Source organism: Cherax quadricarinatus, unplaced genomic scaffold, assembly GCF_038502225.1.
Source record: "Cherax quadricarinatus isolate ZL_2023a unplaced genomic scaffold, ASM3850222v1 Contig2265, whole genome shotgun sequence".
NCBI classification, from domain to species: domain Eukaryota; kingdom Metazoa; phylum Arthropoda; class Malacostraca; order Decapoda; family Parastacidae; genus Cherax; species Cherax quadricarinatus.
Genome location: NW_027197291.1, coordinates 1 through 64,564, shown reverse-complemented (window position 1 = coordinate 64,564; position 64,564 = coordinate 1). Strand labels below are relative to the sequence as shown.

General features: G+C 39.3%; 1 protein-coding gene across 1 annotated transcript; it reads left to right on the top strand.

Moving 5' to 3' along the window:
- Positions 1-13,134: 13,134 nt before the first annotated feature.
- On the top strand, positions 13,135-62,814 carry LOC128702058 (glutamate receptor ionotropic, kainate 4-like; the record flags this gene model as incomplete). The annotated part of the gene is made up of 8 exons (XM_070081300.1): positions 13,135-13,176; positions 30,226-30,317; positions 30,615-30,705; positions 34,824-34,982; positions 54,343-54,568; positions 58,004-58,125; positions 58,416-58,511; positions 62,656-62,814. Coding segments are annotated over exons 1-8 (987 nt in total), but the record flags the coding sequence as incomplete, so codon positions are not given.
- Between the last annotated feature and the right edge of the window lie 1,750 nt (positions 62,815-64,564).

Here is a 64,564-nt window from a genome sequence, read left to right as displayed (position 1 = left end):
CAGCTTCTTCACCTCCTCCTCGGTTGTTCGTATGTCATCCAACACTTGGTGGTATATTCCCTCTTGATGTTCCCTTCTGTGCTGACTTCCCAGAGCCCTTCCTGTCTCTACTGTAAAAACTTCCATAAATCTCCTGTTTAGCTTTTCATTTCTTGTGAGTTCTCTCCCTTCTTTCCTTAGTCTGATCACCTGGTCTTTGACTGTTGTCTTCCTCCTGATGTGGCTATACAACAGTTTCGGGTCAGTCTTGATTTTCGATGCTATGTCATTTTCATACTGTCGCTGGGCCTCCCTCCTTACCTGTGCGCACTCGTTCCTGGCTCTGCGACTGATCTCCCTATTTTCGTGTGTTCTCTGCCTTCTGTACTTTTTCCATTCTCTACTGCATTTTGTTTTTGCCTCCTTACACCGTCCGGTAAACCAGGGGCTCGTTCTGGTCTTCCCGTTGTTTCTGTTGCCCTTGGGAATAAACCTTTCCACTGCCTCCTTGCATTTTGTTGTTACATATTCCATCATTTCATCTACTGGCTTTGCTGCCAGTTCTCTGTCCCACGGGACCTCCTGCAGGAAGTTCCTCAACCCTATGTAGTCCCCTCTTTTATAGTCAGGCTTTTCTCATTCAACTCCTGTTACTCTTTCCACTTGCAGCTCTACTATATATTCAAAGCACAGAACCACGTGGTCACTAGCTCCTAGGGGACTCTCATACGTGATGTCCTCAATGTCTGAACTGCCCAGGGTGAACACAAGGTCTAATCTTGCTGGTTCATCCTCCCCTCTCACTCTGGTAGTGTCCTTAACATGTTGGTGCATGAGGTTTTCCAGCACCACATCCATCATCTTGGCTCTCCATGTTTTGGGACGTAGATGAATGGTTCAGAGAACCGACATGTTGATAAATTAGACACATGTGCAACTCTTGGGTATCTTTATTGAGGAAACGTTTCGCCACACAGTGGCTTCATCAGTCCATACAAAGGAGAATCTTGAAGAACAGGAGGAGAATGAAGTAATCAGTCCCTCAACCTTGAGTCGATGTGGTTAGTCCATCAATCTTGAATAGAATACGGCATACGTGCTGAGAAGGAGCTTATAAACCATTGGCAGGAGAGGTGAAGGAGTCAGAGGCAGTGTAACACTTATTCAATGTTGAAGTAGGTCGTGCCCAAGAATTAGGCAAGCGAAGAATTCCCAAGTATTAAGATCCCAAGAAGATGCAGTGTCTGACAGGTTTGTAGATGAATGATTCAGAGAACAGACATGTTGATAAATTAGACACATGTGCAACTCTTGGGTATCTTTATTGAGGAAACGTTTCGCCACACAGTGGCTTCATCAGTCCATACAAAGGAGAATCTTGAAGAATAGGAGGAGAATGAGGTAATCAGTCCCTCAACCTTGAGTCGATGTGGTCAGTCCATCAATCTTGAATAGAATACGGCATACGTGCTGAGAAGGAGCTTATAAACCGTTGGCAGGAGAGGTGAAGCAGTCAGAGGCAGTGTAACACTTATTCAATGTTGAAGTAGGTCGTGCCCAAGAATTAGGCAAGCGAAGAATTCCCAAGTATTAAGATCCCAAGAAGATGCAGTGTCTGACAGGTTTGTAGATGAATGGTTCAGAGAACCGACATGTTGATAAATTAGACATATGTGCAACTCTAAGCTCCTTCTCAGCACGTATGCCGTATTCTATTCAAGATTGATGGACTGACCACATCGACTCAAGGTTGAGGGACTGATTACCTCATTCTCCTCCTATTCTTCAAGATTCTCCTTTGTATGGACTGATGAAGCCACTGTGTGGCGAAACGTTTCCTCAATAAAGATACCCAAGAGTTGCACATGTGTCTAATTTATCAACATGTCGGTTCTCTGAACCATTCATCTACAAACCTGTCAGACACTGCATCTTCTTGGGATCTTAATACTTGGGAATGCTTCGCTTGCCTAATTCTTGGGCACGACCTACTTCAACATTGAATAAGTGTTACACTGCCTCTGACTGCTTCACCTCTCCTGCCAACGGTTTATAAGCTCCTTCTCAGCACGTATGCCGTATTCTATTCAAGATTGATGGACTGACCACATCGACTCAAGGTTGAGGGACTGATTACCTCATTCTCCTCCTGTTCTTCAAGATTCTCCTTTGTATGGACTGATGAAGCCACTGTGTGGCGAAACGTTTCCTCAATAAAGATACCCAAGAGTTGCACATGTGTCTAATTTATCAACATGTCGGTTCTCTGAACCATTCGTTGCGTAACTTGATCCACATATAATGCCGTGAAACATCTATCAATCTTACACTGACAGCTGGTGTGACGCTAAGACTTACGTCCTGAAACCTGGTGACTAACGATTCATAAACCGTAGCTGATAGCAGTTTGACGAATATTCTTTGGCTTCCGTTTAATGCTACACCATACAAGTCACTATCTTGTACGCCATATGTCTCCCGGATGATCTTTGGCAATAAGACTTGCGCAGAACTAGGCGTTATCGTTCCTTGAAGTAGCTCAATGCCTACAGTATTTATTCTGCGTCTCACCGCCATCTTGACACTCACAGTGCACCTATGTTGTTAGCCGAGGTGTGACAGCACCACTTCACATCACTGCAGCCAGGTAACTGACAAGGGAGCTCGCCTACAAACAGCAGAGGGGTGCAGAGCACAACCGCACTCTACCGTGGTCAGGCAGCGAAATACCTTGCTACTAGGGTCTAAAACTTCTATGAGTGTCTGCCCTTGTGTGTGTGTGCGTGTGTGTGAGGGCAACTGGTGTCAATTGCTGGCTGGACAAATACTGTAAGGAAAATGCGGTAACATTCATTGACAACTGGGACCTCTTCTATGGCAGAAATGACATGTATGCCAGGGATGGGGTTCACTTATCTAGGTCTGGGGTGGTAGCACTGGCAACTGCAGTGGAGGGAGCAGTTTGGACTTTAAACTAGGAATAGTTAGTGGTATGGGTTTTGGCAGGAAAACAGTGAAGTCCCAGTGTAGTAATATTACGAGTTCTAGGGGAACTAGTAATAAGCAGAACGAGGTAGATATTGAAAAGCCAGGGACTTTGGGTGATAAGGACAGTAATAGGTTTAGTAGAAAAACAGAAATGAGCAGGAAGGGTAAAGAGAAAGAAGAGACTTTCAATGTTTATTATGCTAATTGCCGTAGTGCTAGGAATAAGATGGACGAGTTGAGATTAGTTGCTAGTGCAGGTAACATTGATGTATTTGCCTTAACTGAGACGTGGTTTAATTCAAAAAGTCGGGACATGCCTGCAGAATGTCATATTCAGGGCTTTAAATTGTTCCAAGTAGATAGAAGTATCGGGAAGGGGGGTGGGGTGGCATTGTATGTCCGAGATCGCTTGAACGGTTGCATAAAAACGGGTATTAAGTCTGAAGTAACACATACAGAGTCTGTTTGGATAGAATTTTCAGAGGGGCATGAAAAACTGATTTTAGGAGTGATATACCGTCCCCCAAACTTAGACAGGGACCAAGGGAGACTACTATGGGAGGAAATTGTTAAGGCCGCAAGGCACGATAATGTAGTAATTGTAGGAGACTTTAACTTTAGTCATATTGAATGAAATTTCTTGACTGGGAATTTAGAATCATACGACTTCTTAGAAGTAGTTCAGGATTGTTTTTTGAAGCAGTTTGTGACAGAACCTACAAGGGGAAATAACCTGCTTGACTTAGTTATGGCAAACAATGAATCCGTTGTTAATAATTTAGAAATTTCAGAGGAACTGGGTGCTAGCGACCACAAATCAATTACATTTAGCATTGAATGGAAGTACGATAGTAGCGATAACTCAGTAACAGTCCCAGATTTTCGCTTAGCAGATTACGATGGGCTTAGAGAACACTTAACATCTGTTGACTGGGGTAACGAAGAGAGCTATCAATATGACAGTTTTCTGAACACTATACATGCTGCTCAAAGAACGTTTATCCCATATAAAGAAATTAGATCAAACAGAAATGACCCAAAATGGATGAATAATAGGCTCAAATATCTACTAGGGCATAAGAAAGGAATTTATAGGCGTATCAAAAGAGGTGAGGGTCATCTTATGAATCAGTATATTGACATTAAGAGGGACATTAAAAAGGGGATAAGAAAAGCTAAAAGGGACTATGAAATTAAAGTTGCTAAGGATTCTAAAACTAACCCAAAAAGTTTTTTCCAGGTCTATAGAACAAAAGTTAGAGATAAGATAGGTCCCCTTAAAAATAACTATGGCCATCTTACTGACAAAGACAATGAAATGTGCTTGATTTTAAATAATTATTTTCTCTCAGTTTTTACACAGGAAGACACTAACAATATTCCATTAATTAATTTTTATAGTGGGCTAGAAGAAGATAAATTATGTAACATCACAGTCACTAGTGAAATGGTTGTGAAGCAGATAGACAGACTGAAGCAAAATAAGTCGCCGGGTCCTGATGAGGTTTTTTCAAGGGTTCTTAAGGAATGCAAAATGGAACTCTGTAAACCATTAACTAATATTTTTAATTTATCTCTTCAAACAGGTGTAGTGTCTGATATGTGGAAGATGGCTAATGTAATTCCTATTTTTAAAACAGGGGACAAGTCGTTACCGTCAAATTACCGCCCAATAAGCCTGACCTCAATTGTAGGCAAATTACTAGAGTCAATTATAGCTGAGATTATAAGAAGCCATCTCGATAAGCATAGCTTGATTAATGATACTCAGCATGGATTCACAAGAGGCCGGTCTTGTCTAACTAATTTATTAACTTTCTTCAGTAAAGCTTTTGAGGCTGTTGACCACGATAAAGAATTTGATATTATTTACTTAGATTTTAGTAAGGTTTTTGATAGAGTTCCGCACCATAGACTGTTAAAGAAAGTGGCAGCTCATGGCATTGGGGGAAAAGTGCTCTCGTGGATCGAGTCATGGCTCACTGACAGGAAGCAGAGAGTGTTCATAAATGGGGTTAAATCCGAGTGGGGATCTGTAACAAGTGGCGTTCCACAGGGATCAGTCTTGGGCCCGTTGTTTATAATATATATCAATGATCTTGATTAGGGAATTACTAGTGATATGAGCAAATTCGCCGATGACACAAAGATAGGTAGGATAATTGATTCAAACGTAGATGTTATGGAACTTCAGGAGGATTTAAACAAGCTCTATTCTTGGTCAGAAAAGTGGCAGATGCAGTTCAATGTAGATAAATGCAAGGTTCTGAAGCTTGGGAGTGCTCATAACCCTAGTACTTATAAGTTAAATGATGTAGAACTTAGCCATACAGATTGCGAAAAGGACTTGGGGGTTATGGTGAGCAGCAACCTTAAACCAAGACAGCAATGCCTAAGTGTACGTAATAAGGCAAATAGATTACTGGGATTTATATCAAGAAGTGTAAGCAACAGAAGTCCAGAGGTCATACTGCAGATTTGTACATCATTAGTAAGGCCTCACCTAGATTATGCAGCTCAGTTCTGGTCTCCATATTACAGGATGGACATAAATTCGTTAGAAAACATTCAGCGTAGGATGACTAAAATAATACATAGCATTAGAAATCTTCCTTATGAAGAAAGATTGAAGACTCTTAAGTTACATTCACTTGTTAGACGAAGAATGAGGGGAGACCTGATCGAAGTGTATAAGTGGAAGATAGGTATTAATAAAGGGGATATTAATAAGGTCTTGAGGATGTCTCTCCAAGAGAGAACCCGCAGTAATGGATTTAAATTAGATAAGTTTAAATTTAGAAAGGACATAGGAAAGTATTGGTTTGGAAATAGGGTAGTTGATGGGTGGAACAGTCTACCTAGTTGGGTTATTGAGGCTGGGACTTTGGGTAGTTTCAAATTTAGATTGGATAAGTACATGAGTGGGAGGGGTTGGATTTGAGTGGGACTTTCACATCAGAGCTTATTCTTGGGTGGCATTGAAAATTGGGTTGGGCAAATGTTTTGTTAGTGGGATGAATTGTATAGGACCTGCCTAGTGTGGGCCAACAGGCCTCCTGCAGTGTTCCTCCTTTCTTATGTTCGTATGTTCTTATCTAGTTGTGGGTGGAGGGGTCGAGTTACAGCTCCCGGCCCCGCCTCCTCACTGGTCATTACTAGGTCACTCTCCCTGCTCCATGAGCTTTATCATACCTCTTCTTAAAGCTAGGATCTGCATGAGAGTCATCCACTGAGTACTCGGCAAATCTCCAATAAGATAAAAACCAAGTTTTCCAATGGACAACAGCAAACAATATGAAGTCCAATAAAGACAAAGTCCACTTCTCGATTATGGAAAACTGGAGGAAATAATAGCTAGGACTGGAGTATACCACAAATTCTAATCACACAATAGAGCGGAAAAGTAATGTGAAAGATCTGGGAGTGGTAATCTCTAAGGATCTCACCTTCAAGGATTATAGCATTAACATTATCATATCTGCGAGGAATATGATTGGATGGAAAATGAGAACATTCAAGACAATAGATGCTAAGCCAATGATGATCCTTTATAAATTATTTGTTCTCTCTTGGCTGGAATACTGCTGTACATTATCAACTCCATTCATGGCAGGTGAAATCGCAAATCTAGAGAATGTACTGAGAATCTTTACTACACATATCAGTTCCATCAAAAACCTTAACTATTGGGAACGCTTGGAAGCACTGGACTTGTAGTCACTGGAGCGCAGGCGAGAGAGATACATCATAATCTACACCTGGAAAATCCTAGAGATACTGGTCCCTAATCAGCACCCAGAAATCACTCCCTACGAAAGCAAAAGACTTGGCAGGCGATGCAACATACTCCCAGTGAAAAGTAGGGGCACCAATAGTACACTAAAGAAAACACCATAAGTGTCCGGGGCTCAAGACTTCAACAGCCTCCCACCTGCCATAAGGGAAATTAGTAACAAACCTCCGGTTGTCTTCAGCAGGGAGCCGGACAGATACAAAAAGTCAGTACTAGATCAGCTGGGCTGTGGTTCGTACGTTGGACTACGTGTGGCCAGCAGTAACAGCCTAATTGATCAGTCCATGATCCACCGGAATACCCTTCAGGTAGATTCCAGGTATGTATGGATCCTGCCTTGGATGCACTGGAAGAAAATCAGAATGCAGATGTAATATACAAAGACTTTGCAAAAGCATTTGACAAATGCGATCATGGCGTAATAGCCCATAAAATACGTGCTAAAGGAATAACTGGGAAAGTGGGGAGATGGATCTTCAACTTCCTAACAAATCGAACACAAAGAGTAGTGGTCAACAGAGTTAAATCGGAGGCTGCCATAGTGAAGAGCTCTGTTCCACAAGGCACAGTACTCGCCCCCATCTTATTCCTTATCCTCATATCAGACATAAACAGAGATATACACCACAGCACCGTATCATCCTTTGCGGATGATACTAGGATCTGCATGAGGCTGTCATCTGCTGAGGACGCGGTTAACCTCCAAGAAGATATAAACAAAGTTTTCCATTGGGCAACGGTAAACAATATGATGTTCAATGAGGACAAATTCCAACTACTCCGTTATGGAAAACTGGAGGAGATAATAACTAGAACAGAGTATACTACTGACTCGGGCCATACAATAGAGCGGAAAAATAATGTAAGGGACCTGGGAGTAGTAATGTCTGAGGATCTCACTTTCAAGGATCACAACAGTGCCACGATCGCACGTGCAAAGAAAATGATAGGATGGATAATGAGAACTTTCAAAATGAGAGATGCCAAGCCCATGATGATCCTTTTCAAATCACTTGTTCTCTCTAGGCTGGAATACTGCTGTACATTAACATCTCCATTCAAAGCAGGTGAGATCGCAGATCTAGAGAGTGTACAGAGATCCTTTACTGCATGTATAAGTTCTGTCAAGCACCTTAACTACTGGGAACGCTTGGAAGCACTTGACTTGTACTCGTTGGAACGCAGGAGGGAGAGATATATCATAATCTACACTTGGAAAATCTTGGAAGGAATGGTCCCAAATCTGCACACAGAAATCACTCCCTACGAAAGTAAAAGACTGGGCAGGCAATGCAAAATGCCCCCAATAAAAAGTAGGGGCGCCATTGGTACACTAAGGGAAAACACCATAAGTGTCCGGGGCCCAAAACTGTTCAACAGCCTCCCATCAAGCATTAGGGGAATTGCCAATAAACCCCTGGCTGCCTTCAAGAGAGAGCTGGACAGATACCTAAAGTCAGTGCCGGATCAGCCGGGCTGTGGCTCGTACGTTGGACTGCGTGCGGCCAGCAGTAACAGCCTAGTTGATCAGGCCCTGATCCATCGGGAGGCCTGGTCATGGACCGGGCCGCGGGGGCGTTGATCCCCGGAATAACCTCCAGGTAACCTCCAGGTAACTACATCACTACTCAGACTATTTCATTCCTGACAGCTCTGTGATTGAAGAAATATTTGCTAACATCCATGTGATTCATCTGAGTCTTCAACTTCCACTTGTGACCCCTTGTTACTGTGTCCCATCTCTGGAACTTCCTGTCTCTGTCCACCTTGTCGAAAACTCTCAGTATTTAATATGTCGTTATCATATCCTCCCTATCCCTCCCGTCCACCGGTGTCGTCAGGTCGATTTCCCTTAACCTCTCCATGTCGATCATACCCCTTAGCTTCGAGACGACTCTTGTTGCAAATCTTTGCACTTTCCCTAGTTTCCTGATGTGCTTGACCGGTTATGGGTTGCAAATTGGAGCTACATTCTCCAATATGAGCCTGATGTACACGGTGTACAGGGTCTGGAACGGCTCCATACCGTGATGTCGGAATGCTAATCTTTTGGTTCACTAGCCGCTTATATGCTGCAGGAGTAATTTGGTTTATGTGTGCCTCAGGAGATATGCTCGGTATTATACACACTCCTGGATCCTTCTTCTTGAGTGAGTTTGGCAGTGTTTGGCCTCCTAGACTGTACTCTGTCTGCACATTTTTTTTTTCCTTCCTCGATTTTCATGATTTTGCACTTGGTCGGTTGAAATCCAGGAGCTAGTTTCTGGACCACGCCTGCAGCCCGTCCAGAACCCTCTGTTATCCTGTGATATAGGTCAACTGTGCTTGTGAGGTCAAAGGGGAGTTCTAACTAACCAGTATAAATTGTCACACTCTTTGCCGTGGCAGGGAAGTGTTAGAACACGCCTGGCGCCGTAAGTTATAGGTCTCTTGTTCTTGACGGCGACAGTAAAAAGTGGGTAAAGACGCTAGCGAAATCTACCATTGATGTGAAAACACGCTGTGACCCATGGAGGGTGGACCCCCAAATCCTGGGGAAGATGCAGGCAGGATGATATAAGCTCTAGGAAACAGCTAGAGAGGAGAGATTCTGGCAGAGCTCTACCCTGTGTGCAGAGCTATGAGAAAGATCTGCTGGGGAGTCTCTGGAGGAGACTCTGTTGGATACACTGGGCAGAGTACTGGCTTAGAGCAGTGCTCGTGCTGTGGAGGTCTTGGGATCTGTGGCTAGAGTCTAAGCTCTTGAGGTGAACTGTCCCTCTGAACTTATTGTAAGTAAATATTCTGTTTCGTCAGGTAAACTGTAACCCTTGTCTCACTGCATATGTATGCCATCCCCATTTATCTTACCCAATAGTGTTCTCTTGTTTCCAAATCTATTATTGTACAAGGACTTACTAATAAACTGTGTTTGAGTGGAATAGTAATATTTAGTGTCCCTGTTATTCTTTATTTTATTATCAAATACTGAGAGAGTGAATAGTGTAGCGTTAATGAGAGGTGATGATGAAGTCACCAGTGACCTCACATTACCTCCGCTCCTGCCACTCGACTCATCTCCCCTCCGTTTACTCCCTTATTCCCCAATTATAGATTCGTTCCTTACCCCCCTATATGACAATCCTGCCTTGTCTTACTCTGAATGAAGTCTCATTAACTTCTCGCCATTTGCAAACATGGGCACTTCTGAGTCTATTCCTTCTGTTATGTTGTTTACATATACCAGAAACAGTACTGGTCCTAGGACTGACCCCTGTGGAACCCCACTTCTCACAGGCTCCCACTCCGACACCTCATCACGTACCATGACTCGCTGATGCCTTCTCGTCCGGTATTCTCTGATCCATTGCAGAACCTTCCCCGTAATAGATGTCTGGTCATCGAACTTTTACACTAATCTCTTGTGTGGAACTGTGCCAAAACCCTTTTTATAGTCCAAGAAAACGCAGTCTACTCACCCCTTTCCGTCTTGTCTTGCTGCTGTCACCTTGTCATAGAACTCTTGCGGGTTTGTGACACAGGATTTCTTATCTCTGAATCCTTGTTTGTTGTCGTTTATAAGCTCATTCCATTCTAGGTGGTCCACCACTCTTCTGGTAATCTTCTCCATGACTGCATACAATACATGTCAGTGACACTGGTCTGTAATTTAATGCTGCACATCTGTCTCTATTTTTTTAAAAAATTGGGGCTACATTTCCAGTCTTCCATACCTCAGGTAGCCGTGTTGAAGATTGTTGTTATTGGTACACAGAGTGCCTCTGCTCTGTCTCTCTCTCTCAGGATCTGCAGAGAGATATTATTTGGTCCCATCGCCTTTGAAGTATCTAGTTTGCTTAGCAACCTCTTCACTTCCTCCTCGGTTGCATGTATCGTGTCCAGCACTTGTTGGTATGTCACACCTCTCTGTGTTTCCGGGTTCCTTTCTGTCTCCACTGTGAATATTTATTTGAATCTCACGTTGAGCTCCTTTCAAACATCAAGGTCGTTTGTTGTCAACTTCCTCCCTTCCTTCCTCTGCCTGATTACCTGGTCTTTGAGTATTATTTTCTTTCTGATGAGATTGTACAATAGCTTCAGGTCAGACTTGGCTTTCGCTGCTATATCATTTTCGTATTGTCATTGGGCCTTCCTCTTTACCTGTGCATATTCATTTATAACTTTTCGACTACTCTCTTTGTTCTCCCGGGTCCTTTACCTTCTATATTTCTTTCCATTCTCTAGCGCACTTGGTTTTAGCCTATGTACACCTTTGAGTGAACCAAGAGCTCGTCCTGGCCTTCTCATTATGTCTGTTGCCCTTTGGTACAAACCTCTCCTCCACTTCCTTGCATATTGTTATCACATATTCCATCATCTTGTTTACTGTTTTCCCCGTCAGTTCTGTCCCACTGGACCTCGTGCAGGAAGTTCCTGCACGAGGTCTGTGTAGTCCCTTCTCTTGTAGTTTGCCTTCATTCTTTCTGTCCTTTCTGTTTCCCTCTCCATTGCATCTCTACTATGCATTTTGAAGCTTAGAACCAGGTGATCACTTGCTTCGAGGGGCCTTTCATATGTGATGTCCTCAGCATTTGTACTGCTCTAGGTGAATATTAGGTCCAGTCCTCTCCCCTCTCTCTCTCTTAGTGTCCCTAACGTGTTTAAAAATTAGGTTTTCCAGTACTACCTTCAACATCTTACCCCTCCACGTTTATGAGCCCCCATGTGGCTTCACGTTTTCCCAGTCGATTTGTGATTGAAGTCACCCGCAACCAGTAGCTTTGCCCTGCCCACATAGGCCCTTCTGGCTACTTCAGAGAGTATGTCAACCATCTCTCTGTTAGTCTCATCACTTTCTTGTCTTGACCACCTTGGGACCTCTACCGTGAAGTGTTCCTATTATGTAGTCTCTTGTTTCTCTCCTGTCCCCTATCTCCAACTCCTCAAAATCCCATTGGTTTTTGATGATCAGTGCCACTCCTCCAGCCCCTTTCCCTGTTCCCTCTGTCTTTCCTCAGGATCTGATATCCAGTTGTAAATGCGACATTTGTTACGATACCTGAGAGCTTGGTTTCTGTGAGAGCTTTGATGTCTGGTGATGCCTCTGTGATTCTTTCGTTCCAGTACTCCCACTTATTCGTTATACAATACCTTCAGTTTCCTCTCCAACACTTTATTCTGGGGGGTTTATAGGGGAGGGGTGGTCCTGGCAGCGTGCAATGGGATTCTACTGTGTATTGTGTGATTGTGAGTGTGGTGTGTGTGTGTGTGTGTGTGTGTGTGTGTGTGTGTGTGTGTGTGTGTGTGTGTGTGTGTGTGTGTGTGTGTGTGCAGAGTGGCACACACAAAAACTGCTGTTGCGTGCTGTTTCCTAGTTTATTCGAGAGTAATTTTTACAAGCTCTAGCACTAACGACGCTGATTAACCCTGAGACAAACTTGGTTCACCACCTGTTTCCACGAGTGGAAGGTTTCCATGCATACGTTGAGGAGTTTGCCTCGTACCCTTATGAGCAAGAAATCGACGCAGGAAGTGCGGATTATCATTAGCTCCCGCAGCAGCTTAAGTGCCATGTTGGAACACCATACTGTGCGAATCGCAACTTAGTATGTTGCTTATACACTCACAAAGATGTGCAGCAATAACATTATGTTTATACTGAATTCCAACTGAACGAGCAGTGCTGTAGAGACACGTAAAGTTTTGCAATGTATACGCTGTCACCACACGACTAACAAGTGCAAGTGGCATAACCAGCCAACACTTATAAGCACTTCCCTGTAGTAATAAGTTCAACACTCAAACAACTGTAAGCAGTAGCACACAACGCAGCAAGCAGGCTCGTAGCACAACATAAACAAGCTCGTAGCGCAAATACAGTGCAACAGTCACAATGGTTTCAGGACAGGCACCCCATATTACGAAAAAAGTTGATAGTTTTTTCGCATGTTGCACATGATCGTAAATAAATCAGGAACTACCAACTGTGCAGAGCAAATTACAAGGCAAACAAGCAGCAACAAATTTCTTAACCTATTTATTCTTTCATCACAATATGTATAAATATGTACACTAGGTACAGAGAGTATATAACCATGGTATGAAACAGGTAGTAGCCACCGTAAGTACAGTGCTCAAGATCAGAGATGGTGGGAATCTGCCAATTCTGCCTCGTATACTGAAGACATCACATTGTAGAATTCGCGAGCTTTCACATGACTGATTGTTTTTGAACAGGTAATTTGCATATTATTAACGCCCAGAACTACACTCTGACCTGCTCGTTTACTGGTAGAGAGTGTATGCATACTCGAAACACTCCACATGCTATTGGGACACCAGGAGGTGCAGGAGGTTATAAGGGAAACGGAAAAGGAGATTATCAAATTGTATACATGGATATAGAGGAAAATGAAATGGGACGAGTAGAGGGAAAGGTCAGTAATTATTCAAGAGCTTCAGGATGCTGAAGAGAGATTTTTGATGGAAGCTGACAGAGGGAGGAAAAAAAGATTAAAAATATCATCACAATAACATACACTTATGGGGCATTTGAGGGGAAAAATTCGCCTAGTTAAATTGACATTCACGACAAAAAATGGTATGAAACAGTATAATGCAGCAGAACCCATAGGTACAGAACTAACGGAATTACCACCCAATGTATCTCGACCGTGACACAATAAAAAAAAGAATGAAATGGGAACAACTGAGATAGACGGGACAAAGGCATCACAAGAAGGAAGGAGAGACAAGACATGCATCAACATGTAGGGAAGCTCAGCCTCGGAAACCACCAAATACAGCCGCCCACAGAATCCTCACTTTAGCCTGGGGGATCCCAGAATGGTTATAACAAATAAGTACAACCTACCACTGAATAGCAAGAGACTGAAACAAAAGTACAATGCGAGCAACAGAGCGATGGTGCATACAGTAACTGAGGTGACCAGAAGGTCCCATATGGTCAGAATAAAATTACTCATCTTGAGAGACTTTAACCTAAAGGAGATAGACTGGGAAAAAAGATGGAGCCACATTGGGAACCAGAAATGTGGAGGGCCAAGATGCTGGAAGTGGTACTGGAAAACTTCATGCACCAGCATTTTAGAAACACAACCAAAGAGAGAGTTGAACCCGGCAAAACTGGACCTCATATTCACCTTGAATGGATTCAACTTAAGAGATGTTACACATGAAAGGCCACTCGGCGCTAGTGACCACATGGTCATGAGTTTCGAATACCTTGTTAAATTTACAGTGAAAAGCGAAAGAGCACAGGAAAGTAAAAAGAAAAACACAAACTTCAAAAGAGGAAACTAGGCAGCCATGGTGCAATTTCTGTATGAGAAACAGTGGGGAAGAGAACAAGAGGGAAAGACAGTAAATGGAATAATGGAAGATGTGACCACAAAGTGTAAGTAGGCAGAGTAAAAGATGATGCCAAGGGGTAGCAAAAACAATAGGAAGACCTGAGTGAGTCCGTGGTTTAACCGGAATTGTAGAAAGCATGAAAAAGTATAGAAGGAAAAGGGCTCAGATAAATAAGGAGTTGAGCCGAAAAGCCAGAAATGAATATTTAGTGATAAGGTGGGAGGCCCAGTGGTAATATGAAAATAAGACAGCATCGAAAGTCAACTCTGATATAAACATCTTAAACAGCCACATCAAGAGGTAATCAGGCTGAGAAAGGAAGGAGGGAAGCTCACAAAGAATCTCTAGGAAGCATATGAAGAGCTCAGCATGAGATTTAAGGCCGTATTCTCAGAGAAGACGGAAAGGCTTCCAGCAAACCAAGGAGACAGATTACGGCAGCAAGTGCAGGATTCACTGCACACAACCTACGAGTTAAAAAAAAACTGTTTTGTGAACTAAATACCTAGAAGGTTGTGGGCCCAGATAACGTCTCTCTTGTATGTAACTCTAACAACACTCTTCAACAAATCTATCAAAACCGCAGCTGCCAGAAGCATGGGAGACAACAAATGTATTCCCAGTTTTTAGGAACAGAGACAGACAGGCAGCAGTAAACTACAGACCGGTGTCACTGACATTTATAGTATGTACAGTCATGGAGAAAATTATTCGGAGAAGAACAGTGGAGCAAGTAGAAAGGAATGGGTTCTTTCATGACGACCAACACATCTTTCAGGGATCGGAAATCATGTGTAACTAACCAACTGGAGTTCTATGAGAAGGTACGAGAAGTAAGACAGGAGAGAAAGAAGGATGGTAGGCTGCATTTTTTTTGGATTGTAAGAAGGCTTTTGACACAATACCGCATATGAGACTGGTTGGAACAAAAAGCTATAGGAGGAGGTAGAAATAGCAGAGAAATCACTGCACTGGATCTGGGAATACCTGACAGGAAGGAAACGAGTGATGGTACGGGAGGGATGCGAGTAGGCGCAGGCATCGAGTGGGGTTCCACATGCGTCAGTCCCAAGGTTAGTGCTATTTTCTGTATATGTGAATAACATTACAGAAAGGATAGAGTTAGAAATACACCTGTTCGCAGATTACGTGAAATTAATGATAAGAATAGGAGCGGACGAGGATCAGGAGAGACTACAAGCCTGATCTGACAAATGGTTCCTGGAGTTTAATCCTACCATGTGCAAAATGATGAAGCTTTGGAAAGGACAAAAAGACTGCAGAGGAATTAGAGGCGTTGGGGTCAAAGGCTACAAATGCAAATTCTGCTCAAGGAAAAGGATCATGGGATGGGTATCATACCGAACACATTTCCTGAGGCTCACATCAGTTAAATAACTGCTGCAGCATATGGGCGCCTGGCAAACCTAAGAATAGGGTTTCGACATCTAAGTTAGAAATCATTCACGACACTGTACAACGTGTACGTGAGGTCTATATTGGAGTATGCAGCAGAAGTATGGATCCCACACCTGGTCATGCACATCAAGAAATTAGAAAAGTGAACAAAAAATGAAACAAGACTAGACCCGGATCGAAGGAGTATATCCTATGAGAAGTGGTTAATTAACTGAGCCTAACGACACTGTAGGAGAGGAAGAACAGTGGGAACATGATCAAGACATATAAAATGCTGAGAGGAATTGAAAAGGTGAGCAGGGCGAGAATGTATTAAAGATTGGATACAGAAGCAACAGGGACACAACTGGAAGTTGAAAACTCAGATGAGTCAAAGGGATATTAAAGAAATATTTCTTTAGTCTCAGAGTTGTTAGCAAGTGGAACGACATGGAAAGTGAAGTAGTGGAGAGAGGATTCATTCATAATTTTAATAAGAAGCACGATAAAACTCTTGGAACTGGGAGAGAGTGGGTCTAGTAGCGACCAGAAAAGAGGCGGAGTCAGGAGCTGTGACTCGATTCCTATAAACACAAGTATACCAGGAGGTTTCGGGGGTCAACGCACCCGAGATCCGGTCTGTGACCAGGCCTCGTGGTGGATCAAGGTATGATCAACCAGGCTGTTACTGCTGGATGCACGTAAACCGACTTACAAACCACAGCCCAGCTGGTCAAGTACTGACTTAAGGTGCCTGACAAGCTCCTTCTTGAAGTCAGCCAGGGGTCTATTGGTCATCCTCCTTATGTATGCTTGGAGGCAGTTGAACAGTCTTGGACCCTTGTGTTGTCTCTTAGGGTATTCGTGATGCTCCTGCTTTGCGTTGGAGAAGTTTCATCTCCTTCCAAGTCTTTTGCTATCGTTAGGGAGTGATTTTAGTATGCGGATATGGGACAAGTCCCTCTAGGATTTTTCAAGTGGATATTATCATGCATCTTTCTCGCCTGCATTACAGGGAGTACAAATCAAGGGACTTCAACCGTTCCCAGTAATTTAGGTGTTTTATCTTACTTTTACATGCCGTGAAAGTTCTCAAGGTCTCCAGTTTCGCCTGCTTTGAAAGGGGCCGTTAAAGAACAGTAATATTTCATCCTAGAGAGAACAAGTGATTTGAAGAGGAGCATCCTGGACTTGGATTCTCTCTTTCTGAATGTCCTCATTATCCATCCTATCGTTTTCTAGCACATGTGGTAGATTTTTCTAGCACATGTGATAGATTCTTTGACATTATCACTCCTATGTCCTTCACATTAGTTTCTCGTTCTAGAGCTGAATACATGCACACACTCATGCACATACATTCGCAGTCAAACACACACACACACACACACACACACACACACACGTCTCCGGAATCACACATCAACCAGATAACTGCTGCAGCATATGGGCGCCTGGCAAACCTGAGATTAGCGTTCCGATACCTAAATAAGGAATCTTTCAAGATACTGTACACCGTGTACGTCAGGCCCCTGCTGGAGTATGCAGCATCAATATGGAACCCACACTTGATCAAGCAAGTCAAGAAATTAGAGAAAGTGCAAAGGTTTGCGACAAGGTTAGTTCCAGAGCTAAGGGGAATGTCCTATGAAGAAAGGTTAAGGGAAATCGGCCTGACGTCACTGGCGGACAGGAATAGACAAGGTGGACAGAGACAGGATGTTCCAGAGAGGGGACACAGAAACAAGAGGTCACAATTGGAAGTTAAAGACCCAGATAAGTCAGAGGAATATTAGGAGGTATTTCTTCAGTCATAGAGTAGTCAGAAAGTGGAATAGCCTAGCAAGTGAGGTAGTGGAGGCAGGAATCATACATAGCTTTAAGATGAGGTATGATAAAGCTCAAGGAGCAGGGAGAGAGTAGCACTCAGTGAAGAGGCGGGGCCAGGAGCTGAGTATCGACCCCTGCAACCACAATTAGGTGAGTGCAATTAGGTGAGTACACACAAACATACACAGGTACACAAATAACAAAAAGGCACAATACCGTGACTGGAACGATACACAAATAACCCGCACATAAAAGAGAGAAGCTTACGACGACGTTTCGGTCCGACTTGGACCATTGACAAAGTCACACAGGTTTGTGTAGGTTGTACAGGTAACGTACAACATCAATAGTACCTCCCGGGGTACAGAACTACGCCATCGACTGCCAGGCGCACGACACTCACCTAAATTTGGGAGAAGTTTTTCATTTCTGTTTTTTATTTTGATTGTCTCTCCCAGCTGGAAGTGGCAGGTTCACTCTCTCCCTCTACCTTTCAGCGCCAGTAAATAAATAGCAGCATCCCTGACAAATTAATATTTTATTAACACTAACTGATTATGAATAACTTTCAGCTATACTGACAGTGTCTCGTGCACTTACAGAAGATTTAAAGGAGCTAATTTGCACTAGAAAGTAACGAAATCGTATTTGCTAGAATATATTAATTAGAATGGAGCTAGAGATAATTTAAATCCTTCACGAAGGTGGAGTTTTAAAGCGAGCATTACCCAATAATAACAGAAAAAAATGACACGCAACAGGCGCACACAGGTACCAAGGTGTACACAGACCTTCGCAAGAACACAGAAATAACACCAATATAAAAACAGACTCACTCACCTTTGTACTTTTGATGAGTTCCGAGAGTTTTTCGTCGCTTCCCTTGTCAACCAGGCTGTTGCTGTTAGTGACAGCACATGTAAACGCACACTCAAACACACACACACACACACACATACACACACACACACACTCACACACACACACACACACACACACACACACACACACACACACACACACATACACACACACACACACACATACAAACACACACACACACACACACACATACACACACACACACACACACACACACAAACACACACACACATACACACACACACACACACACACACACACACACACACATACACACACACACACACACACACACACACACACACACACACACACACACACACACACACACACACACACACACACAAACACAGTATAAAAAGTACACAAAACAGTGAACGCAGTATTCAAACAAAAAGTAATTCCCTTCTAGTAATCCTAACACCAGTCATTAGAATAGCTAATAACAGCGACACTATAGTATTTGGTGAAGTGGAGAGAGAGAGAAAAAAATTCTAGACTTCTTTGTGTGGAAATACGAGAAATATACAGTTAATTATTGTGAAGGGTCAGCAGGCCTATCAGACCCTCAAAGAGTATTTAATAAGGCCTCCTTATAGAAATGAAAAGATAGAAAAATCAATGATTACATAATACGATAAACAATTTTATTAATATGCTGAACTAGTATAGAATATAAGCGCTTAAATATGAAATTTAGCCTACCTAAAGTCAAGAATGAAAAATAAAATATATATATATATATATATATATATATATATATATATATATATATATATATATATATATATATATATAAACATTGTCTCTACGTCCACAGCAGGACTCGAACCTACTAACTTTGTATCAGATTCCACAGTACTTTACCACGGAGCTAGACCCCAGATAAGTATAGGCGTCTAGCCGGGGCTAGACGATGTTTCCCCATACCCCCGGGCACCAAGCTCGTTTTGAAAGTTATTTCATTAAATTCTGCCGCATGCAGTGAACAACGAGAGAGACTGGCAGATCGAGTTGGAAGGTTCGAGTCCTGCTGGGGTCATAGATACATTGATAGGTCAGCTGCGCAGCTGACCTATCAATGTATCTATGGCCAAATTTTCTCCCAACGTTCAGTCACTTTATTAAGGTGTTTGAATTTACGTCTGAGTTGCTCAGGTTCGAAATAAGTAGGATCCTCTATGATTTCTTTATCATTCATGGGAGGAACTGGTTCGAGCCTTCTGCCAAGGAGCAAATGAGATGGACTTAACACTTCTAAATTGTAACATCGGTAACATAAGTTAGAGGTCTGTTGCTGACTATTTTCTGTATCAGTCGCAACTGTACGGAATTCTTCTAAGTCGATTCTCTGATGATGAGTCTTCCTTAAACAACGTTTTACAATGCCGATCATTCTTTCATAAAATCCGCCGTGCCATGGAGATTTAGGAGGAATGTATCTCCAACAACAACTGCGTTGATTCAGCATCTGTTGTGCCTCTGGCTGCTCAAGATCTTACTGATATAAGCAGCACAAGCAACAAATTTCGTTGCATTATCTTAAGTCATCAGTCTGGGACATGCCCTTCTGGCTGCAAACCTTCTGAATAATTTGATAAAGGTTTCAGCAGACATGTCAGTGGCTACTTCTAGATGTACTGCTCTAGTTGTAGCACAAGTGAACAAACAGATGTACACCTTGATGGGAACTTTGTCAATTTTTTTGGTTAAAATTATTGGTCCAGTGTAATCTACACCTGTCACCTCAAATGGAGTGACTTGACAAACTCTTCCAGAGGGATATGGAGGTAGACCTGGATACTGACATACTCGCATATCGTAGTGACGACAAGTAATACAGTCCTTTATTTGTTTTTTTCACCATTTGTCTACCTTGAGGTATCCAGTATGATTGTCGTATATGACAAAGTGTGTCAGCTCCCTCACCATGTAATACGTTACTGTGGGCGTTTTGCGCAATCAGTTTTGTTAGCCAATGATTCTTCGGGATCAGTATTGGATGTATGGCTTCTTTAGGTAGTGAAGAAATATGAATTCTTCCTCGACATTTTATAATCTGTTTTGAGTCGAGATAAAGTCCTAAAGAATTAATCATAACAGGTTTCTTTGGGGATTGATCTTGTGTTTCCAGAAATTTATATTCTGTAGAGAAAATATCTTTCTGTGTTTGTTTCACCCAGTATTTAATGAGTTCAAGATATTCATAATTAGGTTTTATTCCTTTAATGAATTTAAAGATAAGAGCTGTAACTCTTAAGAGTTTACCCAAAGATGAGTATTTAGATCCATCAATGACTATATCTGTTGTGTCTGCACTGTTTACACAGCTTATTTCTGCTGTGTTCAAGCAGACTGTTTCTTCTGGCATAATGTGAGCTTTTTGCTGAGACCAGTTATTTTCATTAGAGAGCCAGTTCGGTCCTTGGAGCCATAATTTATTATCCACAAATTTCTTGAGTGGGACACCACGTGACAACATGTCAGCTGGATTTTTGCTACTCTATTCTGTACATAGACCAACAGTGATTCTGGCAAGGTCATATGTCTATTTACCAGAATTTGGAAAAAAAAACAGCTGTATCTAATTGTACTTTAGCATAGGGTTGTTTATTCAGTTTCTGCAACACTGTTCTTCTTATGAAGGACCTTTGTGAGCCTTGATCAAATAGTGTTAGCACATTGGTTTTGTGTAATTTATTAAATAACTCAACTCGAGCTATCGGGAGAGCAGTTGCTTTAAACTTATCTCTCACATTTAATGCTGTTGCTTGTTGACTTCCTGATTCTGTGGAAGTCTCCTGTTGCTCAGCAAAATTATTTGGGCATAATGCTGTATGATGCATACCCTTGCATTTAAAACACTTTATGTGTGACAATCTGTTTACTGTCTGTTGTATTCACAGTTTGATAAGTGCCTATATGGGTTTTCCCATTCTGTGGTTTAGTGGGAGTAGGTATACTCTTTTTATACTGAGTTGAAGGTTTGTTTTCCAGAGGATTTGTGACATTTTCATCTTGTCTCGTTGCTTGCATACATAAAACTATTGCTTGTAAACCATTGCTAATTTCTTCACAGGTGGAATAGCATTTATTGAGCATAATATTTAATCATTCTAATAGTTTGTAGCGACAGCTTATCCTGTACAATACCACTGATAAACCAATCACATTGTCTTAGGTCATATTTAGCACCTAGAGATCTGAGACTATTGTCTAATGTGACCCTAAATGCCTATAAATCTGCAAAACAATGTTTGGGTGGCCTCAAGCTTGATATTAAGACTGAATGTCTAACCCTGGCCTTGTCAGCATCAAAGTAATTGTCTGCTAAGACACGTAAGGCTATTTGATAATTGCCTTTAACCACCAGAAATTACTTAGTCAATTCGTAGGGTTCTCCCTTCACAAAATATTTAAGTTAATTGAGCTTAACAATCTCATCTATGTCAGTTGGTGAATTCACTATGAGTTGAAACCCACTAATGAATTCTACATAACTATGACCTTGGAAAATAGGTAATGATAAGGTAGGCAAACTTGGTAATGGGACACCTGTTGTTCCAGTTGTGGCAGGTGTAACAGGTGCTTGATCACTAGTTACAGTAGGTCTCTGTGACAGAGTTTTGTGGCAGGTAGCCTGTACACCTGTTCACCTTAATTGTTGATTACTAAAAGTATCTAAAACATTTTTAATTTCATCCTCAGATGGATCTGATTCTAGAAACTCATTTTCATATTTTGTATAGTCTGAATTAATTATTTTCAGACTTTGTGAAAGTAATTAAATTTTTACCTCAAGATCATCAAAATCTATGTTTGTATCTTGAGTTAATCCTATACAGACTGAAATTAGATTTTCAAATTGTGTAATCTTAGTCTGTAAAGACTGAAACTGAGTTTTCAAACAAGCCATTTTAATGGTATACTGAAAATTCTAGCACCACACTTAGAGTGTTTAAAAACACTGTACTGCTATAAACAGCTGAGTTTTTTGTTATGCTCAAGTCAGCAATAATCGAGTCAGACACTACTGACCCACTAAGCTTAACCTCAGGGTCAATATGTGGAGAAATTTTCTCCAGGAGAGGGGTATCAGCCCCCTTCAGTCCCCTTCAGCCCCTTCAGCCCTTTCAGCCCTGAGGGGCCAAGCCCTCTCAGAAGGGGCGAGCATCTTGTTTACTGCTACAGTGAGTAATTGATCACAGATGCCGTACTGCGACGTGGTCAAATGACCTCTGCTCCTTGCAGTCCAGTGTTGCAAAGTGTATTTTTATAAGAGACAGTACATCTCTTACTTTAGCAGGACAATTAAGGAAAATCCTGCCCCCACTTTATTACCATGGTAAAAATAGTGGACATTGTTGTCTATGTTTAAGACAGCAAGAATCAAACATTCTGCTTTGCTTCATCGAGGAAGTGGCAAGGAAGCAAAAAGTACTAGGTCAGCTTTTTTTTTGTGCTAGGGGAGCAACGGCGTGGGGCGCTGTGGCGTCTTCAGATTACTTTTGACTCTACTGAGAGTGACACTGACTCCAGGATAACCAACAAAGAACACTGATCTGTGCGTTAGTGTGGACAAAGTGTCTCACAAAACACGATAAACACTTACAGAGAAGTGTGATCAACTTCTTAGTGATATTGTGTGAACAATTATTGATGAACAGTGTAACAACGAGTGTTGCGATCCAACAGAGTGTAGTGCGACATTCTTCAAAGAACACTATTCTTCAATCAACTCAACGGATATCCGGGCGTAATTACGGGTCAGATACATATACCCAGGTAAGTGTTCTAACTCGTGATGTACTACTATTGACTGTGCAGTTGAGTATAAAGTCGTGAGCTAGTCACTTATCATAAACCCCGGTGATATGCAGACCATTGAGTCCACACAAGTAAGTCGTCAGCCATCATTGAATGAAATATGCTGACATAACACCCCCTAGGGGTAATTTATAATCTTACAAATTATATTTCTTGACAGCCCATGTTGAGATGGTTTCGACAGCTTCTAGACCTCGTCTGCAGGGGCGGCTGTGTAGACGATTTGCTGTCTTTTATCAGCTAAGTGTTCACTATATTTATATTTATAAATATCTTAGCTGGTAAAGCCATTTCTCAACATAATATCAGCTTCTTCACCTCCTCCTTGGTTGTGTGTACCTCATCCAGTACATGTTAGTGTACCTCCCTGTTCTGAATTCCTGGAGTCTTTCCTGTCTCTACTGTAAATGCTTCTTTAAATCTCATGTTGAGCTCCTCACATAACTAGTTGTTTCATGAGAACTCCCCACCATCCTTCCTCAGCCTGATTACCTGGTCCTTGACTGTTGTTTTCCTCTTTACGTGGCTATACAACAGCTTCACGTCAGACTTGGCTTTCGATGCTATGTCATTCGTTTTGTCGATGAGCCTCCCATCTTATCTGCACATATTCGTTTCTGGCTCTTCAGCTTATCTCTTTATTTTTCTGGGTCCTTTGTCTTCTGTACTTTTCCCATTCTCTAATGCACATAGTTTTTTCTCCCTACACCTTTGTATGAACCAAGGAACCGTTTTGGTCTTTCTATTATTTCTGTTTCCCCCGGGAAAACCTCTTCTCTGTCTCCCTGCATATTGTTTTCACATAGTCTATGTTTACTTTCGCAGGTTTTCCTGCCAGTTCTCTCTCCCACTGAATGTCTTGCAGGAAGTTCCTCATGCCTGTGTAGTGTCCCCCTTTTGTAGTTTGGTTTTTCCCATCCTATTCCTGCTACTCTCTCTCCACTTGTAGCTCAACTATGTAATAAAAGCACAGAACCACATGATCACTAGCTCCAAGGGGCCTTTCGTAAGTGATATCCTCGATGTCCAAACTACTCAAGGTGAATACAAGGTCGAATCTTGCTGGATCATCTTCACCTCTCTCTGGTAGTGTCTAACATGTTGATGCATGAGGTTTTCCAGTATCACATCCATCAGCTTGGCTCTCCATCTTTTGGGGCCCCCATGGGGCTCCAGGTTTTCCCAGTCAATCTCCTTGTGATTAAAATCTTCCATAACTTTGCTCTCCCCATGTGAGCTCTTCTGGGCACTTTGGCTAGTGTGTCAACCATTGCTCTGTTGCTCTCATCGTATTCTTCTCTTGGTCTCCTGTAGTTCTGTGGCGGGTTGTACATTACTGCAATTACCACCTTACGGCCCTCAGACTGGATTGCTCCTACTAAGTAGTTCTTTTTGCACATTCCATCCATTCCTTCCGTTTCTTCACATTCCCACTGGTTTTTAATGAGCAGTGCAACTCCTCCTCCCCCTCGCATCCCTCTATCTTTCCTGAGGATTTGATATCCGGATGGAAAGATTGCATCTGTTATCCTCCTGGTGAATTTCGTTTCTGTGAGTGCTATTTTGTCCGGGAATGTCTCCTTGATTCTTTCATGCCACTCCTCACACTTATTTGTTATTCCATCTGCATTTGTATACCAAACCTTCAATTTCTTTTCTAAACCTGTGGTCAGGGGGGGGGGGACGGTGGGGTTGGGTAAGTGGGAGACCTGATAAGGAACTATGGGTGGTTGCTGTGAGGGTGGAGTTTGTAATGAGGTGTGTGGGGACATTGAATATGGCATGTGTGTTTTGGGTTAAAATGTTTGGATGCATTGGGTTGTCCTGGTTGGGGGCCTCTGTAGGTGGTTGTGAGGGAGGCTTTATTTGATCGTCCTCCTGAGTCTGGGTTCTCCTGTCCATTTCCATCTTCACCTCTCTTTCCTCCTTTCATCTTTGTGCCATCTCTTTCAGTTTCTGCCTTTCTTCTCGTGTTCTGTAGTGGTCGAGATACACCTTTTGGTATGCCGGCATGTCCTTTAGTCTTGCTTTCTCCTTCAGGATCCTGTTTCGAGTCGATTCTGCCTTGAAAGTCACTTTGACTGGCCGGGTTCTTCTTCATTGAAAATTTGCCAACTGGGCCATGTCATCTTCTCCTATTGCTTTTGTGACACTTTCGATCACTTTTTTCCCCCCTTGTCTTCTTGCATCGTATGTTTCCCCTTCAACTTCCTGGAGCCCATAAACAACGACTGACCTCTCCCTTTCATTTTCCCATTGCATATCCCTATGTACCCCTTGATTCGATTTAGTTGCCTCCATTGAAGTTTTCCTTCCTTCAGTTTCTTCACTATATGACAGGCCCAGTGGCCTGTCATTTTCCCTTCTGTGTGTGAGTTTGTTTGTCTGTGTGTGTGTACTCACCTAGTTGTACTCACCTAGTTGAGGTTGCAGGGGTCGAGTCCAAGCTCCTGGCCCCACCTCTTCACTGGTTGCTACTAGGCCACTCTCCCTGAACCGTGAGCTTCATCATACCTATGGTTGAAGCTATGTATGGATCCTACCTCCACTACATCGCTTCCCAAACTATTCCACTTCCTGACTACTCTGTGGCTGAAGAAATACTTCATAATATCCCTGTGATTCATATGTGTGTGTGTGTGTGTGTGTGTGTGTACTCACTTAATTGTACTCACCTAATTGTGGTTGCAGGGGCCGAGACTCAGCTCCTGGCCCCGCCTCTTCACTGATCGCTACTAGGTCCTCTCCCTCTCTGCTTCCTGAGCTTTGTCATACCTCTTCTTAAAACTATGTATGGTTCCTGCCTCCACTACTTCACCTGCTAGGCTGTTCCGCTTCCTGACGACTCTATGACTGAAGAAATACTTCCTCACGTCCCTGTGACTCATCTGAGTCTTCAGCTTCCAGTTGTGACCCCTTGTTTCTGTGTCCCCTCTCTGGAACATCCTATCTCTGTCCACCTTGTCTATTCCCCGCAGTATCTTGTATGTCGTTATCATGTCTCCCCTGACCCTTCTGTCCTCCAGTGTCGTCAGTCCGATTTCCCTCAACCTTTCCTCGTACGACATTCCCCTAAGCTCTGGGACTAGCCTTGTTGCAAACCTTTGTACTTTCTCTAACTTCTTGACGTGCTTGACCAGGTGTGGGTTCCAGACTGGTGCTGCATACTCCAGTATGGGCCTAACATACACAGTGTACCTGGGTCATGTCTCCCTCGCCTATCACCTTCATGATACCTTCAATCGCTTTTTTCTCCTCCTGCTTTCTTTCATCATAAGTTTCCCCTTCAGCTTCGTCTAGCCCATAGACAAAAACTGATCTCTCCCTTTCCACCTCCCACTGTGACTCCCATTGCATCCTCTGAGGTGTTTTAGTTCCTTCCCATGGAGTGTTCCTTCCTTCAGTCCCTTCCCTAGCTGTGGCCCCTATGCTCATTGGTTTGTCCTTCCTGCTCACCTGTTCCTGGCCCCCACAAGTGTCTGGTAAGGTCCTTGCACATGTCCTAGTTCCTTCAATGTCTTCCAACCTCTCATTCTGTTCTAGTGTGCTCCCTGTCTTTGTTTTGGCCCCATGTGAGTTTGACAGGACCTCTGCATACAGTTTAGCTTCCATGCTCCCTTCAGACCCTTTGTCTGTGTCTGATGTAAACATTGCTGATGCTACTCCTGTATGATCTTTGTCTCTAGGCTGTTTCATATTTCTCTGCTCCTCTTCTAATCTCGTGTGGGTGTGTGTGTGTGTGTGTGTGTGTGTGTGTGTGTGTGTGTGTGTGTGTGTGTGTGTGTGTGTGTGTGTGTGTGTGTGTGTGTGTGTGTGAGAGTGTGAGTGTGTGTGTGTGTGTGTGTGTGTGTGTGTGTGTGTGTGTGTGTGTGTGTGTGTGTGTGTGTGAGTGTGTGTGTGTGTGTGTGTGTGTGTGTGTGTGTGTGTGTGTGTGTGTGTGTGTGTGTGTTGTAAGATGAGTATTTTGTAGTAAGCTAAGTATTTATATCATTAAAAGTGATTGGGTCGGGTTAAGTTGGATGGGGTACAAATAAGACTGAAGGGGGAGTAAGAACTAATGAGCGTGTGGTAAAGTTTGGTATATAGGTGAATGTGTGAAGCATTGGTTTGTTAGCATGTTAAGTTCAGTTTGCTCCTAGTGAGTGTAGCATTGCTGTGTTCGTATACTAGGTTCAAGGCAATCTGAGCGAGTGAAGCGTGACTTTGTTAGCAAGTTAAGTTTAGGCACTCATCTTTAGGATGTGCTGGGAGAAGAGAACTTAGAGGGTTTTGTAATAAACTGATAAGGTAGATATTTTTAGCTAGTGACAAGGGTGTTAACCATTGGGTGATGGTGAGTGTGGTTGTATGTGAAGGTGGTATATAGAGTGGAATGTGCTTAGTGTGTGAGTCTGGGGTGTGTTTGTATGTGAGGATAGTATATAGAGTGGAGTGTGTTCAGTGTGAGGAAGGGACTGGGGTGAAGTTATAAGTGAGGGTAGAGAATACAGACTAGTGTGTTGAGTGTGAGGGACTGGGGTGGGGTTATATGTGAGGGTGTAGAGTGTAGAGTGCAGTGTGTTGAGTGTGAGGGACTGGGGAGAGATTATGCGTTTCTTGTAGCCAAAAATATTAATTCGGTAGTTATTTTGTGCGAATGTATATTTTTATCTCTAGTATTATATTATTCTTTTCTATATTTTCTGGCATATTATTCTGTCTTCATTGCTTTTATGCAAGCTTTGTTAATGAGTAATATTGCCAAGCTTTTCGCTTTATAAAACTATCTCTGATATTTCCTCCCATCTTAGAAACGGAATAAAATGTTGTTGGACTCCCAACCCAATTCCAATAAAATTCTTGAATTTGAGCTGTGTTTGCTCGCACACTCTCCAGACGAATGCTCTGTTGTTTTCTTCAGCCAAAAAGCAAAAAAATATAATATTTCTTTTCCATTTCATTTACTCAGACTTTATCTTATGTCTTCATTTATTTGTTTCTTATTGATGCATTTTCTGAATGATTTATTTCTGTATTTCAATTATCCCCACGATTACAGACTTATTTGACGTCTTCCTGCCTGCTATCATGCTGATCGTACTGATCAACAAATGAGCACATTAAATCATATAATGCTGTATGAGATGATATTTTTGAGAGCAATGTGTGGTGAGAATATTATTCAGAGCATTGAGAATCGAAGACATCGTATAATTTTTACGACTGACTAGGTGTTTTGAGGTGTTTCTGGCATTTGGAGAGGATAAAACAGAAGTGTTACTAAGAGAGTAAATAATTCTGAAGTGAAAGGAAGAACGGGTAGGGGACGTAACAAGAAACTTCAGAGGGAGTAGAAAACGAAGGTTTAGTGCTAGGGTCTTGAACATCAAACAGGCTTCTGAGAGTACTTTTGATTGGAGTGAATGGATACAGCTAGTTATAATTGCTTGACGTGCTCTGGAAATGTAAGGAAACTTTTATGAAAGGATTCAAGGAAACTGGTTACCCGGACTTGAGTATTGCAGGTGGGAGGTACAGTACCTCTACTCTCAAGTAGAGTTGAAACTGCTCCATTTCTGAGAATCACGAGTTATGTTCAACATGTGGCCTCTTCTTTTATGGGTCACCTTGCCTTGGTCGGAGAAGACAAATGTTAAAAAATTGAGAAAAACTGAAAAATATTTTGCCAATCATATTTACTCATATTTGCACACTTAGTTAATTTGGCTTAAAGTTATCGACTATTCCATGGATCATTCAAGCTGTTGGTCACCAGCTCAACACCAGTCAAGATTAATGTAATTAGATATCCGAGATGAAACTTTAAGCGGATTTCTGATTTTTTTTAGTTATCTTCGAGGCAGGACGTTTAAGTGTTCCCCGGAATTTTTTTCTATTCCTTCTTTTTCTCCCTCTCCACCTTTTCAGTTTGATTTCACTCAAAACTCGAGAATACTTCATACATTAGGCTTCAATGCTTCAATGCTTGTGCAAGGTATCAAGGGCCCGATTCTTGCATCCTACCAAGTTTTGTTGGCGTGAAGACAATTTATCCAAATAGTAATATAAATAGTGAAAAAATGGATTTATTGGTATCCAGATTAAAAATGAACTCGTCACGGCTCGTCTGATCGACTTCAATGTTTTTCACTTGTGTGCTTTCCTGAACGCAAGGTTCAAGCTGTTTTAGATTGGCATAAGTCCCAATTTGACTATTTCAATTAACTGAATCTGAAAGTAATTTATTTATAATAACTAAAGACTGTTTCTTTTGATCAACTTAAAAATGTTACAGACGATGCACTCTATAAGAAAAATTATACCTTATATTTTTATTCTGAGCTAATGCAAGGCTAAAATTTAAAAAAAAAAACCTGTACAAGACATGAAATCGTTGGAATGAGATGAATTACTAGATAATGTATTCACTTTCGCCATCAATGGGCTCTATCTAAGAAAAATTTATCATTAATTTTGAGCTCTGAACACTGCTGTGCATTAATAGGCCAATTCTAGGCAGGAGAAATTGCACATCTAGAGAATGTACAAAGAACCTTCGTCGTACATCTTAGTTCAGTCAATCACTTTAATTACTGGGAACGTTTGAAGTCCCTTGAACGTACTCCCTGGAACGCAGGCGAGAAAGATAAAGCATAATCTACATCTGGAAAATCCTAGAGGGACTGGTCCCAAATCTTCACACAGAAAACACAACCTATAAAAGCAAAAGACTCAGCAAATATATTCAATATACCCCCAGTGAAAAGCAGGGGTTCCATGAGTACACTATGAGAAAAGACAATAAGCCTCAGGGGCCCAAGTCTGTTCAACAGCCTCCCTTTATACAAGGGGGCTTAATTAACAATAGGCTTCTGGTTGTCTTCAAGAGGAAACTAGACAGATACCTAAAGTCGATGCACGACCACCTGGGATGTGGTACGTATACTGGTTTGCGTGTGGCCAGTAGTAACAGCTTGTTGATCAGGCCCTGATCCACCGAGTTGCCTGATCAAGGACTAGGTCATTGGGGTGTCGATCCCCGAAACAATCTGCAAACATAATGCTCTCATCCTACTGTTAGAGGAATCTGTTCTCAAACAAGTAACTCTAAACATCATAGAGATTAAGAACAGGAAGCTTAGGAAAAAAACATTATTCTGTTTAAAAATTTTTTGGAGTTTCTTTAACCCTGACAGTGGCCTCCGTACGTGAACCGCAAGGGTGTGGACCACATAACTGGAGTGATGAGCAGGGTTCTCACAGTACTTTCTGATCACCTCTCCTTCTGGTAAGATATTTTATCTATATTACTGTAATTCATATTATTAACGTGTGTGTGTGTGTGTGTGTGTGTGTGTGTGTGTGTGTGTGTGTGTGTGTGTGTGTGTGTGTGTGTGTGTGTGTGTGTGTGTGTGTGTGTGTGTGTATGTAAAATGCAGAGTTATATAATATTTTCATTTTTTTATGGAATTATCTGAAAATATAATTTTAAACACTCCCTTTTCCATTTTTTAAACACAACATTATATTAGAGCTACATTTTTTAACATTTCATATCTAATTAACATCTCCATACTATGGGCAGCTACCAGTTGGTGCCTATGGATAAAGGTGGATGGGGTATCAAGCTCCCTAATGGTACCTGGACAGGCATGATGGGCATGTGCTATCGAGGGGTGAGTCTCACCTCTTTCTTACTACACATTTATTAAGTATATGTATCATATTTCCTTACAAGAGTAAGGTAATGAAAATTTCTCATATGGAGCAGTGTCATGTAATGGAAACTATTTCTGGGGTAATCTAATGACGCTGGTGAGCTGTGTGATGAAGGTAAGTGTGAACATAAATAAACAGTTTTTTTTTAATTCATTTAACAAATTACATAGGAAATAATGAAATACAATGTAATTTATTTTCCAGTTTTAAACATAGTGCAAGTCACTTCGTGACTTTAAAACAAAATGAATATTAATTTTATTGAACAGTGACTTAGTCTGAAGATTTTACAATGAATTTTTTTCTCCGCTGATAAAAGGGTAAAGCCCAGTAATCTGATCTTGAGAATTTTTGGAAAAAGTTTTAATTCTTTTCAGAGCAGTTTACCTTCACTCTGTATGTACAGTCACTGTTGCAATCACCCTTAAATTCAGTTAGTTCTATAAAAATAAAAAATAATGTTTTCGAAATTAGACTTTAATTAACAGTATAGAAAAATGCACATATTCATATCCTTCTAAGGCTCGGAGGAGGTCAGAAGAGATGTGCTACATCAGATTTGTCTTCCAAGACGATGCAACTGTTTCTCCTTTTAGTGTTAGTAGCGATATCTGTCGATTTACATATCACTAAATCCCTGAGAAAAGCTCTGAAAGTTCCTTTCTCAATAAACAATATACGTGAGTGCACATGAATCCAAGCTGTACAGTAGTAGTAGTAGTAGTAATAGTAGTAGTAGTAAAAGTAGTGGAGGTAGTAGTAGTAGTACTGGTCGTAGTAGTAGCAGTAGTAGTAGTGGTCGTAGTAGTAGTAGGGAAGGCACAACTGGGAGTTTGCTTTGCTCATTACCAAAATAATTTCCTCTCAATGTTCGCAATAAATGATTTTTTATGGGAAATTTAAATTCAAAATGTGTTTTCACAGTATATTAGATGGAGCTAAATCCCATTCACATCATTATAGAAAAAAATATATTAACAATATTTATAATAATTATTATTATCTCACATTTGGAATCGGCATATCATTTTACCATGCAATCGAGTAGAAAAAGATTCTGGAAAATTTATGTTGCAAATCACAGAAACAGATTTTCAAACGGCAATTATTCATTTCTAAAATGAAATTCACTCATACGTGAACACCAAAAACAGATTGCAATGAAAATTAAATTGTATATTGGCTTAACAATAAAGTGAATTAAATTTAAATGGTAGAATTTTTGATTGGTAATCAATATTTACTTGCCTCATGTGAAAACACGCAAATGATGAGACTAAAGGAAATATATCTTATGATACCTGTGAAGAGAAGGACCAAGACTGGGAAGATAAGTGTGTACAGTGCTCGGAGAATTTGATAGGGTGAGCAAGGATATATATTGAAGAAGCGGGAAAAATAAATACGAAAACACTGTGTAAAGTAAAATGACACAGGTGCAACTAATGTGACATTTTTATAGTGGCAACGTTCCGCTCTCCAGGAGCTTTGTCATTAACGGCTTGACAAAGCAGTATATTATATTATTGTACCTACGGAACAAGTGGTATTGATCAATATCAACACTGCACTAGCTCAGAGGCGTCCACACCACCGTATGTCCTTCGATGGTGGGTACAACATCAAGCTTAGCTGGATACACCTTTGTTAAGGATTGTGTGGTCTAGTGGTCTAAAGCGTCATGCGTTTTCTCTCACCATGAGGCAGGCCAAAACAGCATGGGTTTGACTCTTTGGCTAGTGCAGTGTTGTTATGTATGTATATATATATATATATATATATATATATATATATATATATATATATATATATATATATATATATATATATATATATATATATATCGTTGGTCTTATTTTTTTTCTTCTTACGGGCCAGTGACCTTAATTAATCTCCGTTCTTTACTATAACCTTACCCCATAACACACACAAAATTGTGTGGAATACAATTTCACAACTAAAATATCTTGGGTAAACAATTCAACTATGGAACTTTAACTTGATAACTGACATTTTCTAGGAGAACAGATTTGTGAGGTGAATCTCTGGATCGATGTTGGCTGGTCGTGTCGTCGTGGAATCCAAAAATTCCAATATATTCTTAGATATTTTATATAACATATTTCAAATGATAAGATTCTTCAAATTAAAATAGTTCTTCTCATATAAAAATGGCATATGACGACATTTTGTTCCGTGCTGGATTATTTCCAAGTCACAACTAAGTGGGAAAAAAAAGAAAGCCAGAAGACAAGTAGAGAGGAAGAAATGGGATGCATAAAGTAATAATAGTGCTAGAATTAATAACAGTTGCAACAGAGGTAGTAATGTATCAACAGTGGTATTGGTAGTAACAGAAGAAGTAATGAGAAAATATGAGTAGCTGTGATAAAGCTAGGCAATATTATACAGTGAGTAAAAGTGATAGTAAAAAGTGTAATATTAATTAAAGAATTAGTAATCGTAAGACTAATAATACATGAAAACAAAAGAACAAAGGAACAATGCAAGAAACCATTAGACTAAAGATTTTTATTACTGTCCGTGCTTCTATCTGGCTTCGTTTTCCTGTCACATGGTTCTAGTCTCATCAAACTATTTTTGTAGTTCCTAAAAATCCTACTTTTCTTTCGAGATTAAACCTAAATGAATGTTTTGCCTACTACCTTCTTCCTTTGATATTTATGTCAATTACAATGTGACAGGCCAAGTGTTTTCCAGACACCGCAAACATAGGTATGCTGGCATATACTTTCAATGTTTTACTTCCTATGCCCAAACTTTTAACATAATTATATTTATTTTCTCTTTTAAATGCCTCAAATATCTGTTATACTCAGTTACTGGACTTTATAACTCCCTCTATTACTACTGCTGTTACTACTACTACCATTCTTACTACTACTACTACTACTACTATTACATCGCTTCATTACAATCTCTGACTCTTGTGCCACTACCACTTCTCCCCCTACCCACTACAACTACTTGTACTACTACACTTCCACTACCTACACTACCTCACCTATTACTATCTCCACGTTCCCTTTTTTTTACCTCTCCTTCTCCCGCCCCTGTTCTCTTTTCCTATATATATACTAGCTCTTTTTCCATCGTATGTTAATGTGTTGCTAGTTGATGGTCCAAGTCGGACTGAAACAAGTTTGTTTCTCATATATGCTGGTTATTTGTGCTTAACTTGTATTATTCGCAGTTCATTATTTCGTCATAGCTATACTCATAATTTATTTTTATTCTCATGCTTAATTAACGATTTGTTTTTCCTATCACGTAAATTTAGTTCTCCTACGAAAATATCTGTACTTTATCTTTCGTATATTTCTAATAACACACAACGATGTCTAGCCAAGTACTGTTAAGCTCCTTCACATTAATACACTTCCTGTTAATCTAGGTCAACCGTCCCCTCTCGATGATAGCTCTGATGTCTCTTACACTCACTACTTATCATGGCTTCTTCAGAACGTTGGCAAAACTGGTCACTCTCTGTCTGACATACTGAAGGAATGGGAGAGAAATCTTCGTCTTTGTGTCAGTAACAACACTCTTTCCTATCATGTTAAAGATAGTATCTATCTAATAACCTTGTCTTCTGCCAAAATTATGTATCCTCTCTCCATGCCTTAATAAAAGACCTGTCATTAAATAATTCTCAACATACAAAATTCTTTACAAATATTTTAATCACTGTTTTGTTTCTGCTGATGCTTTTCTTTCTGTATGCCTTGTCAAACGCACGAATCTTGACTTTAGTTTTATGATTATCTCTTCACCTATCTTTATCTCTCATCCTGCCATCTTATTGGTTGATTTATTGTGTCTGCCACGGAAGTGTGACTTTAATTCTTGAGGCCTTGTAACGTTATCACACAATAATGGCGTTATATACTGACAGTCACTATGTGTATCTCATGCACTGATACCTAACAAAAACAGATTGAATGGAAACATTTATACGAGTATTAAGTTGAAATGCACACTGAGCAAATGACTACATTACGACGAAAATCTGAAAACATAGTGTTTTACTGAAAGAGATTTTATATCCATTTAGGAGGTGGACGTAGTACTTGGTCCAGCTGGAATCAATGAAGACCGGATTGCAGATTTCGACTTGAGTATTCCACTGTTTTACGACCAACAGGTGATCGCCTATCAACGTCCCAAACTGGAACCTGAACTACTGGGCTTCATCAAGCCTTTCACTCCCATGGTGAGTTTGCTGGGGTACACAATCTATATAATTTAGCATTCTCTTAGACTATTAAAAGCATTTATTTAATGTTAAGTAGAGATCGAGGTAATTCATTACCTTGAATTTTACCACGGTAAGCAAGGCAACAGGAGAAAAAACTGTCTAGTAATTTAAACATTTTTTATTTTGCAATGAAGAGTAGAACTAAACGATATAATAAAAAAATTCCATCTCCGGTGAGAAGAATTGAGAAAGTTTTACCAAAGTATGTAATTCTTGTTGAACTTATTCATTTAATAATGTTAAATTAAACTAGAACATTCCGTCATTTTTGATTCGCTGACTTTAAGAGATATACGAGTATGACGTAGTTATTACGTAACGTAAATATATTGGCGCCTAGGGGTAAAAGCCTTGTTTTGGTAAATTTTAAATATTAAAATACACTAACCTAGGTCAAGGTATTACGTAGAGCGCTGTAGAAAATATGTATAAAAAAAGCACTCCATTAATTGTGAAAGTGAACAAAGACTGAACACAAAACAGACGCGTATTAGACCTGGTCGGAGTAGACAGGACAGGAGACGTAACTTTAAGCCATAGGTTATTTCATTTTTTTTTATTCTCATGAGTTTACCTGTCAGGCCCTAGTATGTTGAGGGTCTGTTTCGGAGAGTGCAGGTGAAGAATTTTTGCCTGCAGAGGCCGGCAGAAGGAGGGAAGAGTATATGGAGAAAAAGAGAGAGAGTGGTGAAGCAATGTAAAAAGAGAGCAAATGAGAGAGTGGGTGAGATGTTATCAACAAATTTTGTTGAAAATAAGAAAAAGTTTTGGAGTGAGATTAACAAGTTAAGAAAGCCTAGAGAACAAATGGATTTGTCAGTTAAAAATAGGAGAGGAGAGTTATTAAATGAAGAGTTAGAGGTATTGGGAAGATGGAGGGAATATTTTGAGGAATTGTTAAATGTTGATGAAGATAGGGAAGCTGTGATTTCGTGTATAGGACAAGGAGGAATAACATCTTGTAGGAGTGAGGAAGAGCCAGTTGTGAGTGTGGGGGAAGTTCGTGAGGCAGTAGGTAAAATGAAAGGGGGTAAGGCAGCCGGGATTGATGGGATAAAGGTAGAAATGTTAAAAGCAGGTGGGGATATAGTTTTGGAGTGGTTGGTGCAATTATTTAATAAATGTATGGAAGAGGGTAAGGTACCTAGGGATTGGCAGAGAGCATGCATAGTTCCTTTGTATAAAGGCAAAGGGGATAAAAGAGAGTGCAAAAATTATAGGGGGATAAGTCTGCTGAGTATACCTGGTAAAGTGTATGGTAGAGTTATTATTGAAAGAATTAAGAGTAAGACGGAGAATAGGATAGCAGATGAACAAGGAGGCTTTAGGAAAGGTAGGGGGTGTGTGGACCAGGTGTTTACAGTGAAACATATAAGTGAACAGTATTTAGATAAGGCTAAAGAGGTCTTTGTGGCATTTATGGATTTGGAAAAGGCGTATGACAGGGTGGATAGGGGGGCAATGTGGCAGATGTTGCAAGTGTATGGTGTAGGAGGTAGGTTACTGAAAGCAGTGAAGAGTTTTTACGAGGATAGTGAGGCTCAAGTTAGAGTATGTAGGAAAGAGGGAAATTATTTCCCAGTAAAAGTAGGCCTTAGACAAGGATGTGTGATGTCACCGTGGTTGTTTAATATATTTATAGATGGGGTTGTAAGAGAAGTAAATGCGAGGGTCTTGACAAGAGGCGTGGAGTTAAAAGATAAAGAATCACACACAAAGTGGGAGTTGTCACAGCTGCTCTTTGCTGATGACACTGTGCTCTTGGGAGATTCTGAAGAGAAGCTGCAGAGATTGGTGGATGAATTTGGTAGGGTGTGCAAAAGAAGAAAGTTAAAGGTGAATACAGGAAAGAGTAAGGTTATGAGGATAACAAAAAGATTAGGTGATGAAAGATTGAATATCAGATTGGAGGGAGAGTGTATGGAGGAGGTGAATGTATTCAGATATTTGGGAGTGGACGTGTCAGCGGATGGGTCTATGAAAGATGAGGTGAATCATAGAATTGATGAGGGAAAAAGAGTGAGTGGTGCACTTAGGAGTCTGTGGAGACAAAGAACTTTGTCCTTGGAGGCAAAGAGGGGAATGTATGAGAGTATAGTTTTACCAACGCTCTTATATGGGTGTGAAGCATGGGTGATGAATGTTGCAGCGAGGAGAAGGCTGGAGGCAGTGGAGATGTCATGTCTGAGGGCAATGTGTGGTGTGAATATTATGCAGAGAATTCGTAGTTTGGAAGTTAGGAGGAGGTGCGGGATTACCAAAACTGTTGTCCAGAGGGCTGAGGAAGGGTTGTTGAGGTGGTTCGGACATGTAGAGAGAATGGAGCGAAACAGAATGACTTCAAGAGTGTATCAGTCTGTAGTGGAAGGAAGGCGGGGTAGGGGTCGGCCTAGGAAAGGTTGGAGAGAGGGGGTAAAGGAGGTTTTGTGTGCGAGGGGCTTGGACTTCCAGCAGGTATGCGTGAGCGTGTTTGATAGGAGTGAATGGAGACAAATGGTTTTTAATACTTGACGTGCTGTTGGAGTGTGACCAAAGTAACATTTATGAAGGGGTTCAGGGAAACCGGCAGGCCGGACTTGAGTCCTGGAGATGGGAAGTACAGTGCCTGCACTCTGAAGGAGGGGTGTTAATGTTGCAGTTTAAAAACTGTAGTGTAAAGCACCCTTCTGGCAAGACAGTGATGGAGTGAATGATGGTGAAAGTTTTTCTTTTTCGGGCCACCCTGCCTTGGTGGGAATCGGCCAGTGTGATAATAATAATAAAATATATATATATATATATATATATATATATATATATATATATATATATATATATATATATATATATATATATATATATATATATATATATATATATATATATATATTATTTATTTATTTGTTTATTTATTTATTTATTTAATTATATTTATTTTTGCTTATTTTTAGGATGGGGTCCACCTCTGGTGTAAATAGTGGCACCCACAGCCTCGGAGATAAAAAGGCCTCAAAGAAGAATATATATGGATTTCTTCCCGAAGCCGTTTGAATATTCAACTTTCCCTACCACCCCATCTATTCATTTTTTTACCAATGGAATATTTTATTACATAATATGGTACAGAAGTTAAGAGATACATTGTTAATATAAAGGTGGCATATAAGGTACATGTTGTTACGTGTGTATCACCGATTATAAGGCGAAAATCTCATCTAGCTCCTCAGAGCTGGGGCGTGTGCCCAAAATACAGCAGGCATTACCCCTTTGAACAGCCGCACTGAGCCGCTGGAACAGAAAACTAGCTGCCCTGGGATCCCTAGTTACCCTGATGAGTCTTTTACCCAGCTCCTTAAGGAATTTCGATGTATTCTTTTCCCATGAGCCAAGGGTCTCTGAGCCTATGGAAACGAACATAGTGATGGCAAGTTCTCCATATTTTCTAGACTTTTGGGACTCCCTGAAGCTGGCAGCTGCCCCTCCTTCCTCCCTGGTGTATTGGTAGATGCACATGTATAGTCCCACACCACCTGCTTCCCGTCTGTCCAGGCCTGAAGGGTGATACCATCTGGACGCTTAAGGCTGCCATCAGATCTGCATTTCTCGGGTGGCTCCCTTACTGCTGGGCATCCAGCTGTTGTGAGGCTCCTCTTGATAATGTTATTAACCTCCTCATGTCTTGCAGTCTTTCCCTCGTATTTACGGCACACAAAACCATTGTAACCGAATCGGTCTGCTGCTTCACTGCCACAAATACACCTGTGTTCGGCGAGAATATGGGCGGCAAGTCGAAGGGCAACACCGATGCGGATGGTCTGTTGGCCGAGGCGTGTGCTAAGGTTGGAGTTGGGAACAGCCAACAGAGAGTCCCCTGGCTCTCACTGCCAGGAGGCGGGCTCTATCCTTCCCTGACACACTCTGAAGCATTGTTGAGGCTATATTTTCCACTATCGGACCATCCCAGTGCGATTGTTTGTAGTTGTTGGGGTGAGCAGGTCTGGTTTCAAAGCCCGTTAGATTATTCCAGATCATGGCTCCGTCAATGAACTTTTGGTCCTGGACTCCAATCTTGTCCCTAAGATGTTCAGGGAGAATCGTTGCTACAAGCCCTCTGGCCAAAGAGAAGCACTGATTCCTTGCTATACCCAGCTGAAACAAAAGGGAAGAAACCAGGGAAATGTTCTCGTACTGCTGCTAATACCACGTCTCTTTTTCAGGAGATTAAATGCTTTCTTGAAACCTAATTTTACCACTATATATATATATATATATATATATATATATATATATATATATATATATATATATATATATATATATATATATATATATATATATATATATATATATATATATATATATATATATATATTATATATATATATATTTATATATATATATATATATATATATATATATATATATATATATATATATATATATATATATATATATATATATATATATATATGTATATATATATATATATATATATGTACATATATATATATATAAATGTATATATATATATATATATATATATATATATATATATATATATATATATATATATATATATATATATATATATATATATATATATATATATATATATATATATATAAATATATATATATATATATATATATATATATATATATATATATATATATATATATATATATATATATATATATATATAGATATATATGTATGTATGCATATATATGTATATATATACATATATATAAATATATATATATATATATATGTCGTGCCGAATAGGCAGAAATTGCGATCTTGGCTTAAATTGGAAAGCTCATCTTGACATATAGGACAAGTGAAAATTTGTGTATGCAATAATTTCGCCAAAATCATTCTGAACCTAACGAAAAAAATATATTTGATTGTGTTTGTTTCGTATTAAATTATTGTAAAAGTATTTAAAATATATTTAGTTGAGTTAGGCTAAAATAAATTACACTTGTTATAATAAGGTTAGGTAAGTTTTCTAAGATTCTTTTGGTCCCAAAATATAAATTTTTACATTAACATTGATGAAAAAATATATCTTTAAAAGTATAAGAGAAAATTTCAGAAAGGACTTAATTTTAAATGAGTTCTTGCTAATTGACCAGTTTTACATATTCGGCACGACATATACATATATATATATATATGTGTATATATATATATATATATATATATATATATATATATATATATATATATATATATATATATATATATATATATGTCGTGCCGAATATGTAAAACTAGTCAATTAGCAAGAACTCATTTAAAATTAAGTTCTTTCTAAAATTTTCTCTTATACGTTTAAAGATATATTTTTTTTTCATTCATGTTTATGTGAAAATTTTTTATTTTGCACCAAAAGAACCTTAGAAAACTTACCTAACCTTATTATAACAAGAACAATTTATTTTAGCCTAACCCAACTATATATATTTTAGGATTTCGCCCACACAGTGGGCTTTTTCAAGTCACAAACAGAACTACCTGGGGTGGAAGGAACGCGAGTATTTATAGTCAGGTTCAGAATGCTGAGGTCAGGTGGAGAATGCTGCATCTGATGATGTACCGAGTGGGGTTATAGAGTCTAAAATCTTGGGTAGCTTGGAAAGGAGATTGAATAAGTTTGTGAGGAGACCTTCTACAGTGTTCTCATGTGGGATAGCGATGAAGAAGTTTCTTGGCAAGTGGTTCAGCTATGTTGTAGAAGCCACTATTCTGGTTGAAGTTGTCGGATATAGAAATAAGTGATGATTCCAGGATTCTTCACTTATTTCTGTGTGGGCGAAACGTAGTCAATAAAGGATCACATTATACTGCATATGTGTTCATATTTCCTTTGTGTCGGTATTTTATACTATTTATTTCCATCTATATATAATTTAGATTTGTTTACAATAATTTAATACTAAACAAACACAGTGAAATATATTTTTTTCGTTAGGTTCAGAATGATTTTGGCGAAATTATTGCATACACAAATTTTCACTTGTCCTATATGGCAAGATGAGCGTTGCTATTTAAGCCAAGATCGAAAATTCTGCCTATTCGGCATGACATATATATATATATATATATATATATATATATATATATATATATATATATATATATATATATATATATATATATATATATATATATATATATATATATATATATATATACACGATGCCTTCTAAATACTCACCAGGTGCCTGTCAACCCCAAAACTTACCTATTTTCTGAGATGCTCCCCAGCCTTCAGCAGTCCAAAACTCAAGGAATATGACTCTCTCCTGAAGGCCATGCTAGAGAGTGTATTGAATCTTTCCCTTGACGATGGACAGTGGTTGCAAGCCTCACTTCCGGTCAGGCTTGGAGGGCTAGGAGTACGCAGATCCTCCCAGATTGCTCTACCAGCTTTCCTATCCTCTTCCGTTGCATCAAACGAGTTGATAAGACAAATTCTTCCTGACACCCTCAGTGACTCAGCAGGAATAGAAGACCCTAGCTATGTCAGTGCCATCACCGAATGGGAGACTCTTGCTGCTCCAGCACCAAACCCTAGTGCAGCACTGGCTCACAAACAGTCAAGCTGGGATAGCCCAATTGCTGAAAAGGTGCTTGCCAACATGCTCAGGGCTGCAACATCAGATAGGGAGATTGCCCGCCTCCAGGCTGTGAGTTCACCTCACTCCGGGGACTTCCTCCAAACAGTTCCCATATCGGCAATGGGAACGCGACTCGACCCTAAGACCCTCCGTATTGCAGTGGCTCTGCGCCTTGCTGCCCCAATTCACACAGAATATATGTGTATTTGCGGCGAAGTGCAAGCAGACCAATACGGTCTACATGGTCTTAACTGTTCCAAAACCAAGGGCTGGCATGCAAGACACAATGAGGTCAACGACATCATTAAGAGAACCCTTGCTACAGCTGGATGCCCTGCCGAGAGGGAGCCACGATCACTTGCAGCAAACAATACCCACAACCCAGCAAACCGCCCCGACGGGATCACCATCTATCCTTGGAAGAATGGCAAGCTCTTAGCATGGGACTATACCTGTGTGTCCACACTGGCTGACACCTATATCCATCACAGTGTGGGGCGACAGGGAGGAGCTGCTGACCACAGGGAGGAGTACAAGATCAGCAAGTACAAGGACATTAGCCAACAGTATCAATTTGTCCCAGTGGGATCAGAGACCTTGGGATCATGGGGAAAAAATGCCACACGTTTCCTTAAAGAATTGGGTTCCAGACTCATCGACACCACCAGGGACCCAAGGGCAGCCACTTTCATGTTCCAGCGCCTCAGCGTCGCCATCCAGAGGGGAAATGCTTGCTGCATACTTGGTTCACGTCCAGCCTCGGAGGAGCTGGAGGAAATTCATCATCTTTGATACATTGTGCCATTGTATTCATGTTTATGTTTTTTTTCTGTAAATGTATTTTGTTTATTAATAAATGTTCACATAGAATATAAATATAGGGGGTGGTAGGAGAAGAAAATATTCAAACAGCTCCGGGGAGAAACTTGAGTTTTCCCTGAGGTACGTTTATTGTCTTCTCTGAGGATGAGGGTCCCCATTCCAGCTATAGAGGTGGTACTTCCCTGTATATATATATATATATATATATATATATATATATATATATATATATATATATATATATATATATATATATATATATATATATATATATATATATATATATATATATATATATATATATATATATATATATATATATATATATATATATATATATATATATATATATATATATATATATATGCAATACAGCCACTGTGAAAGAATTATTAAACCTTATTTCTTGGGTAGAATATTTTGTTAGTGGGATGTCGTGAGCACCTGTCTAGTTGGACCAACGGACCTACTGCAGTGTTCCTCTTTTCTTGTGAGTCCGGTATTGTCGCGCGTCAGGTGTTTCTTTGTTAAGGGAGTTGACTGTGAGGTGTGGTCTAAGCCCTTTAATTGCCTTCCTTTGATGTATTACTTTCATAGTTCCTTGACAATGTGAGTAGTCACGAAAGCGCTTGGAATTTCACTACCCTTTTACAATGGTTGTTTTTGCATATTTTAAAATCACCTGTTTACTGTGATCTTATTGCTTTAATGGATACCACACGACTCTTCAAAATGTTCTCGGTAAGCTTTCCTAATCATGCTTCTTTTGTTTCACAGTTTTCTTCTTCACTGATCAAGTCCTACAAGTTAAAAACTCGACTTAATTTTTTTTTTAAATTGTTTAAATGAACAAGTTCTGCCCAAATCTCTTTTACCTAATAGATCTCTCATGTCAAGACATGAGAGATCGTCCTTTTGATGATTTCATGAGAATTGTTCTTCAGAAACATATTGAAATTACTAAAATACACGAGAAGTAAACTTTCAAAATATTGAGAAATAAAAAATACTCTTTTAATCAGGCCATTCAATCCGAATGGAAACTTAGTATGTTAGATCATTGCTATAATAAACTCAGAAGAATTTGTAATGAACTCAAAAGCAAACTACGAAGAAAATTAGACAATTTAATTGAAAATAGTGATTGGACAAAGCATTCTAATAACAATTTTGTAATTAACTTATCAGATGAAGTGTTAGATAAAAATATAATGGCTGCTCTAGGTTTTGGTCTAAATTTTGCAACTTCAAAAAAACTTAATAATGTTGAAATTGCAAAAGCCTTTTGTAACTTTGAAAAATCTTCTGATTTATTCACTGATGAAATTAATATTAATAAGGGAATGGTATACAGCTCTATGTTAAAACAAAACATTCCCAATTGCCCTCAAAGATTCTTAAATCTTATGATACACTTAATAATAATAAAAATTTGCGCCTTATGAAAGCAGATAAAATAAATGCAATAGTAATTATGAAAGAAAATGATTACCGAGAAAAAATTAATAATCTTTTAGATGATACTGAAACCTATTCTAAACTTAGAAAGAATCCCTTAGAAACCGTTAACAGCAATTTCAATAAAACAATAAAACTTCTACTGAAAGGCTAAGATGAATTAATTAAACAATTTACTTCCACTAATCCATCTTTACCTTACATGTATGGACTAATAAAAACACACAAACCAGGTAATCCAATCAGACCAATTATTAGCTCCATAGAATCAGTTTTGTATAAATTATCCAAATGGCTTATTAACAGTTTGAGCCCTATTGTTGGTAAAATTTCTAACTTTATTGTTAAAAATAACTTAGATTTAGTTGATAAATTAAGCTCCTTGACTGATTTAAATGATTTTAACATGGTTAGTTTTGATGTTACTTCCTTGTTTACGAAAGTTCCTGTTGATGATTTACTAAGTTTCTTATCTGAAAAACTCGTTAATTATGATTTACCATTGCCAGTTCCTACCATCATTAAACTTATTAAACTTTGCATTGTTGATGCAAAATTTGTATTAATGATAAGTTTTACACTCAGAAATTTGGTATGGCAATGGGAAATCCTCTTTCACCTGTTCTTAGTAATCTATACATGGAATTTTTTGATGATATTTTATGTCTTATGCTCATTAATGTAGATTTACACAATTTCCTGGGCAAATTATGTAGCTTAGCCCATTCTATAAACTTTACTGTTGAGTTTGAGGAAAATAACTCATTGCCTTTTCTAGATGTTTTAATTATTAAGAGTAATAAAGAATTCAAATTTAAAATTTATAGAAAACCTACAAATAACTGTTCCTATGTACACCATTATTCTTCCAATCAAGATAGAGTTAAACTGTCTGTTTTCTCATCAATGTTTTTGAGAGTTTTACGTATTTGTAGTCCAGAGTTTATAGATGAAGAAATATTCAAAATTTATGAAATAGCCAGTGATCTGAAATACCAGAGAAATGTAATTGATAAATCATTTAAAATTGCTAGAAATACTTTTTACAACCCAAAAAGGGACAACCAACCTTATTCAACTAAAAATATGTTGGTTCTCCCTTACCATGAAAACTTGGTTGATATGCCTTCTCTTCTTAAGACTTTTAATATTAAAGTTGTATTTAAAAATCTTGATACAGTAAAAAAACTTTTGATAAAGAATTCCCCCCAAAATGCTGACGGATGTGTCTATAAGATTCCTTGTAAAATTTGCGATAAAGTTTATTACGGTCAAACTGATAAAAGTCTCGAACTTAGATTAAAACAACATAAATATAGCATTAGAACTGGACAAGATTCCAATGATCTATTTATTCATGTGAGATATTTTAATCATCCAATTGATTTTCAAAAAGTTGAGAAAGTAGTATCAAGCAAGTCCATATTCGACAGGAATATAATTGAATCTTGTTTCATAAAAAGCAGTTTTGAAAATTATATATATATTTCCTTTTGTTTATATAAATTAGATCTATTTATAATTAATAGAATTCGAGAAGAATTTAATAATACATTGGACAAATAATAATTTTTAAATTTCTTATTTCTTGGGTAGAATAGTTTGTTGGTGGGTTGTATGAAGGACCTGTTTAGTTCGGCCGGCGGGCTTGCTGTCTCGCGTCATGTGTTTCGTTGTTGTGGGATCTGATAGTGAGGTGTGGGCTACCCCTTTATATACCTTCCTTTGATGCTTTACTTTCATTGTTCATTGATAATGTGAGTAGTCACGAATGCGCTTGGAACTTCTCTATTCTTTCACAGTGGTTGTTTTGCATATATATATATATATATATATATATATATATATATATATATATATATATATATATATATATATATATATATATATATATATATATATATATATACATATATATATATATATATATATATATATATATAAATATATATACATATAAATAAATATATATATATACATATAAATATATATATATATATATATATATATATATATATATGTATATATATATATATATATATATATATATATATATATATATATATATACAAACACTGATCTCTGGCTGAAGGAGACTTGAACCTACAAACCTTGAAACAAGGTACTGCGTATCTTGTTTCAAGGTTCGTAGGTTTGAGTCTCCTTCAGCCAGAGATCAGTGTTTGTGTGTGTGTATATATATATATATATATATATATATATATATATATATATATATATATATATATATATATATATATATATATATATATATATATATATATATATATATATATATATGTCGTGCCGAATAGACAGAACTTGTGATCTTGGTTTAAATAGCAACGCTCATCTTGCCATATAGGACAATTGAAAATTTGTGTATGCAATAATGTCGCCAAAATCATTCTGAACCTAACGAAAAAATATATTTCACTGTGTTTGTTTAGTATTAAATTATTGTAAACAAATCTAAAATATATTTAGTTGGGTTAAGCTAAAATAAATTGTTCTTGTTATAACAAGGTTGGATAAGTTTTCTAAGATTCTTTTGGTGCAAAATTAAATTTTTTTTACATTAACATTAATGAAAAAAATATATCTTTAAACGTACAAGAGAAAATTTTAGAAAGGACTTAATTTTAAATGAGTTCTTGCTAATTGACCAGTTCTACATATTCGGCACGACATATATATATATATATATATATATATATGTATAGTGTATATAGTCTATAGTGTACAGTGCATAGTATGTGCATGGTATGCGCATAGCATGTGAAGTGTATAGCGGTGTATCGTTGATAGTGGGGGCAGTGCACTGAGCATAGTGGTGTATAGTAACATGTGCACTGAGCATCGTGGTGTATAGTGACTTGTCCTGGGAGGGAGTGAGTGCCCTACTCCGCCTCAGCACACATCTTCCACCGCCCACCACAAGGACTGGACACCCCTCTCCGCCCCCCCCCCCACCACCACCATGAACCACATGCGGAATGTGCCATGCGCCATTTTCCCTTCAGCTTGGGCTTATCACACAGTGTGAGGTATGGCAGACGATGAAGCCAGCCAGCCACAAAGCCAGGGAAACAATGCACCCAACAATGAAAGAAGAGGCACATGTCAGGTGTGTGGAGAGTTTCGAGCACGCAACAGGGACGGCCGTATTCGTGCACACAATAGGTGTGCGGGATCACATATGCCCCCAGCAGAGAGCAGCCCACAGCCTCCACAGGCAGATGACAATTCCAATGGCAACCTCGTCACTTGCGATAACCTTCTGTTGGCATTCAAATCCACTGCTAGCAGTACACTATCCCACATCCCTAAAGCAGCTCGCCCATATGCAGCAGGGAAATTCACAGACCTTCTTAAGCGGGTGAATGGAGGTTCCACCAACTTAGAAGCCCGAGGCACCATCCAAGCATGGCGCAACCTTCTCTTGTTCGGCAATGTCTGTCTTGCAGTTCCTGAAAGACGAGGCAAACTGCTAACCACGTCAGTTATCAAGGCAGTGCGCAACTACCCAAGAACGGATAACTGTGTCCCTCTGCCCCATCATCGCAGGAATCAAAGAGGTAGACCCAAGAAAAGTTCCACTGAGAACGAGAAAATTTGCGCACAGGTTAGCAAAAAAATTGAGGAAGGTAACACAGTGGGAGCAATAAGAATAATTACAAGTGACGACACTGTAGCCCCCAAGAATGAGACCACGGCCCAAGCACTAAGAGACAAGCACCCAACCAGGGACACCACAGCCATCAACGACAACCCTGAGGAAGACCCTATCACTGAACAATTAATTTTGCCAGAATCGGAAGTCTATAAGGCGATCGTGTCATTTCCAGCAGGATCTGCAGGAGGTTACACTGGAATTCGACCTCAGCACCTCAAAGAGATGGTAAATCCAGTACTCGGTGAATCTGCATCAATTCTTCTCACCGAGTTAACAACTTTCGTCAACAATTGCCTGGCTGGGCGAATCCCAGAAGAAATTAAACCTTTCTTTTTTGGAGCCTCACTATGTGCTTTGAAGAAGAGGGATGGGGGAATCAGACCCATTGCAGTTGGAAACACTCTTCGCCGTCTCGTTGCCAAAGCAGCAGTGAGAAACATTCGCCTAGAAGCTGCCACTTTACTCCAGCCACACCAACTGGGCTTTGGGGTCTCTCAAGGCAGTGAAGCTGCAGCTCATGCGGCAAGGGCCTACATCAGGGACCTACCAGAAGACAAGGCCATAGTCAAACTTGATTTTAGAAATGCCTTTAATATGGTGAGGAGAGATGCTGTTTTGCCAGCTGTTCGGGTTCGGTTCCCCAGTCTCTTTCCCTTCATTTCAGCCGGCTACAGCAAACCCTCAATTCTTTTGTTTGGAGAACATGAAATTCAATCATCAGAGGGTGTTCAGCAGGGTGACCCACTCGCTCCACTTCTCTTCTGCTTGGCAGTAAGAGAACTAACTTCCAGCCTACGCAGTGAGCTCAATATATGGTACCTGGATGACGGCACTCTGGCAGGTACTGAAGAGTCCCTCGTGGGGGACCTACAACTGGTGAAAACACAGGGAGAAGGCTTGGGACTCATCCTCAATCCCTCTAAGTGTGAAATCATCACAGCGAACCAGGAAATAATCAATGCTGTGCGAAGAATCCTCCCGGAAATCTCAACTACAACTCCGTCCAACAGTACCCTCTTGGGGGCACCGCTGGGTCACCAGGCCATCGATACTGTCCTCAGGGACAAATTGAATGACCTTATGAGAATGGAGGAGAGAATAAGCGATCTTGATGCCCATGATGCTCTGTATCTCCTCACAAGGTGTCTTACTATGCCAAGACTCACTTACTTCTTGAGGTGTGCACCCTCTTTTGACAACCCAACACTCGATGAATATGACGCACACCTGAGATCAACTTTTAAGAAGGCACTGAACCTGTCACTAGAGGATGAGCAATGGGATCAGGCAACCCTCCCAGTGCGACTGGGAGGTATAGGGGTGCGTAAAGCAACGCATGTTGCGTTGCCTGCCTTTCTGTCTTCGTGTTTGGCTTCCAGTGCATTAGTCAAGAAGATAGTGCCCGAACGCTTGAGAGACTTGGTAGGAGCTCAAGACCCCAGGTTTACTGAAGCAGCAATTCGGTGGGACACCCTTACAGACTCCTCCAGTAGACCAGCTCCTCCCAAACAGCACAAACAGTCCCACTGGGACAAACCGATCATGGAAAAAATCGCCAACACAATGCTCTCCAATGCTTCAGGAAAGAACAAAGCTCGTCTCCTGGCAGTGAAGGCACCACACTCAGGAGATTTCCTGTTGGCTGTTCCCAATTCCTCCCTGGGCACCCGTCTCGACCCACAGGCCATTCGGGTTGGTGTTGCTCTTCGCCTAGCCGCCCCCATCCTCACCGAACATAGGTGTATTTGCGGCAGGGCGACAGCTGATCAATTCGGACTCCATGGTCTCGTGTGTCACACAGCAGAAGGGAAGTATGCCAGACATGAGGAGATCAATGACATAATAAAGAGAAGCCTCGCCACAGCCCGTTGCCCAGCTCAACGGGAACCCCAAGTACAGAGGTCTGATGGAAGTCAAAAGCGTCCTGATGGAGCCACTATGCTACCCTGGAAGGATGGAAAGCAGATTGCCTGGGACTACACCTGTGCTGCCACATTGGCAGACACCTACTTGCCATACTCTGTAGTGGAAGGGGGTGGAGCTGCCAGCCACAGGGAGACCCAGAAGATCCGAAAATATGAAGACCTTCCCCCTTGCTATAACTTCATTCCAATAGGGTCGGAGACCCTTGGAGCATGGGGCAAGTGTGCTCTAAAGTTCCTCAAAGAGCTGGGTGAAAAGCTCATCACAGAAACCAAGGACCACAGGGCGACCAGCTTCCTCTTTCAGAGACTCAGTGTTGCGATCCAGAGAGGAAATGCCTGCAGCATTCTGGGCACGCGGCCCACCGCAGGGGAGCTGGGCGAAGTATTCGAGATGTAGCTCTGAGTTACCCATGTTGTTTTACTTTGTATCATATTTTTGTGAATGTTTCGTCGATGTATTTTGTCTTTAAATAAAATATATATACATAATATAGGGGGTGGTAGGAGAAAATTCTCAAACAGCTTCAGGGAGAATGTTGAGTTTTCCCTGAAGCAAGTTTATTCTTTTCTCTGAGGATGAGGGTCCCCATGACAGTTCTAGAGGTGGTACCTCCCTATATTATATATATATATATATATATATATATATATATATATATATATATATATATATATATATATATATATATATATATATATATATATATATATATATATTGCATAAAAATATAGGGATGTACCACGAACTTTGTTGGCGATCCGCATCCTCAGTGAAAAGAATAAACTTGCTTCAGAGAAAACTCAAGGTTCTCCCTGAAGCTGTTTAAATATTGTTATCTCCTACCACGCCCTATATTCTATATTCTGTGTATACTTTATTTAAAGACAAAATACATTAAAAAAATACAATAGAGAGTAAAACAACATCGATCACATCTTAGAGCCACATCTCGAATACTTCGTCCAGCTCCCCGGCGGTGGACCGCGTGCCCAGAATGCTGCAAGCATTTTCCCTCTGGATTGCTACACTGAATCTCTGAAAGAGGAAGCTGGCCGCCCTGTGGTCCTTGGTTACTATGATGAGTTTTTACCCAGCTCTTTGAGGAACTTTGGAGCACACTCGCCCCATGCTCCAATGGTTTCCGACCCTGTTGGGATGAAATTATATCAAGGGAAAAGGCCTTCATATTTGCAGGTCTTCTGTATCTCCCTGTGGCTGGCAGCTCTACCCCTTTCAGCTACGAAGTTTGGCAAGTAGGTGTCTGCCAATGTGGCGGCACAGGTGTAGTCCCAGACAATTTGCTTACCATCCTTCCAGGGTAGCATAGTGGCTCCATCAGGACGCTTTTGACTTCCATCAGACCTCCCTACTTGGGATTCCTGTTGAGCTGGGCAACAGGCTGTTGCGAGGCTTCTCCTTATGATGTCGTTGACCTCCTCATGTCTAGCATACTTTCCTTCTGACGTGTGATACACGAGACCATGAAGTCTTGAATTGATCAGCTCTAGTCCTAGCGCAAATACTACTTACGTTCGGTGAGACTGGGGGCGGCTAGGCGATGAATAAAACCAATCCGAATGACCTGTGGGTCGAGTCGAGTGTCCAAGAATTGGGAACAGCTAGAATGAAATCTGAATGTGGTGCCTTCACCACTAGGAGACGAGCTTTGTCTTTCCTGAAGCGTTGGTGAATATTGTGAGTGAAAAACGAAAGCATTGTGAGCGAAAAACAAAACATGGATAATACAGCGCCTTGGGAATTAAAAGCACTTAGGGTTTTCTCTAATAAAAGGGAGAATAGGTCTAATTCTGTGGTTCAAGAACCCAACACTGGTACCTTCCTCAAGGGGAAAGTGGAAGACAAAACTGTAACTACATTTATTAAGAACGCTAAACCACTTCGGGTATTACAGAGAAAAAAATAAGACTCAAAAGAAAAATAAAAGGAAAAACAAAACAACACAAAAATGTGGAAATCAATAAATGTGCAACAGCTCCGCTCTGGAAATAAACTATGTACTGCCACTGGTGAGAGGAGGAAGAGATAATCACAAGAGAGGAGTGACGAATAATGGTTTGAAGAAAATTCCTGGAGTGGAGATAGACATTCCTAAACAAGATAACACATTGGGTAGCCTTTTGCGGAGCCTCAAAACAGTGATGAAAGGATCACAGCCTGAAGCCAACGTGCAGTCTGACTGAAAACACCTAATTGGTCACCAGCATGGAACAAAGACCTTGCCAACTATTTCACAAATGCTGGATCAGAACCGAGAAATAGTTGGATGCAGGTAATTGCTTGCGAGCGAGTCCTGGATGTTAGCGTGCAGAAGAGCCCTTGTGCTAAATGATCCACAAAGCTTTCGAGTTTCATGAAATACAGTGCAACAAAATATTGCTGGAATAAAAAGAGCACAACAATATGTTCCTTTGATATAGTACCCAGAGAAAAATGTACATGTTTTGTCATGCACTCTGAGGTTGATCGGCCCATATTTAGAGGACTGCCTCTGATCAACTATGAAGTTCTGAGCTGCAGAAGTTAATTATTGTTTCTCAGCAGTTATTTTTTTAAGCAATTATCTTCAATTTTGTGTAACATTATGTATTTTAAAAAAGCAGCTAGTACTAGCCATCTACGTCAAGAGTGATTCCTTATTGTGTATAACGCAGTCTACAGTTCATCTATTTTCTTCGAATATTAATCACTCATTTTGACAGCTTCCTGAATCAGACTTGAAGTGAGCGAAGAAACACTAGTGTTAATCATAGTCAATCCATCCCAGAAACAAAAGTTCAAATTCTTGCGACATAACCAAAGGCATAATGAGTGTCGTGTAGCCTACCCGCTACAAAATGCATGATGACATTCAAAGAAATGTTAAAATGTATCTCCTAACCTCTCTTTCCATGCCTCTATCTTTCCACCCTTTCCACACTAGTGAACATAACAATATGTGTGTCTTGGCTCAACGAGGGTAATGGAGAAATATCGAAAGTTATGCCTAAAAGGCTCGTTAGTAGCCTAAAAACTGAAAGAACCGACCTTTAGTCATAACTGCTCACCCTATATCATGTAATCAATGAACTGGTTTGCACTCAGTTTATTCGCACGAAAGCATCATTAGCTCCCTGTTGTACGGTAACGTTTGCTGACAAACATGTGCAGTGCAGAGCAAATGTATGTTAAAAAACGACGTGACAATCTAGTGTTAATAAAACTAGTGATTTTATACAGTAAATGTTGTGTCTTCCTATCCTCTAGCAACTTCAATACTTGCATTCACCCCACCAAAAAAAAAAAAAAATGCAGCCCCCATAGTAAGAGGGATAAATGAGTTGGATAGAAAGAAGAAACACAAAGGCTTGCGGAGCATTTAAATATTTATTTGAACATTAAAATGGTATAAAATACCGACAGGTTGTTAGGTAAGACACATTTGCAACAGTTAGGTATCTTTATTTCGAAACGTTTCGCCTACACAGTAGGCTTCTTCAGTCGAGTACAGAAAAGTTGATAGAAGCAGAAGATACTTGAAGACGATGTAATCAGTCCATCACCCTTAAAGTTTTGAGGTGGTCAGTCCCTCAGTCTGGAGAAGAGCATTGTTCCATAGTATGAAACAATATGGAGATGAAGTGACAGGATGGAGCCTTATACATTGCCAAGAGGTGAGACGTAGGTCACTAGAAGAGGTAAGAACTCAGATGTTGAGAGGTCAGGTCCCTCTCAAATCCAGCCGTTCTCACTAGTAGAGGTTGTCGAAGTTGATTGCAGGTCTGTACCAAGATACCCTTGTGTTGCAGTGTCTGACAGATTGAACATTAAAATGGTATAAAATACCGACAGGTTGTTAGGTAAGACACATTTGCAACAGTTAGGTATCTTTATTTCGAAACGTTTCGCCTACACAGTAGGCTTCTTCAGTCGAGTACAGAAAAGTTGATAGAAGCAGAAGATACTTGAAGACGATGTAATCAGTCCATCACCCTATATAAGGCTCCATCCTGTCACTTCATCTCCATATTGTTTCATACTATGGAACAATGCTCTTCTCCAGACTGAGGGACTGACCACCTTAAAACTTTAAGGGTGATGGACTGATTACATCGTCTTCAAGTATCTTCTGCTTCTATCAACTTTTCTGTACTCGACTGAAGAAGCCTACTGTGTAGGCGAAACGTTTCGAAATAAAGATACCTAACTGTTGCAAATGTGTCTTACCTAACAAATATTTATTTAATGAATGCATTAGTGAATAATTTGTTATGGATTATGTAAAATAGAAATGGAAACTGCTCCGGATGAGTATCATTGTGAGAAGACTGAAGCTAACCCTTGTTAGGAACATTTAAAGTCCTACAGGAAAATAACTTTAACATTAATGACAATGTAATGTTTTATTGAAATGGGAAAAAATGCTAAAATAAGTAAATTATTGTGCTATGAATTATAAGTAGAAGATTGAGGCACTTATGCATAATATGGGAATCTTTATTGAGGAAACGTTTCGCCACACAGTGGCTTCATCAGTTCAATACAAAGCAGAAAGGTGTAAGGAGAGGAGAAGTTTGAGGTACTCAGTCCCTCAGCCTGGAGTCGATGTGTTCAGTCCATCAAGATTGATGGACTGAACACATCGAAATATAAGTAACAATAAATTGCTCTAAATTAAATATATTTTTTATTTCTTTAGGTAATTTAAAATTCTTGAATTCTAGTTGTACATAATAACACATAAATTACAACATTAAATTATATATGACCATAATTATGTAAAATAGTTTAAAATAATTAAAGAAACTTTCTTATGCGATTAATGGCACAGATGTGGTTGTTTATCGGCTTAATGATGGTCCTGATGTTCATCATCACTTCTGTCCTACTGGTGACCTACAACCGTTGGCACTTTAACGAGAAGACCTCAAGCGGTGCCGCTGGGACCATTTGTGAGCAGCACGGAGGTACGCCTGTGGCTAGCTTGACCAGAGAGGAACCCTGGAAAAATACAAATCAGGTGATGCTCTGGACTTACGGTGCGATGCTCAATCAAGGTAAGTCGAATCTTTATATCACGTTTATGAATAGGGATGAATACTTACTGTGAGACTCAGCATAGGAACTGATAATTCTGTTGAAACTCACAGAACGGGTGGGGCTTGAACCCCTAGGAAGTGATTCCTAAAAACCCACACGCGAGTGTATTAACCACTCGGCCAGCTGGCTTTCGTGAGTCACGATGCTTCCGAAAGTAACTAGATATATTTCAGTCTCTGCGATCCGAGAAAGGAATCCCCGTATTTTATTGCCTAAATCCTTTGTGCCTCAATGCATGCGACTTTAATAGTGGTGATTATAGCGTAAGTTAATAATGTAGGTAATAATTAGCATGGAAAATTTTAAGGAAATCAGAAGAGGCATTTATAAATCATCACAAGGAAACTAATATTTAATTTACTAAGAAAAAGAGTAAATAGCGAGATATACAGTGTCAATTGAACTAACAAACCTTTCACAGAGACGAAAAACCTTAAAATATGCAAGCATTAAAATTGAAGCCACTTAGAGGTTGCATTTTCATGTCATCATCATTATGGAAGAGTTGCAGTTAATCAGAGGTGACTTTGTTAAAGAAGACACAGATCATTCGATTTTTCATTTATTATGGAAGCATGGCATCTCTTAAAATTTTCTGTGTCCATTACCTTTAAAGAGCTCCAAAGATGCCACTGCCTATGATATCAAGAAAATCAAACAAAATGTTGGTAAATTTACCAGTATGATTATATATATGGCCAACTCGATACTCAGTTGTGATTAGATTTCTCAACTCTTCTCCAAAGGACAAAATGGTATCATCAAAATGCTTCTCTTTACTTAGTCTGGTAGATCCCTGAAGACTTTTCAGCTGCTGGACATCATGCTATAATGATACTTTATCCTGGAAGACCAGGTGAAACATTATATGCAATACCATTTACGCATATTCACAAAAAAAGTCAAAATCCACTTTTCATGTAAAATCTGAGATGTTGCCACAATCAGAGGACGCTGAGTATTTCATAGTTTGCAGGTTTATCCTCCAGAGCAGAGAAGGATGGGAATGGAATCAGACTTCCTCAAGAGTTGTTGGAACAGCGGAAAGATAAGCTAGAACTTGTTGAAATATCTGTGAGTTGTCCACCTTCTTTTCTCAGCCTGATTACCTGTCCTTGACTAATGTCTTCCTCCTGATGTGGCTATACAAGAGCTTCAGGTCAGACTTGACTTTCGATGTTGACTCATTTCCTGAAATTCAATGAATGTAACTGTACCAAAACTCAGTATGCAGCACTGCGATGTACAATGTAAGAAGCTGGAAATGTTGTGAACGAGCGCATGTACACACTGCCGTGGTATCAGTTGCTGCAGCTCGCCAGAGAAAAATGTGGATTAATAGTGAGACTTTCTGTTTTCAAAATACAAAAATAAGAATATTTTGATTTTGAACTTAACTGTGGTTATTATGAAATACAATTTTTAAATTTATCTTAGTATCTTCATTACTATCAGAACCAATAATAAAAAATATAGAATATTATCGAGTGTAATACAAAGTTATGCCTTTGTTTTACAATACAACATTGTCCATGACAGTATTTACCTATTGGGATTTTCAATATAAAACTTTAAAACTAATTACTTTTGAGCGAAGTATTTTGTAGCAAACAATTTTATCCAAAGAGTTTTTGTGTAAACGATACTATCACCATCATGACAGTATGGTGTATCACTACAGAGGTGATGATGACAGTGTGGTGTATCACTACAGAGGTGATGGTGACTGCATGGTGTATCACAACAGTGGTGATGATGACAGTGTGGTGTATCACTACAGAGGTGATGGTGACTGCATGGTGTATCACAACAGTGGTGATGATGACAGTGTGGTGTATCACTACAGAGGTGATGGTGACTGCATGGTGTATCACAACAGTGGTGATGATGACAGTGTGGTGTATCACTACAGAGGTGATGGTGACTGCATGGTGTATCACAACAGTGGTGATGACGACAGTGTGGTGTATCACGACGGTGATGATGGTGACAGTATAGAGTATCACTACAGAGGTGATGGTGACAGTATGGTGTATTACTACAGTGGTGATGGTGGCAGTATGGAGTATCACTACAGTGGTGATGGTGACATTATGGAGTATCACTACAGAAGTGATGGTGACAGTATGGTGTATCACTACAGTGGTGATGGTGACAGTATGATGTATCACTACAGTGGTGATGGTGACAGTATGGAGTATCACTACAGAGGTGATGGTGACAGTATGGTGTATTACTACAGTGGTGATGGTGGCAGTATGGAGTATCACTACAGTGGTGATGGTGACATTATGGAGTATCACTACAGAAGTGATGGTGACAGTATGGTGTATCACTACAGAGGTGATGGTGACATTATGATGTATCACTACAGAGGTGATGGTGACATTATGATGTATCACTACAGTGGTGATGGTGGCAGTATGGTGTATTACTACAGTGGTGATGGTGGCAGTATGGAGTATCACTACAGTGGTGATGGTGACAATATGGTGTATCACTACAGTGGTGATGGTGACAGTATGGAATATCACTACAGAAGTGATGGTGACAGTATGGAGTATCACTACAGTGGTGATGGTGACTGCATGGTGTATCACAACAGTGGTGATGACGACCGTATAGTGTATTACTACAGTGGTGATTGACAGTAACGCATTAAAAGTAATATTAGCCAATACCATTGGTAAACGTATTCAAGATTACGTAAAAAATGATTATAAATTGTAAAACAGTTGCCCTATAGAAAAATCTTTTGTATATCGTTGGAAAAGTAATTTCAGTCAGATTTTTTTTTATAATAGGTCAAAAATCACGTATTTGTGATATTAAATTAAGGTGAATGGAAATCATGAAACGTACGCTCCGTGAGGCGGCCATGTTGACTTACCACAAGTCTTGACCTTGGCTAATATTTTCTCACTTTTTTTATGTAAGAATCCTTTGAGAGAAAGACTATTTCAGTTATCTCAGGTTTACCTACAATTTTACTAGAGTATATTCACAGAAACAAAATTTGGAATAGCGTATGATTTTTCATAGAATTTGATTACCTTTACTATATACAAATGTTGGAAATGCCGATTGGATGATGCGTTCTCTAGTTGTGAGCAAAATAAAATAGAAAAATAGGAGGAAAAAAAGAATTAAGGTACCCCTTCAGGGATACTTAATAATTTTATTAAATCTTCTACTACGTCTTCACCTGCAACCAGAAAAATTATGAATATTATACGAACCTTCAAGGTATATAATAATTCGATATTGTGTTTTATTTAGCAATATGTATTATTAACTGCAATCATTTACTCTAGATCATCAGAATACCTAAGCTAGAATATGTTATGAATAAGGTGCGATGTTGTACTAACCCGAGCCTTGTGTATGGACAGCCCTGTCCTGGGTACCTTCAAGCTACACGGAGAGGGTAATAGGCACTCTCTGGCTCCTGGTTGCTCTCATTATCTCCACTGTTTACTGCAGCAACCTCATGGCCATGATCATCATTCCAAAGGTCAGTCCCGCAAAATTCATTAAGCAGATTTACTGTTATACAGACAGTGTAAACTTGAGGCAAGTATAAACAAATTCAATGTATTTACCAACATATTATTACCTGAAAACAAAGATGTTCAGGAAAATAAAAGTTAAAATAACTGTTCAATTAAGAGTATGAAAGCTACAAATGCTTCTTCCTAGTTCTCTAATCGAAATTTTTTCTGATTGCACAATGAATATGGTTATATATATATATGTTTATTAACTGAAGAAAAATAAAATATATTTTTAATTTTAATTTTTTAGGTAAATATTCCCTTCACTAATCTGGAGGGACTGGTTGACCAGACGAAAATTCCGTATATTTTGGTAGGAGGGAGTGTTATCTCCACCACACTACAGGTACATGCAAGACACCGAAAGTTGTTACATCAATCCCCGCACAGTACCTATCAACCCTGCACAACTTTATACCTCTGCATTTTTGGTGAAATTGAAGGTTCCCTAATGAATATATATAGAGTAGTGAGCATATTAATTGGGACAGTGATAAAATACATCATTTATTTTTAAAATCTATTATTTATCTGAAAATTACACGGCAGTGATATGACAGATAATTGATTTAATAATAGATATGACTACTCTTTGCTTTTATAAGCATTGTTACACGCTTCGGCGTAGAATCGACCAATGTTGAACACTTTTTGGCAAGTTCTTCTTCGAAGTACCAAGTCCTAATAACAGTAGCAATTGGCTTCTCCACATTTGAACAGTTCTGTTTCGCGATTTTGCGTTTGTTTATTACCCATTGATTCTCAATTTGACTGAAGTCAGGAGAGTTTCCAGGCCAATTTAAAACGCTTAGTCCATATCAGGAAAGTCTGTAATTACAATGGGCAGCAAATGAGTCTTCATGATCACCTTGTATTTGTCACTGCTCATCGTTCCTTCAGAAATAAAAAGCGGAACATCTTAAGTGGTGTGAGGGAAAAGTTAGTGAAATGGGTTTATGGTCGTTCAGACTCCTGTGGACCTGTTAGTTAGTCAAGCGCACTGTCATCTAGCGGCCGCCTTGAAACTCCAGGTTTCCTCAGGTCTGAGTTTCTTTTGCTTTTACTCCTGATAGCATTAACCTTACCCGGAGTGGGTTGAAGTCTGGGAAGCACTTCACCTCCACTCTTGTGATCTGGTAAGGTGATCTGCAAGGAATATTGTTTAATTTTTTTGGCATTTTAACCTGGTTAATAGTAATGACATTGAAGCAAAATTACCACAGATTCTCTTTCTTCAGTGTTATAATTAAGAACCATCGTATAACCAGTGTTTTTTTTATTATCAGCTCTGCTGCTGCCGTGGTTATCCAGGGTAGACGCTAGATATATAGGAGCTAGATCCCGGCCGGCGTTACATAGTGACACATAGCAACTCCTCAGCACTTCTTTGATATCTTGAGTCAGCTTCATACATCTACTCAACTCTCTACTACCACCGCCTATGCAGGACAAGACGATTCTCCTGGACACAGGATCTTAAGATCTCCCTGAAACCAATGGCGACCAACCTTTTTTAATTTATTACATTTTAATTTTTTTCATTATTATTCTTCGTAGAAATCATTCATTATTTAATTTTACATACAGTGGAACCTCTGGTCATGAACGCTTCCGAGCAGAAACAAATCGGTTCACAACCAAAAAATGTCGCCAGATGTTTGTATCTGGTCACAACACATAATCGTTTGCCGAACAAACACAGCCGCGCCAATTTTCACATTCCTCACCATTTCTTCGCAAAGCGCCAATTTTCCCCACTTCCTGTGATTATGACCACGATAAATTCAGGTTAGCAATGTTTTATCAGCAGGTAGTGCCGAAACAGCTTCTCGCAGTGCCAGTACCCAGATAGGGCTTGCTAACATGAATGGTTCATGCCCCCTTCTCTCCATTCTGTTAGTGTGACTTTGTAAATGGTTCAAGTCGGACCGAAACGTCCGACTTGAACGAAAAATGGTACAATAAGCAATAGTTTAACGTCAGCTCCGTCACACCCATGTTTTTTTGGTAAATATTTTTTCTCACTTGTTTGTTGGGCTATCTTATTGAAACTCGGGGAATGTATGATGGAAAGCCACCTCAACGTACACCAAAAATGAAAGAAATAGGATGATAAATAGCGTAGTTCACAGTTCAGCCATTAGATGCTCCTTATAACTCTTAGGACTCGTGCAATGTTAGTTTTCTCTGTTATTCAAGGTTTTCTCAATGTTATTTAAGTGTCTTTCATTTAGTTTACTATTACACTGCGCATCCTATGGTATAATTAGCAATTTATATGGTTAAAAATCTTAAAAAAGCAATATTTACATACAGTTCGGAGGGGTATGGAATGGATTAATCGAATTCACATACAATCCAATGGGGAAATTAGGTTCGGGTCGTGACTCGAGTTTTGGAACGAATTATGGTCGTGACCAGAGGTTCCACTGTATTTCTGATCATGCGGAAGGCATCCCCTTGACAAGTGGGTGTTTTGGCGCTCGTTGAATGAGTCCATTCCGAAGGGGTTCGCCTTTGCTCTGTCTCACCATCGCTGTTATGTATCCATGTACTTCAATATGCACCCCATTTAAAAATATAATTTTTCTTTTTTAATCTGTCTGCCGTACATCCCTTATGATCGAGTGACCACCGCAGCCGTTTTTTCTTCATAACTGGAGGTTCTGCCAACTTCAATACGCCAGTTGAAACCAAATCTCTCTTTAGGTCTTTGTTGTTTTTTGTGACCCTTCACACTATTGCTTATGATAAACTTGTTGTTGTGAGAAATTGTCTTGCATTTCCTTCCACATCTTCGTCGACCCAGCACACAACAATCACCAGTGCCGTCATCTCTCTTTATAATCCGACCAGTAGTTGACTTTGCTAGGCTCAAATTTTCGGCGATCTGTCTGATACTGAAATCAGCATGTTTTATAAGAACTACAATACTTGCGCGCTTCCTAGGTGTTACAACCATCATGAATTTCAGCAGTAATCATGAACAGAAAAGGAGAACTTCGTGAAACCACGTTCTTCGAGCACACTTGCAAGAATAGCCTTACAACTCTTCTGAAAAGAATAGAACCCACATTACATTAAGCCGGAAACTAAGACATATTTTATGACAATCGTAAAATTTACTCCTGTCCCATATAATTTGCACATTACTGTAAGTACCTTGTCTGGCCATTATCAAAAAATCGAGTCCCTTTCCCACATAATGGTGACTAACCCCAGTATTTCATATGTATTTTTTTGTGTCTGTCTTCTGTATGTTATTAAAAAAAAGCCAGATCAGGGACGACACGATGTACAGTGTAATTCATTGAAACGTTTCCGTTTTCGTAATGCATTTAAAAAAAACACGTAAGCTGTTTTTAACTCTACGTTATAAATGTTTTCAAAAAGGTCTTATACATCTTGAACAATAACTGAAAGTCAAACCATACCACGAGTGAGGTTAGCACCCGCGATCAGAGAGTGTCTGATCGCGGGTTCTAACCCACCCGTGGTATAGTTTGTTTGCAATCGTGTCATTACGATTTCATGAGTCATGTTGAACTGAAAGTCAGTTTGTAGATAACAAAAGCAAAGTTATTTTTTTTAAATCAAACCATACTTAACTAAAGAAACGGAAAATATAAAATATTATAATTCCACGTTATTATATAGAAAATGTTGCAAAGGAGAAACAAATTATGCTACAGTATAATAATCAATAAGGTATTTCCTGAAATGTGATGTCTTTAGTGGTTATCGTATTATTATTCTTACTTTATCTGTTTGGCTTCCTATAAGGTTTCTGTGCAATAACAAAAGAACAGATCTTCAATTCCTCGCTATATATACATTGGTGGTGTCATTTACCAAGAGAAAAATTAGGATGCTAGTGGGATGTGTAGCTAGCACTTTAATAATTATAAACATGGCAATAGCGTAGAGGGTTTTAGTACATCCAAGACACTTTAAAGTAACATGGAGAGTCTAATTGACAACCTTTCCCTTGGTTTACAAGTTTTTCATGATAACTCTAAATTCAGTGATTAAAAATGTCAAAAATCTATCATCCAATCCTCCGTACACCACCATCCTGTTGATTCAGTTGGGTCAGCACCGAATTTCCTGTTCCTTCTCTAACTAACTAACCACCCTCCGTATGTAGTCCTAAATTTCAAGGGCAGACCGGGATTTATTAATTTATGTATTTTTTAACGTTTGGATTATTTTCATTACTGATTCAGGACTTTTCATTTCTTCATATTGAGCTGCTGCCACCAATATGCCCATAAAAACATTAACTTTTCAAATCTATATTTGTTAATCGGTCTGTTTTAGAGATGACAGCAAAATTACACATGATGGTTACTTTTTATTTTTTACCTATTCATGTATCACTCCATTTATTTATTATCACTCTTATTGTAACTATTAATATAATCAGCATTATTATCAATATTATGAGTGGTAATATCTGTACTGTTTTTTAACGTGTCTTGGGATTGCAGGATGCTGACAATACCTCACTGTTCGGGCGGGTTTGGGCCAGGAAGGCAGCGTTATTATGGACTTATGAAGAAGGTGCCAGGATGATATTGCATGAAAGATTCGCTATCATCGTCGACCATACAACCATCCTGAACTTACTACACAACTTGTTCTCTAAGGTACACCATCGTGTCTAATCGAAAATATTGAATACAGGTGTAATTCATTGTAATCCATTGTCACAAAAAACTGTTGAAAGTTCTTTTTTTATGCGAAGATAACATTAAGGTTTCATTTTACGTGAAGATAGCATTAATGTCTTATTTCAATCTTCTTTCCATATTTTGTACTGGAATTACAACTGGACAAGAGTCTAATTCTCTATTTATTCATGTAAGAGATTTCAACAAGCCAAGTGATTTTCAAAAGGCCAAGAAAATTATACCAAGCAGGTCTATGGTTGAAAGAAATATGACTGAATCAAGCTTCATATAAAATAGTATTGATTTTAATATGAATAATAGTTTAAAGTTATTCAAATTAGATTCCTTTATAATTAATAAAATGGTTTGGAGAATTTAAGCTCTGCTTGAACAGATCCTTGACACTTCTTGGATCAGTTTTTCTTTTTTTGGTTAGTGCAATTTTTTCAGAATATCTTCTCTCATAAGCTGCAAACTTTTAAAATTCGTAAATCTTACTTAGAGAAAGATTCACGTTATTATTGAACTGTTTTTGTGTTGGTGCCATGAACTTCAAATTTGGATAACGGTTTCAGTTACTAGTGCTATTATATTTAGGAGAAGCTCTAAACTCGTAGGGGTTATACAGCAATTTATAAATATAAGACAGTCAAATTCAATGCCATAAAGTGAAGGTCAAGTACAGGTTCTTGAATCAAATGCTTCTCGTCGACATCAAGGAACCTCCTATCATTCCATAACTTGGGAAGGATATTTCTGGTGTATTTTATAATGAAAAAGAGTTGGAGTGTTACTAGGCTGTATAGATGCCAATATTGTTATTTAAGTGAACGAATTAGAATAGTTTTCTGTTTAACAACTACAGAATGTATATTTTTATTGGCCCCTTTTTTTTAAATTCTGAAGTATCTTAGAGTACAATTTTGACCGTTATTAAACTGTATGGGTAATAATTTTCCAATTTTTAAAGAGCATATTATATTTTTTATTTTTGTATAATGTATTATGTACTCTTATGATAAGCTTCTAATTTTCATTGACTGTTTATTTTTTTAATGGAGTGTTTGGATTTTTATTAGGCTATATGCCAGTTTGCTAAATTTACCTAAGAAATTGGTAGAAATTGATAGATATGGTACGTTGGAATGATAGAAGGCTGGGGCAGAGGACATGGAAGGAGACTCTCGGATCAAGAACCGACAGAAACACAAATTCATAAACATTTTGCAGTTTCTCTTTATAGGATGTTATAAAATCGCAATATATGACTTGGAAAATGGTGGGATCGTGAAGAGTTTCAATGACTAAAGGATCAGCATCAGGTTTAGCATCAGACTTGTTGTATATGCAACCAGTTTGATGCTAAACAAGTAATGGAATGGTTTATAGTTCCATGATAAAGCAAAATATTCCCAATTCCTCTTGGAGATTTTATAAGTTATATGAAAATCTTAAAAATAATGAAAATTTGCCTATTGCTAAACCAGAAAAAATAAATGCAGTAGTAATTTAAAAAAAAATATTATTAAAGGATAATACAGATACTTATTCTGAACTAAGAAAGAATCCCTTAGATTCAGATAAACTAATTAAAAAATTCATGACCATTAACCCACTGTTACCATATATGTAAGGATTAATCAAAAAACATAAACCAGTTAATCCAGCTAGACCCATTATTAGCTTCATAGGTTCAGTTGCGTAAAAACTTATTCAAATGGCTAGT